Source organism: Heloderma suspectum, chromosome 13 (genome assembly GCF_057233095.1).
Source record: "Heloderma suspectum isolate Gila_16-S chromosome 13, 16-S_ref, whole genome shotgun sequence".
NCBI lineage: Eukaryota > Metazoa > Chordata > Lepidosauria > Squamata > Helodermatidae > Heloderma > Heloderma suspectum.
In genome coordinates this window covers 26,813,236-26,884,711 of record NC_139470.1, presented here as the reverse complement: position 1 = coordinate 26,884,711, position 71,476 = coordinate 26,813,236, and the positions used below count along the sequence as shown (strand labels likewise).

The following is a 71,476-nucleotide window of genomic DNA, read 5'->3' as shown; positions in this document are numbered from 1 at the left end:
CACTTCACCCCACTGGTTCTTTTTACATGGAATGGATTCTACAGAAGAACAGTGAGTTGATTCCATCAGGAATGCCTCTTCTCTTGTAAGATATCTACCTTTGGCTCCCCTTACACAACAAATGCTTATTATTATTATTATTGTTGTTGTTGTTGTTATTACTGTTATTATTATTATTCTCTAGTTCTTATCTTAGTTGTCTATCATACATTGAGTTCACAGACATTATCTCCTTTCTCCTAATTTTAACAACAACAGAAAAAAGAGGATCAACCATCTCAAAGTTACATAGATATCATTTTTCTCTATTTCTTGTACAAATTCTATAAAAGGTTTCCAATCTAACATAAATTTAGTTGTTGATCCTTCTTTAATTCTAATAGTAAGTTTTGCCATCTCTGCCAGCTCCATCATTTTCGTGTTCCACTCGCTCACAGTTGGTATCGTTTCCTTCTTCCACTTTTGTGCATACAATAACCTTGCAGCCGTTGTCATGTACAGAAAGAGGGTTCCCCCTTCTCTTTTATGTGTTTATCCGTTAGTCCCAATAAAAAAGTTTCTGGCTTTAATTCTATAGTAGTCTTTAATATTCTTTGAGCTAAAGACTGTATTCGTTTCCAAACTGTTTTAGCTTTTTTACAAGTCCACCATAAATGATAAAACGTTCCTTCTTGGTCTTCACATTTCCAACATTTTCCAGAAACACCTTTATACATTTTAGACAATTTAAATGGTGACATATACCATCTATACATCATCTTATAAAAATTCTAAGACTTTTATTTATTTATTTATTTCACTTCTATACCACCCAATAGCCAAAGCTCTCTTGTACATAAAGTAAATTTTAAATCTTTTCCCCACATACTTTCCCACTCTTCCATTGATATATTATGACCAACATTTTGTGCCCATTTTATCATACAATCTTTTACTTGTTCATCCTCTGTCTCATACCTTAACAGTAATTTATACAGTTTAGCAATAACTGCGGTGACTGAATGTGAATTTTCAAATGGCACGTTTGGACGTTTCTTCCTTTGGCCTGGTTCATAGGAAAGTGCCTGGGGCTGTCACCAGGCAGATGCCCCATGAAATGTACCCCTAAAGCAGTCTGGGCTGACCCCCTTCCGGGCTGACTGCATTGAGCTTGCTCGCCTGCAGAGACTGGCAGCTGCAGACAACTGCAGGTAACAGCGTGAGTCTGGTGCGGTCCTTCTGCCACTGCTGCAGAGCCCTTCAGGAGGGGCAGCTTTGCAGGGAGGAAAGGTGTGGGGAGGAAGACCCCTTTGCACTTCTCAGTCCTTGGGAAGAGTGCAGATAACGCCAGGATGGGATAATTCCTCTTATGAGGGCGGCGTTACATCGGTTATATAGATCAGCCTCACAGAAAACGTAGCATTTCCAGGAGAGTCAAGCCAGCCGCTCCCTAGAACTCTGCAGAGGTGGATTTTATGAGGCCATAAAACTCAGCTAAGCTACCGCCTCAATTTCAGAGAGACAGCAGGCATAGCTTCCAATTCGGCTCCAGCTCCTGGTGGCTTTGTACAGAAAGAGGAAGGCTATGTTCTCCTCCAAAGGCCAGTGGCCAAGGCTCTCATTTCCTCTCGGCTGAGCCAATTCAGCTACGACACTGGGCCCCTTTGTGCATTTCCAGTGGTTTATCAGGATCAGGCAGAATTTGAACCCACAGCCGCCCGGTCAGCATACTGGGCTCTTCTGTCAGCTTTTAGAGAAGAATTCCCCAACACGGTGCTCTCCAGATGTTTAGGACTTTATCTCCTGTCACTCCAGCCAGCACGGTCAGTGCTCAGGAATGCCCACTCAACACAAGTTGCCCTCGCTGATTGAGAAGAAGGGTACAGAGTTTAAAGGTACTTTAAACTACGTGGGCGTTTGGGGAGAAAGGCTGCCGTTATTTAAGGCTATGCACGTTTACCCGGGAGTATATCCCACTGGGGCCAGTGGTACTTTAAATATGCAACAAAATAAACTGCAGCAAAATAAACAAATCAGGGTGCAATCCTATGCATGTTGAGACAGAGAAAAGTTCTGACTGGCTGGGGAATGCTGGAGGTTGTAGGACTTTTCTCGGTCTAAACGTGCGTAGGATTGCACAGTCAGTCAGTCAGTCAGTCAATCAATCAAAAGGTTTTCTTCCTCTGCACCTCCCTCCCCCATACAGGTTCAGGGGTCATCCCATGAAGATGATTGGCAGGAGATTTAGGACACATAAAAGGAAGGACTTCACACAGCACAGAGCTAAACTATGGAATTCACTTCCCCAAGAGGTAGTGATGGCCACCAAGTTGGATGGCTTGTTAAAAGGGGACTGGAGGAGAAGGCTATCGATGGCTACTAGTCCTGATTCCTGTATGCTACCTCCAGTACCAGAGGCAGTATACCTCTGTACACCAGTTGCTGGGGAACATGGGCAGGAGGGTGCTGTTGCGCTCATGCCCTGCTTGCGGGCTTCCCGTGGGCTCCTGGTTGGCTACTGTGTGAACAGAATACTGGACTAGATGGACCCTTGGCCTGAACCAGCAGGGCTCTTTATTTATTATTTGTTTATTTAAAAATATTTCTTGGCTGCCTTTCAGGGCAGAAGCCCTCCCAAGGCGGCTTACAGCAATAAAATACATAAAAACAGTTAAAATATTAAAAGTGATAAAAACAATAGAAACAACAATAAACGCCAACAATAAAACCAGCAACAATGTTAACAGCAGTCACAGCAACAATTTCTATAAACTGCCCAGAGAGCTTCAGCTATGGGGTGGTATAGAAATGCAATACATAAATACATAAAACAATAGCAGTCTTATGTTCTTACACTGTTATATAATTTTTGCTGGCGAGAAGTTCATTCCCTCCTTCCAAAACCTGGAAACCAGTGGCTTTAGCCCTCCTGACTGTTGTGAACTTCTTTTTTAAACAAATAAAATATCAGGTCTCCGATCCTGCTGCTAAGTGCAATCTGGGTATTTCAGGTAAGCAGGTTCATTCAGTCCAGGCCAGTCACACACAAGAGACTTCAGGAGGAAGCCAGAGGAGAAGGTCCACAGAGTGGTGCTGCATCTTTACAGCAGGAGATGGCGCTCCGGTTCCCCCACCAACCATCTGTCCAGGACAGTGGTGGGAAGATGCAGAAGGTGGAGGCATCGAGACCTCCTTCTTCCTGGCACAAAAGCTGCAAATCTGCATAGCCGCTATATTGTTGTTGTTCAGTCGTTCAGTCGTGTCCGACTCTTCGTGACCCCACGGACCATAGCACGCCTGGCCTTCCTGTCCTGCGCTCTCTCCCGGAGCGTGCTCAAGTCCATATTCATTGCATCAGTGATGCTATCTAGCCATCTCATCCTCTGCCGTCCCCTTCTCCTTTTGCCTTCAACCTTTCCCAGCATCAGGGTCTTTTCCAGTGAGTTTTCTCTTTGCAAATACGTTTCTTCAGACTATTATTGCCTGCTGCTATCTCAAAGGCTCGGGTGAACTCAGAAGTGGGGAACCTCAAGCCTAGGGCCCCAGTCGGGCCTTTGTGGGCTTGAAATCTCACCCTCCGTGGTTCCCCAGAAGGCCACACTCCCTTTTCCTGCCCCCCCATCTTCCCCCAACCCCCAGCTTGTGTGATGGTTTCCCAGCTATTCTAGAGGTTTTTTCCCAATCCTAAAAGTTTGAAATGCCTCTCCTGAGGCTTCGTTCCTGGCAGGAAGAGCTTTAAACTATAATGCACTGGTATTTTTTGTTTTCGGCCTGACCTGCCACTGAAATGCGGCCCCCAAGAGCTTCTCCGACATTAAAGCCCTTGGGCTGAAAGAGGTCTCACCCTCAGCTTTTGGGGTGGGCGACAAAAGATTCTCCCTTGGCTGGTATTTGCAGGATCCCTAAAGCTTACTCCTGACGTCTATAGAGACATCAGGCTTGTGGGATCTACTTTGTTTTGTTTTCTCACCAGAACCCTAAGATCCACTGACCACAGCCTGGCGCAGAAGGCGTACACATAGAATTAAAGAATTCGGAGCCCAGAATTGTGTTCTGAGCATCAGAATTGAATGGAGTGCACACTCCTTCCACGCATAATTCCACCCCGGCTTTGTTCATTTCAGCATTATTTGGGGGACGGGGGTGGTGAGAATCATGCTGCTATCATTAAACAACTGTGAATCAGAAATCCTTGCCAAGATAATGTAAATAGAGATATACCAGAAGATCCAGATCAGTGGAGGCTGGTGGCTCCAATGTCAGTGGGGTGGTGAATCCGCTCCAGGTTTCAGTCCAAACCAGTCAGAACTCTCAGGACTGGGTTACTGCAATGCACTCTCTGTGGGGCTGCCCTTGAGGCTGGTCCGGAAGCTGGAGCTGGTGCAGAACACAGCAGCTCGGCTGTTGTCAGGAGCTGCCCCTTTTCAGCATGCAAGTCCTTTGAGGAGGGAACTGCACTGGCTGCCTATTCACTACCAGGCCAGGTTTAAGATTCTGGTCCTAGTGTATAAAGCCCTAAACAACGCAGGACCAGGATACCTGGGAGAGCGCCTCCTTCTTTACCAACCTACCTGGTCCCTCAGGTCATCAGAAGGCATGTTCCTGGTGGTTCCACATGGACCCATGGCCCAGTGTATTGGTCCCAGGAGCGTAGCCAAGTCATTTGCAGTGTCAGAGGGGCCTAGAGATCCATAATGCTTGCTTAAGCTCATTATTGATGCAATTCCCTTGCTAGTAGGCCTTAAAGCATGTGCAGATGAGTCAAAAGGCAGATAACAGCCTTCTTGGTGCATTCCTTGCTAATGAGGAGAGTCTTTATCTCTGATGTGCCTGAGAAGCAAAGTCTGTTTGCAGGTGGCTGTGCCTGAGAACCAAACACTTCTAGCCTATGCTGAGAATGAACGCCAGGGGTGCGTGCTGCCGAAACGCTGCTTATACCTGTAGAGTATAAGACCCATTGTACCCAATGACTCTGGGTTCAGAGAAGCTGTCTGATCCAACCATTGGGTACGCCTGTGTGCTGTAAGTTACCCAATAAAGTACTCCTTGTAAGTAAACCTTTGAGTCTGATTTATCACTATCCTGGCACTTCTAACCTAAGAGTTCAACGCCCTCTGCAGGGGCGACACACCTGGTTGGAGTCCACCAGGAAAAGAGCCTTCAGCGTGGTGGCCCCCTTCCTGTGGAATCCCCTGCCTTTGGAGGTCAGGCAGGCACCAAGGTTGTGTTCCTTCCAGCACCTCCTGAAAACATTGTTGTTTCGAGAGGCCTTCCTTGCATGACCAGCCGTGTGTTATTAAATTCGACCTTATTGGAATTGGTCAGTTAAAAAAATGTTTTAACTGTTTTAACCTGGTGTTTTGTTCTTTCAGTTTTGTTGTTCACTGCTCCGAAATCTCCTGATGTGGAGCGGTATATAAATATTATAAATCAATCAATAAATAAAGGAGCTATCCAAGGTGCAGACTGAAACCCGGAGCAGATTTATGGCCGCACTGACATTGGTGCCACCGGCCTGCACTAAGGTGGGTCACATGAAGACAAGGCAGAGTCAGCCTAGTCCCAGGTACATTTTGAAGTGCAGGCACCCATCACGGCAGTCCCCATAGCCACGCCCCCAAGGAGAATCCAGAAATTCAGGCCGCTGAGTTGATCCATAGCAGCAAACCAGTTCAAGCACTTTTATCTGCACCAGAAGCAGGGATGTTGTCAAGGCAATGGGTCTTAAATGCCCATTCAGGACCAAGCAGCCCCTAAATACTTTGCATTACAACAGGGAACAATCGATTGTTGTTGGAAAGATTCATTTCCCCCCAGCCACTGTGAGAATTGTAGTTAAGCTCAGAAGGAACAGAGAATTCTTAGGGGGCGCAGATGACGTTGGTGTCCCTGCTAATAAGAAACGCCAGTGCTGTGAATCCTGGCTCCACTACAGCATTGCTGCTGTTTTCCCAGCTTTTGTGCAGTTTTCCCCCCGTTTTAAAAGATTGCAGTGCCTCTCCTAAGGCTCAGTTCCTGGTAGGAAAAGCTTGAAGCTACAATATGGCTAGTATTGTTGACCCCACCCCTTTTGCCTTTGGCCCCACCCACCCTTGGAATGCAGCCCCCAAGAACTTCTCTGAAATGGAATGCAGCCCGTGGGCTGAAAGAGGTTCAACACCCCTGCTGTAGCGGATACCTCTGCTGCGGAATCATTGTCTGAAGCATCCAGGAATTGGGACTTGATTGCCTAAATTGGCCCTCCTGCAGGTAGCCACTTGGCCTAACTGTGGGCTTGCTAGGCCTGTGGCCCGACTTGGCTTCCCTGCCTGTCTTGATGGCTATCAGCTACTAGTCTTGATGGCTATATGCTATGTCCAGTACCAGAGGCAGTGAGCCTCTGTACACCAGTTGCTGGGGAACATGGGTGAGAGGGTGCTGTTGCGTTCATGTCCTGCTTGTGGGTTCTTGGAAGTTTGGGATTGCAAACTCATTCTATTTTGGAATTTTAATGGTGCTTGTTTTCAGCTGTTGCATATTTTGTATGTTTAAATGATTTTGTTGTAAGTCACCTAGGTCTTTTTTAAATGAAAGGCAACTAAGGGCACACTCCTATGCAAATTTAGACCTTAAACAATCCTACAACTCCCAGCATCCCCCAGCTGGTATGCTGGGAAGTGTAGGACTTTTTTTTCTGTCTGAACATGCGTAAGATTGCATCCTTATTCTATTTTGGTGTTTTAATGTTTTAATGTTGGTCACTGTGTGAACAGAATGCTGGACCAGATGGACCCTGGGTTTGATCCAGCAGGGCTCTTCTTACGTTTTTATGACCTCAGTCTGCCCAGGCAAACAGGCCACCACGCTGCCTCTCCAAGTCAGGATATACAATATATTTATTTTTAAAGTTCATGATTCAGCACTCCAGCTTCTGAAGGAGACACAGAGAACAATGCAGGGGCCACTCCCCCCCCCCACATGACACCCGAGCCATCCAGATGCAGACACGGCAACCCAAAGCCTGGGACATGTTACCAAGAGGGCGATCAATCTTTGAGGTCACCTCCTGTCAGGAGCCCATCCAGACGCCGAGGCTGCTAAAAGCTGCGAGGCCTTGCATGGTTAATGAGAGGCAGGAGACGGAAGCTGGAAGGACGGGTGCCAGCTGCCACATCAGGAGGCCATGGGGTGAGAGGGGCAGCTGGGAAGAAACGCTGTGCCACGGCGCTTCCGAGCTTCGCAGAAAAGCTGCTGGCTGCAGATCTGCCTGTCCCTGGGGTGCAGATGACGGTGCATGTGTGTGCATGCGGGTGCCTTGCTGCAGTGCTGCATCGTCGGCTGCTTCTGCTGAATGCATTGTGTCATTTGTCCTGTGTGGCTACATTCTGAAGTGAGAAACAAAAAACAAAGGCAGCCGTCTCAGCCCTACAAGAAGAATCCATATAGCGAAAAGAATCCATATAGCGAAAAGAATCCATATAGCGAAAAGAATCCATATAGCGGAATGCTCTTATTGTCACAAAGCCCCTTGGGCCCCTCTTTCCTTAAGCGCTCACACACACACAAAAGGAGAGGCTTCAGTCTCACACCTTTAATTTATTATGCGCAGGTTCATTACAGATGCAAATCCTCAAAGACTCTCTGGCTGCAAAGGAATACCTCCAGGGGATTCAAATGGGATCATCAAAAGTTGCCCGCAATTTGAAAGGGCAGCTCTCTATCTAGGCTAGCTTAGGGAGGGAGGTCTCGCCCCTCGCGTGATGCTTCCCTGCGTGGCCTCCCACACATCGCTAACCACGTCAACCGTCTGAGCTCCGCCCCTGACGCTTCCCTCTTAGCTCTGCGCCACCGCCTCATGTCTCTTAGGTCATGGTTCTCAAGCCCCTCCTCCTCCTGCTCACTGCTTCTCACAGAGGGGGGTAAGGAGGAAGCTTCAGGCCCGGCCATCTGGGAGTTGGCAACCTGAGAAGCACGCCTACCCCTATCCACACTGGCCTGTGAAAATGCCTCCCCCAGTTCTAGCCGCTCCTCTCCTGAATCTGAGCTGCTAACTATCTCCCTGCACTCAGAATCCATCCTGACACTTATTAGGCTGACTCAAAGTTCACAGCCCAAACATGCAAGCTTTCGAGATCTCCAGTTCTCTTCATCAGGCACGATGTTATAAAAAGCAGTTGGCAGGTGGTGAGGGGGGGAATAGTGGGGGTGGAGAGAGGCGAACTAGATGTTGCGGTCGGGATGTCTGCACAGGCAGAGGCTTAAGACGATAAGGAGGAAGGGTCGCAGACGTTCAGATTGGGCTCTGTTGGATGATATGATGGTTTCAGGATTCAGTGCCCCCAGGACCACTGGGTAGAACGGGGGTGCAGAACCTCTTGCAGCCTGTGAGCCAAATTCTGTTTTGGAGAAGCTCTCATGGGCCGCATTCCAGTGGTGGGCAGAGCCAATGGCAAAAGGGGTGAGACAAAAAATGGCCATGATACCAGCATATTTTAGCTTGAAGCTCTTACTCAGGAGAGGCATTTCAACATTTTTGCGGGGCGGGGGGATGCAAAAAAGAGGAAAAAAAGCTACAAACCCACCAAATAATCAGTGGGTAGGGGAAAGGGCATGGGGCAGGTGGGCTGGATTTGACCGCAGGCCCGAGGTTTTTCGCCCCGAGGTAGAAGAGGTTCTCAGACCGTTGTCAATCCTCCATTTTTGAAACTATAAAATCCAGCTGTTAACCCAAACTGAAAAGAGAGGTGCTGCTTGACCTGGAAAGTGACCAGAGCTTTGTAGCGCTGCTCTTCCTATGAGCAGAGAGAGGGTGAGCAAGCAGACAGAGATGGTCACCTGTGCTCTGCCTGTAGGCAGCACTGTAGGCCCAATCCTTCCTGTCACAGCACCCAGAGTGGGTAAGCAAAAGAATTTGAAAGAATAGCCACGACCTTATTTTCCTTGCATGCATCCCTGCACACTCCCACCTAGAAGCAGCAGAATTCAGAGGAGGATTATTATGTATGGATATGTCTTAAAGTATGCTCTTTCTTTCTTCCCCCCGCCCTCGCTCTCTTTCAATTCCTTCCTTCTCCTCTGTGGCTCCCCCCACCCTTTTGGTAGTTTTTTGTTGTTCTTGTTGTATTTGCAAATAAATAAAAATAAATATCATTTTAAAAGTTAAAAACAAAACTTAGGCTGCAATCCTAAATGTGCTTACCTGGGAGTAAGCTCCATTGAACTCAATGGGACTTACTTCTCAGCAGACATAACCAGGGTTGCGCTGTTACTGATCACCTGGGGCCAACACCCAAGAAAAAGGAGAGTTGGCCACAGGGACAAAGAGGTTTATAGGGCAAGCCAAGACTATGAATGAAAGAACACTTCTACTTAAACAAAGAGCTTGTTAAGATATAGTTTGGAGGCATTACCTAGCGGTTAAAGGTCCGGGTGTTTGTGTCTCCTCAGAGCAAAGGTATCTGGGGCCTTTGACACTCATGTCTGCAATAGAACTCTCTTCCGGAATTTAGGAATATAAAAACAGCAGAGTCTTGTGACAATTTAAAGACAAACACATTTATTCCAGCAGCATACATTTTTGTGGATTAAGATCCAGCTCATCAGATGCTTGAAGTGTTATGCTGTGTAACAACTATATGCACACAGGGCCGAGCAAAGTGGGGTGGGGGGTTGTAGACAAGGTGGTCAGAGGGAAAGGAAATACAGGAAGTTCAGACGGTGATAATCGCTTTATTAACAGCGGCCATTCGCAAAACAGTTGGGTGATGACACAGACATCCTTGTGCTGATGAATACATTTAGGACGCAATCGTAGGCATGTTTAGACAGAAAAAAGCCCTACAACTCCCACCAGGGAGTTGTAGGGCTTTTTTCTGTCTAAGCATGCCTACAATTGTGCCCACAGTGTGACCAAAAAGGTTACTGTTTAAGCCACAGGGTATAGAGTTGAACCCCTTGATAAATTGTATCTCAGCCATTTCACTTTGCAATCTGTCTTTGAAGCTCCCTTACTGAAGACGGGTTAATAGGTATGTCACTGCCTGCACTTTCTGCATGTCTGATTCACTGTTTGCAATCCCCCAGTATGTGCATAGGTATCTGTAAATCAGCATAACATTGTCCATGATCGCTTCTGCCATAATAAATTTGTTAGTCCTTGAGGTGCCACAGGACTGTTGCTTTTTGGTGCAGCAGACTAGCCCAGCAACCCTTCTGGAAATTAAGATCCAAGGAGCTACGAGGGAAACTGCTTAACTTACATGAATTTTCAACTTACATCAGTACTGTTCAATTTACATGACAAACTTTGTTTCTGTCTCAAAACTGGTTGCGCTCTTTGTTTTATGTTGATTTATGCACTTCTTATTCATTTAACTGTTGTTTCCTGTTGATTATAATGCTTCACCCATAACCATCCGTGTGACTTTTGAGACATTCCCAGCAGGTTTTGCCCAAAGCACTTTCAAGCACATTCTCATAATTGACAATACACAGAGTGCTGGGTATGATCCCATATGCTCAGATATGTGTGTGTGTGTGTGTGTGTGTGTGTGTACAATAATTCACTGATGGGGTAATGGCACTCCACATGCTTTCAGAAACACTATTTTTAATGTTGCTTCCTATCGTGCAGATCCTGTATTGAGTAGGGGTTGGACTCCAAGAGTCCTTCCATCTCTAAAATTCAGCTTAGCTCTAGAATCTGCATCTGGACTCAAATCAATCCACACATTTGACACAACATATGTAAGATGAGGTGAGACCTTCAATGGGTCCCCTGATGCCAAGATCTCCAAGACACCCTGCCCTAAATGTTTTCCATGTCAGAACTAGGGCTGAAGCCCATCAAGAGCAGCAGGGCTGTATTTACTTAAAACATTTCTTGGCTGCCTTTCAAGGCAGAGCCCTTCGAAGATGGCTTACAGCAATAAAACACATATGTATACATTTCAGGGCCACCTCCCAGTGGTGCATGGGGCCAAAGGCAAAAGGGATGGGACAAAACACCCACCTATGATAGCTTAAAGCTCTTGCTGCCAGGAGAGGCATTTCAACCTTTTAGAACGGGGGGAAATTGCACAAAAGTTGGGAAACAAAGAATCAGTGGTCGAAGGAAAGGGGTGTGTCACAGAGAAGGAGGATCTCTGCCGCCAGGATCAGCCCCAACCTCCCTGCAAGGAAGGACCACCCAGGAACCGATCCCAGGATCCCCTTCCCAAAAACAGGACTGGCCAAACCTGGCCTTTCAGTCTCCCAAAATACCCATTAACCACCCTCGTAAGCCAAGAGGCACTGAAATTAGCACTGAGGTTATGCAGAGAGATCACACCAACTAAAGGCTGGATAAAGGTTTATTAAGGTCAAAATAAAGGGGTAGAGGGAAAGGGAAGAATGGAAGTAGCAAGTCACACAGAGGGTACAAAGCTAAAGCACTTAACTATATACAGAGAGCTTCATAAATGCTCTCTGTATTGTCTCTGTCGGCAGGTCAGCAGTCTCGAACTGCTGACCTGCCGACCTTCCAGTCTGCAGTTCAGCATCTTAACCACTAAGCCACCGCGGCCCCTTTCATAAATGCACACCCAAGCTATTATTTTATAAATCTACCTGGCCTATCCTTGCATACCTAAGTGTGGATCTCCCTGGATAGCAACCAGCTATCTGCAGGTCCAGGACCACCAGGATGAAGGGAGACCCCACACCTCTACCTCAGCCCTCTTTTAAAGCCCAGCTCTGGCGACCCAGGGCAGATTTCCCTTTAGCCAGTCACTGGCTCAGCCCTTGGGTGGACCGCCCTGGCCTCCGAGAGGCTGGAACTCCCCACCACCTCCAGCTGCTGGCACTTTCTAGTTAGCAGCAGCTGCTTCTGGCCTTGGGCAAAGGAACGAGGAGCCTCTAGATTCCAGGTGGTTATATCTGACGTGACAGCCTGACCCAATCTTATGGCGGAAAGCAGGCCGTTATCCTTGACAGGATGGGTCTAGGGGAAAAGGGTGTGGCCAACCTGGTGAATCTCAGAGGGCTGGATTGGGATCCAGGTGGGCAAAATTTGGCCCATTGGCCTGCGGTTCAACACCCCTGCTTTAAGGGCTGGACGTTGTTCAGCCCTTACTTTAATAATACTGGGGTTAATTAGTGTTCTCCTCCAGAATCATCGGCACAGCATTATTTTGGGATTACAAAAATTATATTTGCTCCCTGCTGAAAAGAGAAGGGCATCCAGAAAAAGCCTGCCATTTACTTATTGCTGATCCCATTTGAAAGGGTTCTTCAGACCCCATTGATTTTGCAGGATGAGATTAGCTTATCTGGACATGAAGCAATTATACAGCGGCTGCAGCTGATTTCCAAATACCTCTCAGCCTCTGCTCGGAGAAAGCCACCTAATACAATAAGCATAAATGTACATTCTTGTCCTCTCTGCTAAACCCAGCCCTGATGTTTCAGGGCATAGAGGGTCAGTTTCTGAGAGTGTGATTCAATTTGCACTAATTCAGAAGTATGTCTTGCTTTCACACTGGAACTTCTCGGCTCTTTTGTGCTGCAGGGGGGAAAAAAGGAGAGAGAAAACAGGTAGGAGCAATACGTTTGATACTTGGCAGCAAAGAGGCCTTATGACCTCCAAAGAGGTGAGACAGAGAGGAGGGGAAACCAGAAGATGCAGCATAGAGATGGTGCCAGACAGAGGCTAGGAATAGCATGGAATTCCTTCCTTTGCACCAGAAGTTTTTGCTGGAGCTAGGAATACATCCATTCTGTTCTGCTAGAACCCCAGAGTTAGAGATGTATGAAAAAATTGTTTCAGTTCATTTTTGATCAGGATTTACCCAGTTTGCACCTTTCGGACTGAACATGAACTCAGATGCAATCTGTGGTTGAAGTTTCCAGGCTTGCAACGTGATTTGCAGACTCCCCAAAATTCCTTCAATGGCATTCGTACATTTGAAAAATGCACACAAAAAAGTTTATTTTTGAAAAATGTGCACAAATATGCTTTAATCAATGGGAGAAGAATGCATACATTTCAAAGATGTGCATGATTGATGGGTACATTTGGGAAAATATGCATGAAAATACACACGAGTCTTCATGCAAAAAGAAAAATAACAAAGCTCATAATCTAATACAGACTCAAGTAGGAGCTAGCTTCGAGATGGAATTCAGAGAACTTCCATGAGCTCTTCTGATTCACATGGCCTTGCTCAGAATGGATTCCACAGAGATCTAGCAGTGTTGCTTTAAAAAACACTTTTGTTGAGAGCTAAGGACATAAGAGCAGCCTTGCTCGATCAGACCATGTAGTCTGGCATCCTGTTCTTCATGGGGACCAACCAGGTATATTTGGAAAGCTCACAAGAAGGAAATGAGGACAATATGTGGGGAAAAGATTTAAAATTTACTTTATGTACAAGTCTTAAAGAGAATTTTTATAAGATGATGTATAGATGATATATGTCACCGTTTAAATCATCTAAAATGTATAAAGGTGTGTCTGGAAGATATTGGAAATATGAAGATCAAGACGGAACATTTTATCATTTATGGTGGACTTGTAAAAAAGCTAAAACAGTTTGGAAACGAATACAGTCTTTAGCTCAAAGAATATTAAAGACTACTATAGAATTAAAGCCAGAAACTTTTTTATTGGGACTAACGGATAAACACATAAAAGAGAAGGGGGAACCCTCTTTCTGTACATGACAACGGCTGCAAGGTTATTGTATGCACAAAAGTGGAAGAAGGAAACGATACCAACTGTGAGCGAGTGGAACACGAAAATGATGGAGCTGGCAGAGATGGCAAAACTTACTATTAGAATTAAAGAAGGATCAACAACTAAATTTATGTTAGATTGGAAACCTTTTATAGAATTTGTACAAGAAATAGAGAAAAATGATATCTATGTAACTTTGAGATGGTTGATCCTCTTTTTTCTGTTGTTGTTAAAATTAGGAGAAAGGAGATAATGTCTGTGAACTCAATGTATGATAGACAACTAAGATAAGAACTAGAGAATAATAATAATAATAGTAACAACAACAACAACAACAACAACAATAATAATAATAATAATAAGCATTTGTTGTGTAAGGGGAGCCAAAGGTAGATATCTTACAAGAGAAGAGGCATTCCTGATGGAATCAACTCACTGTTCTTCTGTAGAATCCATTCCATGTAAAAAGAACCAGTGGGGTGAAGTGGTTAGACTCTTAGAGAGCAATCTCTTAGGCTGGATGTGCCTGATCTTGTCTGATCTCGGAAGCTAAACAGGGTCAGCCCTGGTTAGTACTTGGATGGGAAACCACCTTGGAATCAGGCCTCCTGCACTGAGCAGGGGGTTGGACTCGATGGTCTTGTAGGCTCCTTCCAACCCTTTGATTCTATGAATCCTGTACACATTTAGACAGAAAAAAGTCCTACAACTCCCAGGATGGCTGGGGCATGCTGGGAGTTGTAGGCCTTTTTTCTGCATGCTGGGAGTTGTAGGCCTTTTTTTCCTGCATGCTGGGAGTTGTAGGCCTTTTCTCTGTCTAAACATGCATAGGATTGCTGAAAGGTATATGTTGACTCCAAGGCCCAAACTTCTTTTTTCGGAAGCCCCACAGAAACTTGTAACACACACATACCACAATTCCATTCCATACCTACAATCTTAATTGTTTCGATCTGAATTCCAAAGTTACCGTATTTCTTTATTTTATTAACAAATTTCTATGCCACCTTTCAGTCAATATACTCTCGAAGGTGGCGTACAAGAGATTTTTTTAACCCACTAAAGACCATTTAAAAAACATTTGAAACCAGAAAAAATATAAAAATTAAAACAGAGCAATGTAAAACAGAGCAGTAGGGCTTTTCTAACATCCCCCCCCCCCCGAAAGCAGCAGGTACAGACGTTAAGGCTGCAGTCCTATGCATGTTTAGACAGAAAACAAGTTCTACACCTCCCAAAATTCCCTAGCCAGCTGGCCAGGGAATTCTGGGAGGCGTAGGACTTTTTCTGCCTAAATATGCATAGGATTGCAGCCTAACTCCATTTTAGTCCTGTAAACATTATTTGAGGGAACAATCCTATGCATGTTTAGACAGAAAAAAGTCTTACCACTCTCAACAATCAAAGAGCATAGCAATGCTGGGAATTGTAGGAGTTTTTTCTGTCTAAACATGCATAGGATTGCACCCTGAGTTTGCAATGCAAAATTGTCCATGCTCAAGAGCATTTTTTTTTTAAAAAAATCAGGGTTGGCAAAGAGTTTTGTTGTTGTCCTGACATATCAGGAATGTAGAGCATGGAATAGCAGTTGTAAAGCATGGAATAGAAGTTGGAGGGCATGGAATAAGATGGAGGGCATGGAATAAAGTTGTAAAGCATGGAATAGAAGTTGGAGGACATGGAATAAAGATGGAGGGCATGGAATAAAGTTGTAAAGCATGGAAGAGAAGTTGGAGGACATGGAATAAAGATGGAGGGCATGGAATAAAGTTGTAAAGCATGGAAGAGAAGTTGGAGAAATGTGAGTTGGGAACTTCACAACTGAAACAAAACATACGGCTTTCTGGGGGGGGGAGGGGCATAAGACCATTAAGTCCTGAGTCTAAAATTCCCTAGTTGCACCACTGTTTGTGTGTGCTAATTTTTCATTCAATGTAGCATCCAACCGGTAGTTCTTGAGTGAGCAGGTTACATAGGGAAGCAAAGAAAGAATCCCTCCATCTCTCAAACGACAGGTCCTCCTTTAACTGCACAACTCCCTGAGAGGGTCCTGAGCCAGCAATTCACTGTTTAGATGCAAAATGTTGCTGGCAATGTTCTAACCACTGCTCCTCTGTTTGCTTCCAGCAAATCTCACAACATCTGGGCAATAGGTGCATAGATCCAGGAAAGGGGGTTTCCACCCATCTCCTCCTTAAGCATGATCTACAATTGTGCCTTAATATTTCTCCCCATGAGGTCTGGGCCAGACCTCTCTGGATCTCCCCCCCCCCCGGAAAATGCAGCCACCACCCACTACCGCGCTTGGGCTCTGCTTGGCCCCAAGGCATCTGCAGAGAAGCGTGCACGCGGGATCCAAAGGCTGCCATTACCACCTCTCCCGTGATACCAAGACTGTGCAACCCTTTACACCCAGCTGGGGGCTTATTAGTAACAACCTCAGATACGCAGACGATACCACCCTAATGGCAGAAAGCGAAGAGGATCTAAAGAGCCCCTTGTTGAGGGTGAAAGAGGAGAGTGCAAAAGCTGGTCTGAAACTCAACACGAAAAAAACGAAAATCATGGCATCTGGCCCCATCACTTCCTGGCATATAGGAGGGGAAGAAATGGAAGCAGTGGCAGATTTTACTTTCTTGGGCTCCAAGATCCCCGCAGATGGTGACTGTAGCCATGAAATTAAAAGACGCTTGCTCCTTGGGAGGAAAGCTATGGCCAACCTAGACAGCATAGTAAGAAGCAGACATCACCTTGCCGTCTAATCAAAGCTATGGTTTTCCCAGTAGCAACGTATGGCTGTGAGAGCTGGACTATAAGGAAGGCTGAGCGCCGAAGAATTGATGCTTTGGAACTGTGGTGCTGGAGAAGACTCTTACGAGTGCCCTGGACTGCAAGGAGGTCCAATCAGTCCATCCTAAAGGAAATCAACCCTGAGTGCTCATTGGAAGGACAGATACTGAAGCTGAAGCTCAAATATTTTGGCCACCTAATGCGAAGAGAAAACTCTCTGGAAAAGACCCTGATGCTGGGAAAGACTGAAGGCAAAAGGAGGTGGGGACGGCAGAGGATGAGATGGCTGGATAGCATCACCGATGCAATGAATATGGACTTGAGCACGCTCCGGGAGAGAGCGCAGGACAGGAAGGCCTGGCGTGCTGTGGTCCGCGGGGTCACGAAGAGTCGGACACGACTGAACGACAGAACAAGAAGCAGGGACGAGACCGCCCCGTCCGCACGCGTTGCTGAACGTGCATCAGCAGGAGTTCCTGGGTAGTACCTGGGCTCAGCGGGTAAAATCCAAGCTAAGTCCTACTTAGAGCAGACTCATTGAAATGAATGGGGCTTAGGTCAGCCACGGCTCTCTTACAGCCCAATCACTTCAGTGGGCCTACTCTAAGTAGGACTTAGCTTGGATTTTACCCAGTGCAAGCAGAACCCGCGGTGACGGTATTAAACATACCTTGGGCCGGATCCGGACTTCGACCCCTCGCAATCAGGGGGGCCGAAGTTTGATCTCAATGGGTCTACTCTAAGTAGGGCTAAATCCGGATGCGCTCCCATTATTGGGCGTTTTGCTCGCTCGCTCAATGAGCGGCTCTCCCACACGCAGAATGGGGGGTGGGCGATTCTGCAACGCAGGGGGGGGGGCCCGGGCTACTTAAGGCCGGGACCCGCCTCCGCCCCTCCTTCCGCGTCGCATCCGGAGCGGAGAAGCCGCCGCCGCTGCTCTTGCTGCGCCGCCGGGGAAGAGGGCGAAGGCGCCGCCGCGTGGCTGGATCGGCGGCCGAGAAGCCCGGGTCCCTCCGGCCCCGATCCGCGGGCATCGGAGGCGGCAGCCGCTCCCGCCGCGGCCGAAAGCAGCCGAGCGGAGGCGGCCCCGGAGCGGGCTCGGGTTCGGAATTGGGGCTGGGGGAGCGGGCGGCCGAGGAGCCCCCGCCGGCGGGCAGGCGGGAGGGGTTGGGGTCGCCCACCCGTGTGCACATAACGCGAGGGAAAGCTGTCCCAGTGGCCAGACACCGGGCGTGGCTGAGGGTGGGACCTCGAGGACCCCCCCCCAAAGCCCCTTCTGGGGTCTTCCCTCCGTTGGCAAGAAACGGGCAGAGGGGCAGTAACGTCCCCGGAGCGCCCGGTTGCGCGAGGGCGACTGGAGGGGAATGAAATGGGGCCCCCGAGGGCGGCCCGAAAGAAAGCGGGGGCTGTGAAGCGGCCACCCCCGAAGGCGCCGGCCCGGTTCTGGCGTCCTCGGGCTGGGGCGCGGGCTCGCTGCTGGGCCGGCCGCGGCCCTCGGAGGAGGCGTTGCGCGCGGCGGGCGCAACGAAGGCGCGGGCGGACCCGGCCGGGGGTGGCGGGCGCCACCAGGCTGCCAAACAGGCTGAAAGGGGGTGGCCGGATCCGGGCCCTGGAAGAGAAGGGCGGCGGGAGCGGCCGGGAGCCTCCGGGACGGCGCGCAGCCCTGGCTCGGCGACGCCCAGCCGGGAGTGGGGCGGCGGGGCGAGGGGCAGGTGCGAAGCGCAGGTCCAGGAACGGCCAGGAGCCAGCCCGGGGCGGGGGGCCTTGCAGCCCGCATGGGGGGGGCGGGCCCTGGCGGAGCAGGGGCTCTTTCGTGGGAGCGGCTTGGCCCGCACCCCGCTATCCGTTGCAACAAGTCCTGGGATCGGCCCTCGGAAATCACACCGTGGGCCCGGTCCAGGGCGCTGGCTCCGTCCCGCACTTCCCGCTGGGGCTCCATTTGCTCCCGGCCACAACAGAGAAAATCTGGCGGGGAGAATTTGTCGGATCTGTTTTCCCTCCTGTTCCGAGAGCCAGAGAGCAGCGACCCAGTCGATCGGAATTGGGGCAACTGGCTGGCGGGCTGTGTTGTTTTCCTGGGGGTGGTTTTACAGGCCCACCCCTGGAAGGCCCCAGCCCTGCTGAAATACTTGGCTATTATCTACCGTGCTTCTTCGGACTACCTGGAGCCCGCGCGGCTCAAACATGACGAAAGTTTTAGAATGCAGGCAGCCTTGGGCCCAGCATTGGCGTGAGACGCCTTGCACCAGGAGCTGTGGCTATGGTGCTTCACGGTGGCCACGGGAGCGGCAGGGGGCCGTGCAGACAGTGGCCACCGACTTACACATAACGCAACAGGCCCAGACAGGCCTGAGCTGGCGGGGCTGTGGGTCCGATCCCTCCTGCTGTGCTGGTTCTTTAATTCCCCAGGTGGCTGCACCAGAACGCCACGCGGATTCTTGCACAGCTGCTCTGCATGTGGAGGAACGCACCCGTCGGTCTGCTGCCCCGGGATCGGAATGAAGAGAAGAGGCGGTAGGCGAGGCCGTGGCAAGAAAGGAGGCGCGAGCCCTCCCCCCAATTAAGTAGCCCAATTAAAGTGGATAAATAAACCAGCCTCTTGCGGGACTGTCCCGACGAAAAGCTGCAGCAGACCTGGAGCATGGTTTTCCGTGGGTTTCCGCATTCCTTAAGAACCTGACATCAAAGCCAAACTTTCAGTTGCGCTCACCACGTGGTGAGACTCATCTTTTAACTCTAGTGTAAGCATGTGTGGCCCTGATCTGGATCAGGATCACTGCGCTCCAGGAGGGGAGAATTAAACTGTCCACCTGCATAGTTCCCCCCCCAAATCACCCCCCCCCATGGCATCAATGGAGGGCTTGTAAAATATTTTGTTAACAAGATTTTTTTTAAAAAAAAAGCTCCATTGATGCCAATGGATGCTTTTATCCCCTCTTTTGTTAACTGCCCTGCAAGGGGGGAGAATGTCAGGGAAAAAATGGCGGGGGCAGGAAGCTTTGATCTTCGCCTCCTGGACTGTGGTGGTTCCAATCCAAATTGGGCCCGTGCATGCTTACACTAGAGTAAAAAAAAAAGAGAGATGAGCCTCAGCTACAGGATTAGCGTAATGGGAGATTTGGCTCTCAGTTATAGGCCTTCAGGGGCTAGAGAAGACAGGAGAGGCTGTTTAAGCAGTGGAGGCTGGTGGCTCCGATGTGAGTGGTGTGAATCCGCTCTGGGTTTCAGTCAGAACCAGCCAGAACTCTAAAGGAGCTATCCAAGGTGCAGAGCAAGTTGGATAGCTCCTTTAGAGTTTTGGCTGGTTCTGACTGAAACCCGGAGCAGATTACTGCCCCACTGACACTGGAGCCCCCAGTCTCCACTGTGTTAAGGCCAGGTTTTGCCTCCAGTTCTCCACTCATGTCTCATCCAGCACCCATCCTCTTGCCCTTGGTACAGTGGGGGATGTTTCCGGTCGCTGAATATTCTGAGGCCGTGTAGGAATTTTTCCCTTAATGGCCCATATTGGCCCAGGGCCTGAGAGGGCTTTTTCGCCCATGTCACGCTGGCGAGGGTTGGAGGGATTAGGTAGGTAGGTTATTAATGAATAGTAGAGGCAGGTTCAGTGTAGTGAGAACAAATGGGTGAGCATCTTGAGGCATCCTTAGGAGATGAAGGGGGCTCCTCCGACTTACCCGTCAAGGCTGTGGGGCTTGGGACAAGGACAGAAATCCCCCTTGAGGCCTGTCTGAGTCTACCACTCAAGCCGCAAGGCTGGAGGGGTGGTGAGCCAGACAGAAATCCCTCCATAGGAAAGGCTAGGAGTAGCAACTACGCCAAGGGAGCTTGCCCGAAAGATTTAAGGTGTAAGGAAAACACTCCTACATTTCAGCTTATTGGGGACCTGCGCTGGTGGGAGGGAAGGAGTTGAGCAGTTAGTGTTTTTAGCTTGTTACAGATCTTTAAAATCAATAAAAGTCATTACCTGTTTGAATCCCAGACCACTGCCTCATCTCTTCATTATTGTGTTTGCCCGCAAACTCTTCTTGTCAGGAAACTGACCAACTTTGCATCAGAGATGTCGGTGCAGGACAGACCTTTGCTGACAAAAGTGATGCAGCGCAGAGAAGGTGGAGAGGAACGTTCCAGCAGTGTGTAACCGTAGAATTAAAAGAAGAACTAGAGTGAAGTATCTCATTGCCTAGATTAGAGGTAAGCAGGTGACCTCCAGACCTTTTGGACTACAACTCCCATCAGCCCAGGGTGATAGGACTTGTAGTCCAAAACATCTGGAGGACAGTCGTTCAGGGAAGGCTGATCTAAATATATAATTTCCTGGCTCACATTGAGAAACTGGGTTTAAACGTCCTCGCAAGGCAGAACCAAGAGCTTCCCATAAAAATTAATGGAGAAACCTCAGATTTTAACATCGCCTTGGTTAGGTACCCATGTGTCCACCCCCATACAAAAGATGTCTGCAACGAGAGGCGTTCTTGCTCTTTCTAACTTAGATCTGTTTTTGTGTGGGGGCATAGGTTCTGGTCATGCAGGCCACCCCATCTGAATTGTGGATTTATTTTTATTCATTTATTTGTTATATTTATATCCCACCTTTCCTGAAACTAACCCAAGGTGGCATACTTGATCCTCTTCCTCCCCATTTTATCCTCACAACAACCTGTAAGGTAGGTTAGACTGAGAATCTGTGACTATCCTAGAGTTGCCTAGTGAGCTTCATGGCTGAGTTGGGACTAGAACTCAGGTCTCTCCAGTCCAACACTAACCACAACAACACACTGGAAAATTTTCACACCCACCTTATACTTTTTAATTCAAGTCTCAAGGTGATTTATGGTTGGGTAGGCTTTAGGTAGCTCTTGGGTGATATGCTGGAGATCCACAAGGGTTTCTGACCCCCGGTGTAACAATAGCATTTCCATTTAAATAACATTTAAATAATTTAAATAACATTTCCAAAGCTAGCTGGAAAGCGCATTCCACGGGATCAGTGTGGTGTAGTGGTGAGAGTGTTGGACTGGGAGCCGGGAGATCTGGGTTCTAGTCCCCACTCAGCTATGGAAGCTCACTGGGTGACTTTGGGCCAGTCACACACTCTCAGCCCAACCCACCTCACAGGGTGGTTGTTGTGAGGATAAAATGGAGAGGAGGAGGATAATGTAAGCCGCCTTGGGTTCCTTGCAAGAGGAAGAAAGGCGGGGTATAAATGCAATAAATAATAAATAATAAGTTAGGAGGATTTGGGAACCAGCCTTTTCTGTGATAGCCCCACATTTATAGAATGCTTTCCCCAAGGAAGCTCGCCTGACGCGGACACCATCTAAAGACTACTATAGAATTAAAGCCAGAAACTTTTTTATTGGGACTAACAGATAAACACATAAAAGAGAAGGGGGAACCCTCTTTCTCTACATGACAACAGCTGCAAGGTTATTGTATGCACAAAAGTGGAAGAATGAAACGATACGAACTGTGAGCGAGTGGATCACAAAAATGATGGAGCTGGCAGAGATGGCAAAACTTACTATTAGAGTTAAAGAAGGATCAACAACTAAATTTATGTTAGATTGGAAACCATTTATAGAATTTGTACAAGAAATAGAGAAAAATGATTATGTATGTGGATTTTGACCTTTGAGATGGTTAATTCTCTTTTTGTTGTTGTTGTTGTTGTTAAAATTAGGAGAGAAATGAGATAAAGTCTGTGAACTCAATGTATGATATACAACTAAGATAAGAACTAGAGAATAATAATGAGCATTTGTTGCATAAGGGGAGCCAAAGGTAGATATCTTACAATCTTAAGAGATATTTTAGTGTATGTGTATTGTGTGTTTATGTTGTTGTTGTGTTTTGTTTTTCCTTTTAAAAAAAATTATATTCAGGAAGAAGGACATGAGGACGATAGCCCTCTACTATTGTTGTTCCCTGGCAACTGGTATGCAATGGCACGTTACCTTCGATCCCGGAGATATTATGTAGCCACTGTGAGCAAAATCCAACATAAATCCTACTTAGAGTAGACTCACTGAGATGAATAGGACTTAAATTGGTCATGACTAACTTAAATCCCATTCATTTCAATGGGTGTCCTCTAAGAAAAGGCTCAGGATAGATTTTACCCCGTGAGTGCTAATGGTTGTTCGTTTTCTCCTCCATGAATTTGTTCTAATCCCCTTTTAAGCCATCCAGGTTGGCGGCTGTCAGTACATCCTGTGGTATCAAATGCCATCATTTATGTGCTGTGTGACGAAGGCCAGCCTTTTTATCTATCCAGAATCTTCCACTGTTCCATTTCATGGGATGACCCCAGCTTCTAGTACTGTGAGAGCGGGAGAAAAACCTCCCCACACAATGTATAATTTTATAGGCCTTTATCAGGTTGCCCCTTGCTAAACTTTCTTCTCAACTAAATAGCCCCAAATGTTGTTGCTGTAGAATGAACTCACAAACCCCATGCCCCCACCTCCAACTCCGCCTGCCTGAAGCATATCAGAAGTCTAAAGGGATCTAGCAGTTAGAATTGGTACAATGAGGATTCAGCAACAGATTCTCTCCCTTAAATGCCCTCACCCCCAGGCTTTTCCTCTTATTTATTGGTTTGTTTATTATTTCATTTCTATCTCACCCAGTAGTCAAAGCTCCCTGGGCAGTTCACAAAAATTGGGCCAGCCTTCAGGGCTGGCCCCAAACATTTTGCTGCCTGAGGCAAAGGACAACACGGTGTCCTTTCCACCACACCTAAGGCAGCAGACTAGTTCAGGGAGGCCCAGGACGGGTTGTGTGGCATATACAGCTCTGCCCTCAAACAGCCAGAAACAGCAGGGTTCAGGAGGAACAGTTGGGAAGCTTCCACTGCTGTCCGCGGCATTTGCCGCCTGAGGCAATTGCCCCACACTGCGTAATGGTAGGGCCGGTCCTGCTGAGATTATGTCCAGGTTGCTTCCAGATGAGGCTTTTATTGTGCCATCAGCCTGCCTCATCCACAGAATTTTACATTGGGTGGGTGTCCAGATGACATTGCCTTCCACTCAGAACTCTCCCATGTTTTCGCACCCCTTCTTCCATCTTTTTTCTTACCGTGGAAAATTTGTTAAGGTGAAAAAGGTGGAATAGCTGCGTAATGCCTTCTGATCGATGGCAGTAGGAGCTTTCAGTCTGGAAGCAGTGTCAGAGCCCAGCTGATGGTGGCAGGGGGAGAAAAAAGAATGATTTGGGGAATGATTTTTTAGACAGAAAAGTTCCTCCAATTCCCAGCCAGCCATGCTGGCTGGGGCATGCTCAGAGTTGTGGGACTTTTTTCTGTCTCAACATGCATAGGATTGTGCCTGAAGTCAGCTTTTGACTCGGTCCCAAGAGAGTTGCTGTGGTCCCAATTAGGACTGTAGGATTGCACTCTTAGAATCCTAAATAGGATTCCAGTAGAGTTGCACCCTTAAAATCCTAAATGTGTCTACTCAGAAGTAAGTCCCACTGAGTCCATTGGGCCTTATTTCTGAGTAAACATGCACCTTGGATAGCAAAGCACCCTGGATAGGTCCTTTAGAGTTCTGACTAAAACCCAGAGTGGATTCACCACCTCACTGACATTGGGGCCACCAGCCTCCACTGCCTACAATATCCTATAATACACAGGTAGGATCCAAATCCCACAGCCTGGAGTACTTATGTGCCCCCAGGACTATATGTAACAGACAGATCTGAAAAGTGCATCATCATTAATTTTTATGAACCCCCCCCCCCCCCCGCCTCAGAGAGCTTCAGCTATTGGGTGGTGTAGAAATACATATACATACATACATACATGATACATGCTCCCATTTCTCCTGTGCAGTAAGGGCACGGCAGGCTGGTCGTGGGGACCCATCCCCCCACGCACAATGCACCTTTGTCCTAAGAAGATCGCCAGTGCCCCTCCCTCCTGAGGACATCACCGCCACCTTTCTAGAGAGATCTGCCTCTTTCCCCTCCATCTTTTCTGAGAAAAGCTGCCGCTGTTCTGCTGTCCAGAACATCTCAGGGCAAGCAGTAATCTCCCAAAGGCTGCGGATGCTGTTCGTTGCTGCTGACGCAGCCAAAGGACCATTTTCTTTCTTTCCTGCAGTTCCCACCCAGTTTGCTGTAGTCAGGCAGGAAAGGGGGGGGGCACTTCTGCCAATAGATGACGTGGAGAGAAAAGATGGGTCTGTAATCGGCACTTGGGCGCTACTCAAGGATGGCTTTCACCAGGATTCCTCCAGGGCCTTGCTGAGGCATGAAAAAGGTCGCCGTTCCCTATGCCTCCCAAGAGCGGGCTGTGCCCAGGCTTTCTCCAGCCAGAAGGGAAATATCATTTCAGTGGAGTGGCCGTTAATTGTACAGGTGATTTATTTTTCTATTGCCTCCTTCCCCAACCTGGCGCCCTCCAGAGGTGTTGTACTTCAACTCCCATCACCCCCAGCAAGGAGGACCATTTCATAGAATCATAGAATAGTAGGGTTGGAAGGGGCCTACAAGGCCATCGAGTCCAACCCCCTTCTCATTGCAGGAATCCAAGTCAGTCTGGAGATGGGAGTTGGAGTCCAACACCTCCGGAGGGCACCAGGTTGGGGAAACCCTGATCTAAGGTTTTACAGAACATCATATTTCATCATCTTCTCTGCCGTGGGGTGGGGTCAGAGTCTCATTGCCAACAGTCGATGGTTGACCGTTGGTTGAAAATAATAAGAACCTAAGAAGAGCCCTGCTGGTCCATCGAGTGCAGCATTCTGTTCACACAGTGGCCAACCAGCTACCCACAGGAAACCTCAAGCAGGACATGAGTGCAACAGCACCCTCCCGCCCACATTCCCTGGCAACTGGTGTACAGAGGCTCACTGCCTCTGGTCCTGAAGGTAGCACATAGCCCTCAGGACTAGTAGCCATCAATAGCCTTCTCCTCCAGGAACTTGTCTACCGCCCCCGCTTTTAAAGCCATCCAAATTGGTGGCCATCACTCCGTCTTGTGGTGCCGAATTCCATAGCTTCACTCTGCACTGTGTGAAAAAGTCCTTCCTTTTACCTGTCCTGAATCTCCCACCAATCAGCTTCTTGGGATGACCCCATTGGGTTCTAGGATTATGAGAGAGGGAGAAAAAGGTCTTCCTCTCCACTTTGTCCATGCATAATTTTGTACCCCTCTATCGTGCCTCCCCTTACTCACCTTTTTTCTAAGCTATATAATCCCAGCTGTTGTAACCTTTCCTCACTGCAGAGTTGCTCCAGCCCGATAAAAGTGACTTGAATGTATCGCTCATGTTGTTGGTCGGGATGTGCTGCAGCTCAAGCTGTGGGAAATGTTATGCTTATTTTATGTATTTATTCACTTATCTGAATAAATTTTATTCAGGTATAAATTTATACCTGAATAAAATTTATTCACTTACCTGATCCTCTGTTCAGTTACCTCAGCCTTCCCCAACCTGGTGCCCTCTGGAGGTTTTGGACTGCAACTCCCATCATCCAACAATTGGACATGCTGGTTGGGGCTGATGGGAGTTGTACTCAAAAACATATGGAGGCACCAGGCTGGGAAAGGCTGATTTACAGACTACATCTCATTGAACTCAATGGGGCTTAATTCTGAGTAGACATGTATAGAACTGCACTGGATGTGAATTTAATCTCCCAATTAAAGGTTGCTGCCTTAATGTTTTTCCGTTCTTTTTTCCCATTTGCCCTCTTTCAAAAATGTCTTTAGAGATAAATTTAATGTGATTTAATTATATTTTATATTATTCCCCCAGCACCACCTCCCATGTGGTGGTTTTAATGTTCTATATATTTTAAATTGTTTTATTGTGTGTTGTTTGGTTTTAGTTTTTGTGAACCGCCCAGAGAGCTTCAGCTATTGGGCGGTATAGAAATGAAATAAATAAATAAATAAATAAATAAATAAATAAATGTGCTAATTGATGGGGACGATACTTATTCCCCTTAGCAGTAAGAAGTTCCAGGAGCACAAGTTTATACAGAGTCAGTTTCCTTGCAAGGAGAGAGAATCGGTCAGGCTTGCACTGTATTTGTAATATCGATTTATTTATGAATCTATACACAGAGCACAGGGTGCAAACACAGACATGGAGGGTGTTAGTCTTTAAGGCAGCCTCCATTCCCCAGAAAGCAAAGAGCAGAAATTGCAGTCTCTCTCTCTCATTGTCTCACTCACACACACACACACACACACCCCTTGTGTTTTTCAGTGGTCCCCTTTTGGTTCAGTTTCTGTCCACGCTCACCACCTGCGTTCACTATTAGAGGGAGTGTTGTTGCGTAGAGAGCATGAGCTCCACGCAACAACGGGGAGACATTACACAACAGCATTTTCATCGCAATATAACAACAACAGACTGTAGCAGTTTGAAAGTGGCCTGTAGTTTCCAAAGGATTGGCAATCAGGGTGCCAGGACAAAGCCCCGTCCCCTTTCAATGTCACACTGATCCCTCTTCCCTGTTCTGGCTTCCTGCCAAAAAGCAGGAGCACAGAGGCTGTACTGCCTCTTCCACCATTTCCCCATCATTGTTGAGGAGGTCAAAGCACACACCAGCATTCTGCCTTCTCGTATTCAGCGGGTGGAGGGGGAGCGCAGGTTCCCAGATGTGCTGAGACAGGCCAGCTGTCCCCTGGCTTCCACTAAAGCTGCTCAGCGCTTGTGAATGTGTATCTATCAGTGCTGTGCGGAAAATTTCTGCCAAGGTTTTTCTGTCCATTCTCATTCAATCTGATAGAAAAGAAATTCAAAGGAGAAGAAATTTTGGAGACATTCTCATGGGTTGGGTTTGGAGTGCTTGTCCTTCCTTTACTAATGAGGTGGATGTGGAGCGCGCATGATTGTCCTTTCTTTCACTGTACAAGGCTGTCTCTGTGGCAGCCAGCAGCCTCCTCAGCTTCCCACACTTCAGTTAAAGCCATCACGAGGAAGCCGTCATGAGGGAATTCCTCCCATGGGGCCTTTTCAGTTCAGGAATGGCAGGTGGCCTAGGAGGGTGCAGAGCAATTGAAAGACGTGTAATAGAGAGAGAAAACACACACAGCCCCCTCGGCCACCTGGCGGTGATTTGGTAAGCTCAAAAACCGAAAGAAATTCAAAATTTTGGCTCAGAAAAGTGGAAGCCTCAAAGTAGCTGATGCTGTTGCCACTTGCAGGAGCAGTGCCATAAACCAAAAACCCGCAGGGGAAAAAGAAGCTGTGTTACAACCCCTGCCTATAGTGAGCCCCCTCTGTGAGAAACTGTTGGGGAATTTCTCCTCCCCTAGGAGAAATTCGGTGAAATTGTCCCCCCAATTTCTCTCCCCATTTTGAGAATTTTGAGAGGCCCTTTGCACACAGCTGTAGTATCTATATCTCGGCAAACAGCAGCCCCTGAACCAGGTCTAACCAGGAAGCTACTGTGTCTTTAAGGGGCAGCGGTGGGGGGCTGGGGGGGAGAATGCTCCATCACCTTCAGTCTCAGATGCTTCCCTAATGCCCTGGGAAAGCAGTTTCTCCAAGCATTTTAATCTGAGGGTCAGAGAGCCTTCACCTTTTAGAAATGTCCTATGAATGACCAAGCAAATTAATATGGGTCTGTTCGGCATCCTTTTAGAAAGAATATATTCCAGCCACCTGCAATCTGGTGCCTTCCAAATGTGTTGGAACTGCAACTCCCACCCCCCCTCGAGGGTGATGGGAATTGCAGTCCAACACATATCATCCTAGAGAAAGACCAGGCTGACTCGCTGGAACACTAGCATTCCTGTTGCAGGGTGGGGTGGAGGATAGACTGAAATATTTTATTCCTGGAATGAAGATTTGCACACATTCGTAATTCACCAAAACTTCCGATTTTACCACCCAAATGTTCAGTGCAAAAATCTGAGATTCAGAATTCAAGCTTACCTTTTTAATGTAGAAAAAGTGAAATTTAACATTGACATTAGAATTTGAATGCTGTAGGGTGAAATCCTATGCATGTTTAGAGCAAAAAAGTCCTACAACTCCCAGCATTCCCCAGCCAGCATAGGATGTTTTAGGCTTCAGTCCTATACCCACTTACCCAGGTGCAAGCCCCACTGAATTCAATGGAATGTACTTCTGGGTAGACAATGATAGGATTGTGCCACCATTAGACCTGTTGGCAACTCTAGATTGCTTTTGGAAAGAATTAAATTTTGTTGGCTGTCAGGTAATAGCAAGCAGTCAAATACAAGTTGCAAGTCTGCTATCAAGTATCATCAAATATCAATGGCTCAGTCATTGAAATCATATGATGTCAAATACAAAAAAGCAGAACTTGAGCAAATGTTTAAGTATTCAGGGTACTGTAAGATATTAGGCAGAAGAATTCACAGGGGATAATTTTGCAGAGAATTTTTGAGAGCAGATTCATTTCAGTAAGTCTGATAGCTACAGTCCCACTGGCAGTGATATAAATCAGACTTCCTTAACCAGATGCATTGGACTACAACTCCCATCACTCTCAAGCACCATAGCCATTGGCCATGCTGTCTGGGAATTATGGGACCTGTAGTCCAACGCATCTGGAGGGTGCCAGGTTGGAAAAGGCTGGTGTAAATAAAAAATCTGTTGCTGATGATGTCAAGAGCATAGCCCCTCCCCTTCACCTTTAACCGCTCCCATTTGGCCCTATTCCCACCTCCCATTTACAGCCGCACCTCTTCTTTAAAGAAACAGTTAAGAAGGAAAATGTTGGAGATACTCTGTGCATGCTCGTAAGTCCTTTATTATATATTTGTAGTGGAGTTATTGTCAATCTGTAAATAATATGTAATCAAGAAAAATACTTCTATTTGTGAACAAAGTGCCTTCCTTCCCCTTCACCTGCACTCTCAAGTTGCCACATATTTCAAACTGAGGGGCAAGTTCTTTTCCAGGCCAAGTGTGGTGGGTGGGATCCCCATACAGACCTCAAGCCCAAACCCTCTGTTGAGAAATTAAATGTGCAATCAATCCCATGCATGTTTAGACAGAAAAAAGGCCTACAACTCGCATGCTGGCAGTTGTAGGCTTTTTTTCTGTCTAAACATGTATAGGATTGCACCTTGAGCTGTGTTCACAGTTCCCTTGGCAATGGTCTGAAAACACAGTCCTAAAGATCTTTGCTTTGGAAATGTCAAAACCTTATAGCATAGGGTGGCACCCCTGCTCACAGGAGTGGAGAGAGAACAAGGGAGAGAGGGTGGGATGCACCTATGCAGCCCCCTTAAAATATGACACTTTTTTAAAAGACAAAAAATGCTCTCTTTTTAATGACTAGAAAATAAATATGTATATGAACCTTTATTTTATTCATTTGATTTGTACCCCCCCTACTTTCCCATCAAGAAAATGGCGCTTTGAGGCACCAAACCTGTGTAGTTCCCAGTCTAAAGAAATAGATATGAATATCAGAACAAGTTTGACCTGCAATAAAATGTTGCAGCGCAGTGTTCCCATTCTGGGTTCCAGCCAGTCAGCCACAACCCTTTTCCAGGAGACTCCATTCTGTTCCCTCACATTTGTCAGTGAGTATTCCATTGCCACTGAGCATGCTCAGTACTCATTGGCTATTTAGGGTTTCCCAGCCCCCCTTGAATGGGTGGCATATAGATACCACCATCAAATGGGTGCTTTTTGGATATCTGATCTGTTTTTGTTGAAGCCTACATATAAATGCTAGAAAGTTGTACTTTCATATACATAGAATGATAGAATATTAGGGTTGGAAGAGGCCTACAAGGCCATTGAGTCCAACCCCCTGCTCAATTCAGGAATCCAAGTCAGAGCATCCCTAACAGATGGCTGTCCAGCCTCGTCTTGAATGCCTCCAGTGTGGGAGAGCCCACCACCTCCCTAGGGAATTGGTTCCATTGTCGTATTGCTCTAACAGTCAGGAAGTTTTTCCTGATGTTCAGCCGGAATCTGGCTTCCTGTCACTTGAGCCCATTTTTCCGTGTCCTGCACTCTGGGATGATGGAGAAGAGATCCTGGCCTTCCTCTCTGTGACAACCTTTCAAGGACTTGAAGAGCGCTATCCTATCTCCCCTGAGTCTTCTCTTCTCAAAGCTGAACATGCCCAGTTCTTTCAGTCTCTCCTCATAGGGCTTTGTTTCCAGTCCCCTGATCATCTTTGTTGCCCTCCTCTGAACCCTCTCCAGCTTGTCTGCATCCTTCTGAAAGTGTGGTGCCCAGAACTGGACACAGTACTCCAGATGAGGCCTAACCAGTGCTGAGGAGAGGGGAACTAGTACTTCCTGGGATTTGGAAACTATGCTTCTATTAATGCAGCCCAAAATAGCATTTGCCTTTTTTGCAGCCACATTACATTGTTGGCTCACATTCAGCTTGTGATCTACAACAATTCCAAGATCCTTCTCACTTGTAGTGTTGTTGAGCCACGTATCCCCCATCTTGTAACTGTGCATTTGGTTCCTTTTTCCTAGGTGCAGAACTTGGCATTTATCCCTATTCAATGTCATTATCCCCTTCATGGATCACTGCCTTGTTGTGGCGAAGGGGCTTGCATAACTCAGTGAAGCCATAAGCTACGCCGTGCAGGGCCACCCAAGACGGACAGGTCATGGCAGAGAGTTCTGACAAAATGTGGTCCACTGGAGAAGGAAATGGCAACCCACTCCAGTATTCTTGCCTAGAAAACCCCATGGAACGTATCACAAGGCTAAAAGAGATGACGCCGGAAGATGAGCCCCTCAGGTCGGAAGGTGTCCAATATATTACTGGGGAAGAGCAGAGGGAATTTCCAAGTAGTGCCAGAAAGAGTGAAGCGGCTGGGCCAAAGCCGAAAGGACACTCAGCTGTGGATGTGTCTGGTGGTGAAAAGAAAGTTCGGTGCTGTAAAGAACAATATTGTTTAGGAACCTGGAATGTAAAATCAATGAATCAAGGTAAGCTGGAGATGGTCAAACATGAGATGGCAAGAGTGAACATCGACATCTTGGGAATCAACAGACTAAAATGGACAAGCATGGGCGAATTTAATTCAGGTGACCATCTTATCTACTACTTATCTGACCATCTTATCTACTACTACTACTCTTATCTACTACTTAGGATTTGTCAAGAACAAGTCCTGCCAGACAAATCTGATCTCATTTTTTGATCAAGTCACCTCCCTTGTAGACCGTGGGAATGCTGTAGACATCATATACCTCGACTTCAGCAAAGCTTTCGACAAAGTGCCCCATGATATCCTGATGAGCAAACTAGCTCGAAGTGGGCTAGATGAAACAACGATCCAGTGGATCCAGTTAGCTACAGAATCAGACTCAAAGAGTGCTTATCAATGGGATCTTCTAAAACTGGGGAGAGGTAACGAGCGGGGTACCGCAGGGCTCAGTCCTGGGCCCAGTGCTCTTCAATATTTTTATTAATGACTTGGAGGAGGAGGTGCAGGGAATGCTGATCAAATTTGCAGATGACACAAAATTGGGAGGGATAGCTAATACTTTGGAAGACAGAAACAAAATTCAAAGTGATCTGGATAGACTGGAGTGCTGGGCAGAAAACAACAGAATGGCATTTAATAGGGACAAATGCCAAGTTCTGCACCTAGGAAAAAGAAACCAAATGCACAGTTACAAGATGGGGGATACGTGGCTCAACCACACTATGAGCGAGAAGGATCTTGGAATTGTTGTCGATCACAAGCTGAATATGAGCCAACAATGTGATGTGGCTGCAAAAAAGGCAAATGCTATTTTGGGCTGCATTCATAGAAGCATCGCTTCCAAATCCCGGGAAGTACTAGTTCCCCTCTACTCAGCACTGGTTAGGCCTCATCTGGAGTACTGTGTCCAGTTCTGGGCACCACACTTTAAGAAGGATGCAGACAAGCTGGAGAGGGTTCAGAGGAGGGCAACAAAGATGATCAGGGGACTGGAAACAAAGCCCTATGAAGAGAGACTGAAAGAACTGGGCATGTTTAGCCTTGAGAAGAGAAGACTGAGGGGAGATATGATAGCGCTCTTCAAGTACTTGAAAGGTTGTCACAGAGAAGAAGGCCAGGATCTCTTCTTGATCATCCCAGAGTGCAGGACACGGAATAATGGGCTCAAGTGACAGGAAGCCAGATTCCGGCTGGACATCAGGAAAAACTTCCTGAGTGTCAGAGCAATACGGCAATGGAACCAATTACCTGGGGAGGTGGTGGGCTCTCCCACACTGGAGGCCTTTAAGACGAGGCTGGACAGCCATTTGTCAGGGATGCTCTGACTTGGATTCCTGCATTGAGCAGGGGGTTGGACTCGATGGCCTTGTAGGCCCCTTCCAACCCTACTATTCTATGATTCTATGATTCTATACTGTGGGCAAGAATCCCTTAGAAGAAATGGAGTAGCACTCATAGTCAACAAAAGGGTGGGAAAAGCAGTACTGGGGTACAATCTCAAAAATGACAGAATGATCTCAGTACAAATCCAAGGCAAACCATTCAACATCACAGTAATTCAAGTCTATGCCCCAACCACTGAGGCCGAAGAAGCTGAGGCTGATCAGTTCTATGAAGACCTACAACACCTTCTAGAACTAACACCAAAAAAAGATGTCCTCTTCATCATCGGGGATTGGAATGCTAAAGTAGGAAGTCAAGAAATCACCAGGATAACAGGCAAGCATGGCCTTGGTGTACAAAATGAAGCCGGACAAAGGCTAATAGAGTTTTGCCAAGAGAACACGCTGATCATAGCAAACACTCTTTTCCAACAGCACAAGAGGCGACTCTACACATGGACATCACCAGATGGTCAATATTGAAATCAGATTGATTATGTCCTTTGCAGCCAAAGATGGAGAAGCTCCATACAGTCAGTCAAAACAAGACCTGGAGCTGACTGTGGCTCAGATCATGAGCTGCTTCTTGCAAAATTTCGGCTTAAATTGAAGAACATAGGGAAAACCACTAAACCATTCAGGTATGACCTAAATCATATCCCTGATGAATATAAAGTGGAGGTGACGAATAGATTTAAGGGATTAGACCTGATAGACAGAGTGCCTGAGGAACTATGGACGGAGGTCCGTAACATTGTTCAGGAGGCAGCAACTCAATCCATCCCAAAGAAACAGAAATGCAAGAAAGCCAAGTGGCTGTCTGATGAGGCTTTACAAGTAGCTGAGGAAAGAAAGGAAGAGAAAAGCAAGGGAGAAAGGGGGAGATATATGCAACTGAATGCAGAGTTCCAGAGAATAGCAAGGAGAGACAAGAAGGCCTTCTTAAATGAACAATGCAAAGAAATCGTGGAAAACAACAGAATGGGAAAGACCAGAGATCTCTTCAAGAAAATCGGAGACCTCAAGGGAATGTTTTGTGCAAAGACGGGCATGATAAAGGACAAAGAAGGCAGGGACCTAACAGAAGCAGATGAGATTAAGAAGAGGTGGAAAGATCTTAATGTCCCTGATAGCCTGAGAGTGCGGTCACTGAACTTGAGCCGGACATCCTCAAGAGTGAAGTCAAGTGGGTCTTAGGAAGCATTATGAACAACAAAGCTAGCAGATATGACAGTATTCCAGCTGAACTATTTAAAATCCTAAAAGATGATGCTGTTAAGGTGCTGCACTCAATATGCCAACAAATTTGGAACACTCAACAGTGGCCACAAGACTGGAAAAGGTCAGTTTACATTCCAATTCCAAAGAAGGGCAACGCCAAAGAGTGTTCAAACTACCATACAATTGCGCTCATTTCACATGCCAGCAAGGTTATGCTCAAAATCCTACAAGCTAGGCTTCAGCAGCATGTGAACCGAGAAATACTGGAAGTACAAGCTGGGTTTCGAAGAGGTAGAGGAACTAGAGATCAAATCGCCAACATTCGCTGGATCATGGAGAAAGCAAGAGAATTCCAGAAAAACGTCTTATTTCTGCTTCATTGACTACGCTAAAGCCTTTGATTGTGTGGATCACAACAAACTGTGGCAAATTCTGAAAGAGATGGGAGTACCAGACCACCTTACCTGTCTCCTGAGAAACCTGTATGAGGGTCAAGAAGCAACAGTAAGAACCGGACATGGAACAACCAATTGGTTCAAAATTGGGAAAGGTGTATGACAAGGCTACATATTGTTGCCCTGCTTATTTAATTTATATGCAGAGTACATCATGAGAAACGCTGGGTTGGCTGAATCACAGGTCGGAATTAAGATTGCCGGGAGAATTATCAACAACCTCAGATACGCAGACGATACCACCCTAATGGCAGAAAGCGAAGAGGATCTCAAGAGCCTCTTGTTGAGGGTGAAAGTGGAGAGTGCAAAAGCTGGTTTGAAACTCAACATTAAAAAAATGAAGATCATGGCATCTGTCCCCATCACTTCCTGGCATATAGAAGGGGAAGAAATGGAAGCAGTGACAGATTTTATTTTCTTGGGCTCCAAGATCACCGCAGACGGTGACTGTAGCCATGAAATTAAAAGACGCTTGCTCCTTGGGAGGAAAGCTATGGCAAACCTTAGCAGCATAGTAAGAAGCAGAGACATCACCTTGCTGACAAAGATTCGTCTAATCAAAGCTATGTTTTTCCCAGTAGCAATGTATGGCTGTGAGAGCTGGACTATAGGAAGGCTGAGTGCCGAAGAATTGATGCCTTCGAACTGTGGTGCTGGAGAAGACTCTTACGAGTCCCCTGGACTGCAAGGAGGTCAAATCAGTCCATCTTAAAGGAAATCAACCCTGAGTGCTCATTGGAAGGACAGATACTGAAGCTGAAGCTCAAATATTTTGGCCACCTAATGCGAAGAGAAAACTCCCTGGAAAAGTCCCTGATGCTGGGAAAGATTGAAGGCGAAAGGAGAAGGGGACGGCAGAGGATGAGACGGCTAGATAGCATCACCGATGCAATGAATATGAATTTGAGCACACTCCAGGAGAGAGCGGAGGACAGAAAGGCCTGGCGTGCTATGGTCCATGGGGTCACGAAGCATCAGACACGACTCAGCAACTGAACAACAACAACATCATTCTGTTGTTTTCTGCCCAGCGCTCTAGTCTATCAAGATCACTTTGAATTTTTTTTCTGTCTTCCAGGGCATTAGCTATCCCGCCCAATTTTGTGTCATCTGCAAATCTGATCAGCATTCCCTGCAACTCCTCCTCCAAGTCATTAATAAAAATGTTGAAGAGCACTGGGCCCAGGACTGAGCCCTGCGGTACCCCGCTCGTTACCTCTCCCCAGTTTTAGAAGATCCCATTGATAAGCACTCTTTGAGTCCGATTCTGTAGCTAACTGGATCCACTGGATCGTTGTTTCATCTAGCCCACTTTGAGCTAGTTTGCTCATCAGGATATCATGGGGCACTTTGTTGAAAGCTTTGCTGAAGTCGAGGTATATGATGTCCACAGCATTCCCACAGTCCACAAGGGAGGTGACCTGATAAAAAAAATGGGATCAGATTTGGCTGGCAGGATTTGTTCTTGACAAATCCATGTTGGCTTTGAGTAATCACTGCATTGTTTTCAAGGTGCTTCCAGATGGATTGCTTTATCTCCTGCTCCAGAATTTTCCCAGGGATTGATGTCAGACTGACTGGTCTGTAGTTCCCAGGTTCCTCCTTTTTGCCCTTTCTGAAGATAGGGACAACATTAGCCCTCCTCCAGTCATCTGGCACTTCCCCCGTCCTCCATAATTTCTCAAAGAGAATAGACAGTGGTTCTGAGAGTTCTTCTGCCAGTTCCTTTATTACTCTAGGATGCAGTTCATCTGGCCCTCATGAGATTTGAACTCATTCAAAGTAATTAGGTGTGTATATGTATATGCATTTCATATGTATTCATTGCTATGGATATATACAAGTTTATGTGTGTATATTCTAAAAAAAACAAAACCCAAACATACAAACAAAGTATTTTTCTGTTGTTGTTTTTTGTACTTCTGCAGACTTTGGGGGACTCCCACATCTGCTGATGTCTCCCTCTTCATAAGCAAGGACACAAGGAGAACTGAATTCTATAGAATCTATAGGATGATATAGAAAAATATATTTGATAGTTGTACCTGCAATATTAGTAACAGATTATTACTGATATAACATGTTTTGTTTTCTGGTATATCTAATCACCTGGTACTTTTACTTGTGTTTCGGGGGTGGGGGGGCTTTTGTGTTTCACATTTGGGTATTAATTCTGAATTTTCTCCACAGCTGTGAATGCTTTAAGTTTCTAAATGTTCTCTTTTCAGACCTGAAAATGTCTTCATTTTCTGTATGTTGTCAGATATACAGTATTTATTATCTTGGATTACTGCAGTGTATGAAGTCTTAAACAAAGGATGGGCAGATAGATAGGTATTTAGTTAGACATAGTTAGACACAGAGGTAGCCACAGGGTCAACTTGGTACTATCCAAATGCATGTGGTACTGCAACTCTGAGTATCTCCAGCCAGCATGGCTATGGCCGCCAGAACGGAGAAGCATCCATGAAAGAATTTGCTTCAGTTTGTTTCTCTTTAAGGCAGGTTTTCCCAACCTGGTGCCCTCCAGATGTGTTGGACTTCAACTTCCATAACCCCCAGGCCCCATCCAACCATGCTGGCCGGGATACTCAGAGTTGTTGTCCAACAAAGGGCACTAGGATGGAGAAGGTGCTAAAGAAGGACACTTTGGGCAGATCAGTCAACCCAGCAACCTCCAAACGTGTTGGACTACACCTCCCACAACCCCCAGGGCCCCTCCAGCTATGCGGGCTGGAGATTCTAATCCGACACAGAGGAAAGGTGGAGAAGGTGCTAAAGCACCTTCTAATCCAGCACAGGGTGGAGAAGGTGCTAAAGCATACAGACGATTTCGATAGATCAGCCTTCCCCGATCTGGTGGCCTCCAGATGTGCGGGACTACAACCCCCATCATTCAGATACAGGATTGCAGCCTTGCCCTGTCTCCTCCCGCCTCCTCTCAGGTCGGAGCTGCCTTTCTCCCGGTCTGGGTTACTGCAACTCCCCACACACAGACACACGCACCACCTTTCCTGCTCCCCTTGCGTGTCATGCGGATCCGTCCAGCCGCACGTATGCATCGAGCCAGAGACTGACCGGGGCTGGCGCGACCCGACCTTCTACAGCACCAGCAGCTCGCCGCCGCCTCCCTCCCGGATTCCGGATTGCAGCAGGGAGGCGCCCCGTGGCTGGGGAGGGGCTCACTACATCGCCCGCCCAGCCAGGGCGCCGCCTGCCCCTCTTCTCCACAGCCCCCACGGTGGGGGGGGGGGGTCCCAGCCACGTGTGTCGCGTGTCTTGCTTTGCAAAACGAGGGAGGGGAGCCGACCCACAGATCCTGGGGGAGGTGATCCGCAGTTGCAGGGCGAGGAAAGGGGTGGATCGGGCTGGATTTGGGGGCGGGGGAGAGAGAAAAAACCAGGCATCTTACCCGCGGAGGCTGCTGGCTCCGATTTCGGTGGGGCCGGCGATTCCATTGTGGGTTTGAGTCAGAACCAGCCAGAACCCTATCCCCCAAATAGGTGCAGCACCTTGGATAGCTCCTTTAGAGTTCTGGCTGGTTCTGACTCAAACTCAGAATGGAGTCACCACCCCACCGAAATCTGAGCCGCCAGCCCCCACTGCATCTTACTCTGCCGGAGAAGGACTGCCTTCTTCCTGCAAGTCATTCCCCCAAGGCCCCATTCTATGGCGCGTAGAATGCGCATGATGTTCGAGAGCGTGCTGTGTGCGTGAGAGGGATGTATTCCAAACCTGGCGTTCTAACTATTTAATTTCCCTTGACGAAGACACACACCAGTTTCAAAGGGAGGAAAACAGCAATTTCAGTGGGAGGAAAGCATGTCTAAATACTATCTTTTCTAAACTGAAAAGGTCTCCTTTTAAAAATCGATGCTAAAGGGCAAATAGGTCATTTTCAAGTCCTCCTTTTAAAAGAAAACAAACAAACACACAAAAAGCTTTCCTCTCTTTAAATAGCACACCTTTTTATCTTTTGTGGAGGGAGTGTCCTGACAGCCACCCTGCAAGTCTGTGATTTCTCCACTCCCCCACCCAGCCCTCCCACCTCTTAACTGAATTAGGAGGAGGGGAGGAAAGGGTGGGGAGGCACCGGAATCTAGGAACCTGCGACCCTTGTCCACCTAGCCCAGTCTTGCTGACACTGGGTGGCAGCAGCGGCTTTCCAGATTTCAGGCCGAATTCTTCCCTAGTCCTACCAGGCGAAGCTGGGGACTGAACTTGGGACCTTATGCATACAAAGCAGGGGCTCTACCACTGAGTTATAGCCCTTCCCCGAATACCTAAATCATGTCCCAGGGGCTCTTCCAACAACCTGAACTTCTGTGGATGGGCACACAGCGGTCCCCCTTACAATCTCTGCAAAGTCCTAGGTCATATAGTCTATAAATGCCTGCCATACTTACCATGCATAGAATCATAGAATAGTAGGGTTGGGAGGGGCCTACAAGGCCATCGAGTCCAACCCCCTGCTCAGTGCAGGAATCCAAGTCATTCGTATCATGCTTCTTTGCTGTTCAAGGCACTTCAAGTATATTTTGCAAACAGCCGTTACAACAGCCCTCTAAGGCAGGGCAGTATTGAGGGCTGAGGCTGAGAGAATCGCTTAAGGCTACCTAGGGAGTTCATGGACGAGGTGAAATTTGAACTGAGGACTTCCCGGCTCGCTCCCCCACCAGGCTGCTGTGACTCCTTCTCGCGCAACAGATACAACGCAAACAAAAACATCAGGGTCTTGTGCCTGAAAGACTGACCAATTTATTATAGTATAATAACCTTTCTTAGACTAGAGTTTATTGCATCAGATACGTGTTGTCCTCAGTTGGCAGACAGGGGTATATAACAAGAAAACAGAAGGAGGTGAGCATCCAAAGTAGATTACAAAGAAGAGAAACAGGTTCTCGGGATGCAAAACTGAATTTCCTGTAAGAAGCCCAATGCTCTTTGGCCTTTTTTCTTAATTTTAGGCCTTCTTCAGGGGGCTGTAACATAAATGGTAATAAAAATTGACAAATAGGTAATACAATTTAACCCTATTTGTACATTTTATTACCATTTCTGTTAGAGCCCCTGAAGGCCTAAAACTAAGAAAAAAGGGCAAAAAGCATCGGGCTTCTTACAATAAATTCAGTTTTGCATCCTAAGAACCTGTTTTTCTTCTTTGGGGTATATAACACACATAGTTGTCTAACATACCATCCTAAGTTGGTGGGTTGTTATCCTAACATTCCACGCATCTAATGAAGTGGACTGCAGTCCACAAAAGCTAACATCACAATAGATTGATTAGTCTTTAAGGTGCCAGGAGACTCTCTGTTGGTTTTACTGCAACAGAACAGGCTAAGATGATGGCTACGCCCTCTGGGGAAAAAATGCAAATAAAGAACTAATTTCCATTGGGTCAGGATTTTGCAGGAAGCTTTACAATCTGTCACTTACTCGTTCTCACCACAACCTTGAGACTAGAGAGGTTACCAATAAAATGGCAGTGGGAGGGAGGGGGGAGATGAGGCCATCCCATGCCTAGCTTTCCTCCTCCCTCCGCTGCCTAGTTTTCTTTAACAGCCATCCTGATGAACAGTGCCGGAGAATTCAAAAGCTTGTTCATGACGTCATGATATTTTGGTTGGTCCTAATAAAGATATTGACAAGACTACGGCTTTTGGATTTTGTTGTTGTTGTTCAGTCGTGTCCGACTCTTTGTGACCCATAATTTAGGGTGCAATCCAATGCGTGTTTAGACAGGAAAAAGTCCTACAACTCCCAGCATTTCCCAGCCAGCATGGCTGGCTGGCTGGGGAATGCTGGGAGCTGTAGGACTTTTTCCTGTCTAAACACGCATTGGATTGTGCCCTTACCCACATTGTTCATACACCTGCTTGGTCGTCTACATCATCCCTGCCAAGAGAATGCCAACCCCCCCTCTGGATTTTAGATCAGGTGCGGCGGTCATGAAGAAAAACTGCCTGTACCACTTGGCAGATTAAGGCAGAGACTCCATATGGGTGAACAACGTAACCGAGGGAGTGAGAAAACATAGCCTGGGGTTTGCTTGGTTGTCTCTGGTTGCGTACAGGAGACAATTGATCACACATCTGCACCTGATGTGTGGTGGTAGGATTCTCTTTACCACTTGGCAGAAATGACACAGATGACCAGGTGAATGAGAACCCATGCCCACGGGTGTGGGCTCCGATAAACACCTCGCCAGGTGGTTGAAGATCTGTATAGAATAAGGTTCCAGATGGCATTCCCTTTCAGAATCAGACCTGACCGCGACCACCCATGACTCCCCTTTCCAGCCTTGGCTAGATTTTCTGCTATGGATTCACTGTATGGCCTTGGCTAAGTCACTCACACCCCATCTCACTTTGCCATCTGTAAAACGGGAACAGCCCTCTGGGCATTGCTTCGAAGGCAAACGCAACAACGGTGTGGTTATGTTTTGTATGAACCATTCTCATTCCTTTTTCCATGGGTGCTACAAAGCGATCTACAGCGATGCTACACCCTGCCATTCTGGCATTGGCTCCCATGTACTTTTCTTGCTTGTCCCCAAAGATAGGACAGACTTCTTCACACAGCACATAAACTATAGGATTCACTTCCACAAGATGTAGTGACGGCCACCACTTTGGATGGCTTTAAAAGGGGATTGGACAAATTCATGCAGGAGAAGGCTATCGATGGCTACTAGTCCAGATGGCTATGTGCTACCTCCAGTATCAGAGGCAGTATGCCTCTGTACACCAGTTGCTGGGGAACATGGGCAGGAGGTGCTGTTGCACTCATGTCCTGCTTGTGGGTTTTGGCCGCTGTGTGAACGGAATGCTGGACTACATGGACCCTGGGTCTGATCCAGCAGGGCTCATGTTCCTTCTCCCTTGAATGACGCCACGCATTCTCCCTCGATGCCACGCTATGCCTGGTTCTCCCTCCCAGAATTCCTGTGGCACAGTGCTCCCTCCGCAGAGATGCAGCCCCAACTAAATACATCTACTGCATTGGCTCACATGTTGCCTCTGTGTCCTTTCATCCACTGTCATCATTTATTGTAATTACCTCCTGGGCAGGGACCTGTCTTTTCGCTTACCCGGCCCTGTAAACTGTACGTTGATGGCGCTCTACGGCCCCCAACCTCACGCTCTCCAGGTGTGTTGGACTACAACTCCCATAATCCCCCAGGCAACTCCCAAAAGGTTGGGGAAGGCTGTGCTCGTTGGTCATTCGGGTGAGGTCACCCCACTGCAACCTTCCCCAGTGCAGGGTATGGTGCTGGGGGGCGAGGGCTTGAGCTCAGTTGGACCGGGGACCAGCTCTGAATATCAGGGGTTCCGCCACAGGAACACGGAGGGTGCCTCCGAGCCTCACGCAGCCAGCTTCCCCATTTCCAAGCTGGGGGGGGGGAGGCATGAGCCCCAATGCCTTTTCAAACAACCAAACCTCCAGATATCTCAAATTCTAGGGGGGCAGGCCCCGCCGCAACGGCCTAAGCCACTGAAGCGCAACATGGTAGTGGGGGGGGGGCTTAAGCCCCTGCACGGTTCAAACCATGGAAACCTCCGCACATTTCAGCTGCGGGGGTGGGGGGCCAGACACACCAGTATGAGCCCCGGTACACTCGGCACGACATGACAGGAAGGCCCCCGGCGGAGGCCCCTCTGGCCGGCTGATAGGCGGCGGGGGGGGGAGGCGTGGGCAGGGGCGTGCGGGGAGGCTCCTCCCCGCTTGGCGCGCGGAAGGGGCGGCCCGGCTCGCCGGCAGCCCGGCGCATAAGAGCCGCCGCCGCCGCCGCCGCGCCCCCGCTCTCCGCGCCATGGCGAGCTACAGCCTGGACGCGCTCCTGGCCGGCCCGGGCAGCGGCGCCTGGCTCCGCAAGGAGCCCGGCGGCGGGCGCTATTACGCGGCGCCGCGCTCGGCCGGCGGCTGCTCGCCGGCGTCGAGCGGCTTCCACTCGCAGCCGTGGTCGCGGGGCTCGGCGGCGGGCGGCTCCCGGCGCGCGGCCTCGGCCGCCGCCTCCTCCTCGGCGGCGGCGGCGGCGCTGCTGCAGGCGGGCGCGCGGGGCCAGCTGGGCGCGTCGAGCGAGAGCCTGGAGTCGTCGCTGAACGGCGCGGAGCTGCGCGGCCGCAGCGAGAAGGAGGTGCTGCAGGCGCTCAACGACCGCTTCGCCGGCTACATCGACAAGGTGCGCCGGCTGGAGCAGCAGAACCGGCAGCTGGAGGCCGAGGCGGCGGCGCTGCGCCAGCAGCAGGCGGGCCGCTCGGCCATCGGCGAGCTGTACGAGCGCGAGATCCGCGACATGCGCGGCGCGCTGGCGCGGCTGGGCGCCGAGAAGGCGCAGCTGCGGCTGGAGCACGAGCGGCTGGACGAGGACGCGGCGCGCCTGCAGCAGCGCCTCGACGACGAGGCGCGGCAGCGCGAGGAGGCCGAGGCCGCCGCCCGCGCGCTGGGCCGCTTCGCCGGCGACGCGCGGCTGGCGCGCGCCGGGCTGGAGCAGAGGCTGCAGGCGCTGGCCGAGGAGGGCCTCCTCCTGCGCCGCGGCCACGGCGACGAGGTGGCCGAGCTGCTGCAGCGCGCCCAGGGCGGCGGCGCCGCCGAGGCCCGCGACGCCGCGCTGCGCTCCGACGTCACCGCGGCCCTCCGCGAGATCCGCGCCCAGCTCGAGGGCCACGCCGCCAAGAGCGCGCTCCAGTCCGAGGAGTGGTTCCAAGGTGAGCCGCGCGGGGCGGGCGGGCGCGCGCGGGCGGGGCGGGGCGGGGCCTCCGTGCGCGGCGCCGCGGGCGGGGGCTTGCCGGCGGGGCTGCGCCCCCGCTCTGGGTTTCAGCCAGAACCAGCCCGAGCCCAGAGGAGCTCTCCAAGGCGCGGAGCGCGAGCCCCACGACGGCTTCGGCACCCTGGCTCGCTCCGTGAGAGTTCGGGCTGGTCCCGACGGAAGCCCAGAGTGGAGGGGCAGCCCCGCCGAAATCGGAGCCACCAGCCCTCCGCTGTGTTTAGGGCGCAGCCCCGTGCATGTTAAGACAGAAAAAGTCCTGCGACTCCCAGCAGTCCCGTGCATGTTTCCACAGGGGGGGAAAGTCCTGCAGCTCCCAGCAGTCCCGTGCATGTTTCCACAGGGGGGGAAAGTCCTGCAGCTCCCAGCAGTCCCGTGCATGTTTCCACAGGAAAAAAGCCCTGCAACTCCCAGCAGTCCCAGCTAGCCCTGATGGCTGGGTGGGGGATGCTGGGAGCTGTAGGACGTCTTTCTGTCAAAACGAGTATAGGGCTCTGCCGTTAGGCGCCTCATAGCGCTTACCTTAGAAAAGAATTAGGGCTTGTGTACTAATAAGCGCTCTCTAGTACTTAGACTAAACAATAATTAGTTGCTTTTTTGACACATAAAAATCACCACCACGAACCCTTGTAAAATATACTTGAAAACACCCCCCAACACAATTTCAGCTGAAATACATTCAAGAGCCAGCTGTGGAAATTTGCTGTGAAACTCCCCCCCCCCCGTAAAATCTCTATCCTTTCTCTCCCACCCATCCCCCAAGTACTGAACCCTGCAATGGCGCTCCTGCCCCCCAGGGCATCCCTACTAAAGAGGGACCACCAAAGTATATGGGGGAGGAGCTAACAGGTGCAACATAGCAGTCGCTGAAAGGGGGTGTGTGAGCTGGGCGGGCGTGGCATTCCATGACCAGACATAGTTCTAGTGGAAAGATGGAGACCTTGTTGGGGGGGGGCTCCCCACAAAGGAAGATGGAGACCTTGTCATGGGGAGGTGCTCCGCACAAAAGGGGGAATTGCAATGGGGGCATGTACTCCTTCCACTGCTCCCAGTGTGGTAAATTAGCTTCATTAGGACAACTATCTTTCCATCCTCCTCGTCCCCGTACATAAGCTCCCCACTAGGGGTAAGGCAAAGCCCCCCCTCCCAAGAAAGGATAGATAAGTGGAACAGATAAAGCAAAACCTAGATTATAAGATAGGGGCCAATACAGTATACAGAAGAGGCAGCCCTCTGTGGGGGGGGATTTTCCCCCTTAGCAGAGGTTGGAGGGGCAATATCCCCCCCCTCCGTGAGTTGTCGAATTGGGGAGGTATTGCGGAAGAGACCACCTGTCATTGAGGAAGGGCTGAGGGTCTGTGCTCCAGCATTGTGAGTGGGCGTGCACTGCATTGTCACTCTTGAGGGAGGTGCAGCGGGGGGGGGGGGAGAATGACGGCATCTCTCCTCATTCATTTGGGTGGTATTCCTGGGTTTCTGGAAGGGGATATGGGTGAAGGTGGGGGTGGGGTTAGAGATGAAAAAAGTCACCCGATCCACCCATGCTGCAGAGCTGCCCCCGAAGGGAGATGGGGGGTGGCGAGGCTGCTGGTGGTAAGTAACCTTGTGGGGGGGGCGGGTCTGTCTGGGCACGTGCCGCTGCTCCGCAGTCTCTGCTGAGTCAGGGTTTGCATCCTGCAGCAACTTGAGGCCGAAGTCAGGGCCTGCAGGCGGTTTGGGGCGGGCAGGGAAGAAAAGAGCGGCCAGGGAAATTGGCTTCTCTCCCACCCCCACCCCCACCCCCTTTCACTCCCTGGTCCTCCCAGGCCTGCCCCCCTCTCAGTCTTCCCAATGCCTCCTTGGGATCTGTTCATGCACCCACTGAGCAGGGTTGTGGGGGGGTGGGTGGGGAGGGAAGGAAGGAAGGAAGGGCGTCGTGCCCCTTCTGCCTCTCGAGTTGGCGGGTGGCTTTTCGTGACTGCCACTCCCCCACCCCCTACGAGCCAGGAGGAAGCTGGCACTTAAAACTCCCCCTTCACCATCATCCCTCGAAGCAAAAGCGGAGTCCTTCTCACTAAACCGATGTCCTAGGGTTAAAAAAAGGGGAGGGTGCGTGAGTGGTGGGGTAAGGGGGAGAAGGGCCCCTGAAGATGAGGATGACCGGGAGGGGAGGGGCATGTGTTCTTAATAGGGGGATCTCAGTTGGCTGCCTTGAACCCCCAGCCGAATCTTATAGGGACCCAACTTTGGGAAGTGACAAGACCACCGTATGGAAAGGCCTTCCTAGCGCCCCACCCACCCCCATCGTGGGCAAGTGCCAGGACTGCAGCAAAAAAGCACATTCCCGGCATCGACCTGACATCCCAACAAACTGGGGGGCGAGGCCCCTCCCCCCTTTCCCTTTTCTTCCTCCCCCACCTTGTGGCGGCTAATCTGCATTCACCCCCAACCTCCCAAGTGTAGAACAGGGGTGGGCAGACGGACGGTAGATCAGAGTCTACTGGTAGATATCTGGGTGGTTTGCAGTAGATCGGCAAAGATTCCTTACTTCCAATTATTTAGCAGCAGCAGCAAGAAAATGACCCTCCGTCCTAAACTTCACTGCTGAAATGAGAAGCTGCTTGGGTAACCCGGAGCGGACATGTGTGCAAAAGGACTGTGAGCTCGGTTCAGTTCTAGTACTGGAAACAACATCCTAGGCTCAGAAGGTGCGTGGAGTTCTTCAGTTCTGTCATTTGCACCTGGCTCCAACTGGTGGTTTTCGGGGTTCGAGAAAAACGCAAAGTAGGTCGCGCAAGCCTCACGTGCGCCCGACCTTGGTGTAGAGGACCAGGGCGTGGTGCAAAGAAAAGCTGCAGCCACGAGGCGATGTGACGCTGTCCAGGGTGCTGATCCTGGCTTGGTCAGACTTCAGGCTGGCTGGATTGACTTTGTGTTTTTTACTAGGACCCCCAGCTAGGTGCAAAAGATCTTTGCTTAGAATTAAAGAGCAGGGCGGCTCTGAGCACATTCTGAGACCAGGAATCCATTCCCAGAGGGGTAGCCGTATTTAGTGTGTTGCAGCAAGAACAACAAAGAGTCTTGCAGCACCTGAAAGATGAACAAATTTCTTCTGGCATAGAAGAAATGGGCACCGTCCACTTCGTCAGATGCATAGGAATTTGTTGCTGTTGTGAAGAAATTGGGAGTCTGCCATCCTGGCTGATCTATTGCAAATCATCCAGAGATCTACCAGTGAATCCCAGTCTCTCTTCTGCCTCCCCTGCTTTTGGCTGTGTCTGAGGACTCTTGCCTTGCTGCTCAGGACTGGTGTGGAACATTACAAGGGTATCTGGTGGTTTTGAGCATACTGGCACAATTTGTTTTAGGGGAGGGGACTTTCTCTCAATTTACCCCATATTTTTTTTATTTATTACATTTATATCCCACCTTTCTTCCTTTGTGGATCTCAAGCTGGTTACATGTGGTTCCCAGGTGGTCTCCCCTCCAAGCACTGACCAGACCCAGACCTGCTTAGCTTCAGCAAGGTGGCTGCCTCACGTGCCTTCAGACCATATTTATTAGAACTGCAAGGTGAATCAGTGTTTCTACAAGTTAGTGGAAGGAACATTTCCGTCCCTCCCACAGATGGGGAATCGCAGTTATCACTGCCGCCCAAAAGTGGTCAAGCCCCATACTGGGCAATTAGTTCCCTTGTTTTTCATCAGCCATTTCTATTTCATGGCTACAAACATTACCCTCTTCTCTCTCCCCCTACTTTTCATAATGGTTGGCAAAGTTCTGGAGGCTGGTGCAGGATTTTATTTATTTATTTGATTTGATTTATTAGCCGACCATCTAGCCGGCTACCCAGCCACTCCTGGTGGCATACAATACTAAAAATAAATTTACATAATCAACTGAACAACAACAAAAAACATAACAAAACAACACTGCTCTAAAAATAACCCCTACCCAGCCCAAACGCCCACCTGAACAGCCGGGTTTTAAAAGCCTGGTGGAAGCTCATCACATTTTGTGCCAGGTCACTGAGAACCTAATCTGAATAAAATTGAAAACATAGCTGTATGGTACCACCAGACTATTATCATTATCCTAATCATTATCCTATTACTACTACTACTACTAAATACTATAGTTTTATATAGCATTTTTAAATGTGCAACATAGCACACCTCTTTAGCTCATTTGCTAGTACAAAGTAAAAACCGGCATCTGGAATTATCTCCTCTGCAAGCTCTTTTATGCCTGCTCTTTGTTAGCACTGCTGTCAGGTTATGCTTTTCAAACTGCACAGGTTGATAGGGTATGGAGTGCTGATATGTGGTCAACTGCCTGTATTGCCCTGTAAGGCAGATCACTGTTGTTCCCTGCCATGCTGAAGATCAGAAAACTAGATTCAGGCATGGCTTCAACTGAGATTGGAAACTTAGTCTCAAAAGTAGCAGGTGGGAGTGCCCAGAGCTGGGCAGCCTTCTGCCGGGGAGGGGAGTGGTCATCTTTGAAGGCACAGACCAGGTTGCTTGTCATCCAGCTCAGTTTGCAGCTTTGGGGTTCTCCCTTCTCTACACCTGAGAAAATGAAGGCGTGGATCAGGCTGGCTGACCTGATCTGCTCCTTTAGAACCCCGCCGCCCTTCTCAGGCAGGAAGGCAGCGTCCGCACCTGAGCTTTGAAGACGCTGCACACGCAATCACAAAAGCAGAATTTTTTTCCCTCTAATAGTGAACTCAGGTCGTTGAGTGCTGACAAGACTGGAGATAAAACAGGGCCAGTAAAAAAGAAGAGGGAGTGATAAACATGCTCAGGTGACTCTGGAAGGATGCAGAAGTACAAAACATTTTAAGAAAAACCATTGGACAGCAACATTCCCCTGCCGCCCAAACCAGCCTCCAGGAATCACAGAACACTGAGTGTCGGTTGTGGGGGATGGGTGAAAACCAGGGAGCGGGTGGGAGAGGGAACTGGCCTTCTTGAGCCCCTTACAGCTTTGGATAGCCTGGAGGAAGATGTGGCTGGCTGGCAAGCTGGAACCCTGAACAGAAGCACTCCTGTTAAGGGCTGAGGATACACTGCAACATTTTGTTTCAGTTTCCTCTTGCCTCTGCATCAAATATACTGCGGTGACCTTGGCTGGAGGGAGTGCTTGAGCATCTAGTTCAGCATCATGGACAGCACACTCGGCCAGACGGAGGTTGGGGAGAGGCGAGATGCTACACTCCAGAAAGCCATCTCTGTAGATGGCTGTTCCCCAGGGCCAGGAAAGGGTATCATCTTCCCCTGCTGACTGACTGCCATTGCTGAGTCAGGCTGCAGCACAGCTTCTGCCAGGGACAGGGCATCGAAGTCTTCCTGGTACCTAGAGAGGGAGAGCCGATTCCTACAAGCATCGCATTCCAAGCCTTATCAGGCCGCTTCCAACATTTCCTTCCTGCTTTCCCCACGGAGGATTGGGTCAGGTCTTTCTCCTCACTTCCAGACTGTGCACCACCATCTCCAAAGTGGAATCTGCCCTTCTTATTTATTATTTTATTATTTATTATTGCATTTATACCCCGCCTTTTTTCCTCTTGCAAGGAACCCAAGGCGGCTTACATTATCCTCCTCCTCTCCATTTCATCCTCACAACAACAACCCTGTGAGGTGGGTTGGGCTGAGAGTCTGTGACTGGCCCAAAGTCACCCAGTGAGCTTCCATGGCCGAGTGGGGACTAGAACCCGGATCTCCCAGCTCCCAGTCCAACACTCTTGCCACTACACCACACTGGCCCTTCTATGTGTTGTTGTTCAGTCGTTCAGTCATGTCCGACTCTTCGTGACCCCATGGACCACAGCATGCCAGGGCTTCCTGTCCTGCGCTCTTTCCTGGAGCGTGCTCAAGTCCATATTCATTGCATCGGTGATGCTATCTAGCCATCTCATCCTCTGCCGTCCCCTTCTCCTTTTGCCTTCAGTCTTTCCCAGCATCAGGGTCTTTTCCAGAGAGTTTTCTCTTCGCATTAGGTGGCCAAAATATTTGAGCTTCAGCTTCAGTATCTGTCCCTCCAATGAGCACTCAGGGTTGATTTCCTTTAGGATGGACTGATTTGACCTCCTTGCAGTCCAGGGGACTCGTAAGAGTCTTCTCCAGCCCTTCTATGTAACATCTGTTAAATCACAGGGTGAAATCTGATGCTTTTGCATGCTGACGTCTCCCATGAGAGGCCTTCCTCCCCCTCCCTTCCTGTGCCCCCGAATCTACTCTGGAGGTGTGTCCCGTAACCCTTTGGAGCAGATTTTGAGGGCATATAGGGGGCTGCAGGAGGGGAGGGGGGATTTCCCCCTTCTCATTCCAGGGACAGAAGCAGGACTTAATTTGATTCTCCCCCCCCCATTAAGTAATCCTTAATACTTATTCATGCCATACGTATTCATCTGCACACTGCCCCTGTGAGGGCTCACTAGGACCCACAGTTTACAAACGGGGGCTCCAAAGAAGGAGACACGCAGACCAGATTCTTAGTGCAATGCTTGATCCACGAAGGCTTTTTTTCATGGTGCGCGGTGGCTCCAGAGTACGCAAGCTCACGTTGACTCCAATTTTTCAGGATCCATTCATTTACGGCAGCGGTGGAAACCCTCTTTTGGCCCAAGAGCCAAATATAAGTTTGGAAAAGCTCTCAGGGCCTGCATTCCATTGATGGGCGGGGCCAAAGCCAAAATCCCAGCCTGGTGGTTTGGTGAAAGGGGGTGTGGCCTTCTGGGGCACCTCGGAGAGCTGGATTGGGGCCCACAGAGGGCCTCCCAGGCCTGACATTCCACACCCCTGATTTATGGTCAGGGGTCTGATATCATTTGAATGAATTCACCTTTTTCTGACCCCTCTCATCCTTCCTGCGTTCCCCTCTTCCAAGCCATCCCACCCCACTCACCATTCTATGGTCTCCTCACTGGAACTATCCCTCGAAAGGTTCCTGCAGCTCTCACCCAATTTTGCTATACATTCACAGCCACCCCCTTATTCCAGAATAAGTAGCACCCCTTCATTCAGCCTTCTCAGCGATGCAGTGGAAAGGTCAGGAAACCTCCATCCTTTTCAGCCTCTTCATCCACTCTTGTTTAGTGCAGAACACACTGGTCGAAGCTGGTTAAAGGGTACCTAATCCGGCTTAAGTGAAATGAAGAGCCCTGCTGGATCCAGCCCAAGTTCCAACTAGTCCAGCCTTTCACAACCTGGTCCCATCCATAAGTGTTGGACTACAACTCCCAGCATTCCCCAGCCAATGTCCAATACATCTGGAGGGCACCAAGTTGAACTAGTCCAGCATTCTCTTTGCAGTGAAAGGAAATCCTTCAAGTTCACGCAGTGCATAGTTCACTTATGGAACTCACTGCTGCGGGATGTGGTGATGGCCACAAGTTCAGATGGCTTTAAAGGGAGATTTGATATTCGTGGAGGAGGACAGATATATCAGTGGCTACCAGTCCTGATGACTGTATGCTGCTCCTGTGTTTGTTTTGAGCACCAGAAGTAGACTGCCTTGGAATATGGAAGTTCCACTGACCTATCATTACTAATAACCTTTCCTTCATGCGTTAATCCCTTTTAGAAGCCCTTCTAAGTCTAGGCATTATCTCACCTTGTGGCAGAGAGTTCCACTAGTTAATTATGCATGACAGATACATCATGGAGAATGCACTGTAAGTTTCAGGTCCATTCCTTAAACTTTCTTTCCTCCCTTTGCTCTTCTCGGGGGGACCAGATGCTGGAGGAGGAGGGCTCACTTTTCAGTGTGCAGTGAACTCTATCTGTGTGGTGCTGAGCCTCTTTCTCCCATAATATAAAGTCCTCCTCTAATTGATACATACCTGAAGGAGCACCTTCTCCTAAAATCAACTTGCCTGTTTGTTAAAGTCACCAGAGGAGGCCCTTTTCTTAATCCTATCTGTAAAGTACATTTAGCATCTACTTAATAAACACCTACTTTAGCAAACTATTTTTTCCTCTTCCCTTATCCTTTTTCCCTTGTGCGTTGTGTCATTTTAGACTGTAAGCCTGAGGGCAAGGGCAGTCTTATGTTACTGATTGCATGTAACCCTCTAGAGCCTTATTGGCTGATGGGCTACAAATATTTTAAGTAAATAAAATAAACAAATTGTCATCTCCAAAATAGAAGGCCTTCTCTGTGGTGGTGCCTTGATTTCAAATAACCTCCTGCAGGAGGTAAGCCTGGCACCAAAATAGTACTATTTTTGTACTATTTAGGGAGCAATCCTATGCAAGTTTAGACAGAAAAACATCCTACAACTCCCAGCATGCCCCAACCAGCATGGCTGGCTAGGGAATGCTGAGATTTGTAGGACTTTTCTCTGTCTAAACCTGCATAGGATTGTGCCCTTATTTGTCTTTTTGCCTATTTATTTGCCTTTTTATTTGCCCAGGCATGCCAAATTTCAAATTAGTTTTTTTTTTTTTAAGCTGGTTCAGAATAGTTTTTATGGCTCTCAGTTTTACTGTATGTTTAGGTTTTATATTTTTATTTTAGTGAATACCTGATTTTGTGATTTCCACTCTGAAATCCTCTTTTGGATGAAGGCCCCACAATGGTAGGAGAGAGACACCAATAGCCACTTAGCAATTGTTTTCAACCAGTTCATTTTTAAAAAAACGTTTGGGCTGCAATCCTATACCCACTTTCCTGAAAGTATGCACCATTGAACTAAATGGGCCTTACTTCAGAGTAGATATGTATAGGATTGTACTGTTCATGTTTCTACTCCCCTGCTGCCCCATGCCAATTAAATGGAAATCCTTCGGCAGCGTTGGAAATCAGATATGGGGGGGGAGAGTAATATTCCTTCTGAATTCATTCTCTGAATCAATCTGTGCACAGAGTGTGTGCAGCAATGCAGTATTCTGTCAGAAGATGCAAATGGGGAAAAAACACACATTTTGTCCACCTCTGAGCATAGAAATGCCTGCTGAAAATTGACTGAATAATCAGGACAACTCCAGGACAACACACATGTGTCTGTCCCGAGGCATGTCTGTTTCACAGCTCACACTGGTGCAAATACAGAACAAGGCAGAGGCTTAAATCATACAAAATGCAGACAAGAGGATGAGGTGTGGGAGGAGATCAACTCATAATGGAGATACTTGGTTGCGCTATATGCAGAGTCAGATTAAGGTAGGGGTTTTTCCTTCCCCCACACCGCTTCCCCCCTCCCCCATGACCATACATTCGGGAGCAAAAGGCATTCCATGCTTAAACTTGGAGAAATCCATCGAAAGCATGCTATTGTCTGTAAGGAAACCTTTCAGAAACGATGACACAGCACAACGGAGGACCCTGGTACTTGCCTTTGATGCTGCCCAGTCGTCCTGCAGATCCCAGCACAGAGGTTGGGCTGCCCTTTCATCTCAGGAAGGGGGGAGGGTTTGAGAATTCCCAGAGGAAGTGCCTGGCTGTGCCTGTCCGTGCTCATCCTCCCCCTCTTTCCCCATTTTGGTTGTTTAATTGAGACTTCTACTACCTGTTAATTTGGGGCAAGGAGGACTTCTTGATTCTTATCTGCAAACAAAAAATTTAAAATCCAGACTGTGCATTCAGTAGTTGTCGGTATATTCCAAAGTCAGTTTTTCTGGGCTCCCTCACACTCTTGATCAAGAATCCAGAGCGGTGCTGTGCAAACCAGAAGAGGTGTCTATGCAGAAACAGGGATGTACGGATTTTGTTAACTCCATTCCATCTGTGTTTTGCAGATTCTCCAGCATCTTTCATTCCGTCACCCGCTCATTGACGGAATGGAATCTTTTCGTAGGGATGTATGAGAATGAAGTTTAATTTGCACAAGCATGCATTAGCACACGCTTAGTGTAAGTGCGAATCTGCACAAATCCCACCACCCATCCCCAGTAAAAAATCAGTCTGCAAGTCTGCAGGATCTGTACGACTCGGAAAAGGCCATTCTGCTGCGGAATCCACAGGTTGGGTTCACAGAAATCTGAACTCGTTCGACTCGGTTGCAGATTTCTCTGGCAACCCTGTGCAGAGATGTAGCGGCTGGTTCACTTCCTAAGGGCTCCCTGTGTCTATGGGACAAAGTAAAAGGGTTGTAACTTGGGACACAGCAGAGGTTAGACAAAAGCTGCCCCCACACCTTGGGGCCACCACCAGGGATGTATTTTTTCCACACCCCACTGGTGTTCGTATGTATACCGCCTTATATTCCCCCATCACGGTTAACAGCTGCCCTATACTCCTTGGCAGGGGGATGTGCAGAATGTTTGTATAGCAGCCTCCTCCAACCTGGCGCCTTCCAGATGTTATTGGACTCCAACTCCCATCAGCTCCAGCCAGCTGGACCAGTAGTCAGGGATGATGGGAGTTGTAGTCCAAACCCTCTGGAGGGCGCCAGGTTGGGGAAGGCTGAACAGAGAGTGTGCGCGCTCATTTTAGAGGTTCTTTCAATCATAGCATGATCTAGCCTTAGTATGCATTCAAAGTGCTTTACGTACTAGGGAATCTGTGGACTACAGTTTCCTTCACCCCTGACTATTGGCCATGCTGGCTGGGGCCAATGAGAGTTGGGAGTCCAGTAATATCTGGAGGGCCACACATTCCTCAACCCTGACATATATTATTTTGTCCTCTTTATGATGGTCCTGCAAGGTAGGAATTATCATTCCCATATTGTGGATGGGGAATTGAGGCTGAGAGAGAGTGGCTCGCCCAGGCCTCCTGCAAAGGAGGTATTTAAGCAGAGTCTGGGCAGCCATCTGTCAGGGATGCTGTTGCTGCATCCTTCGCTGAACATGGGGATGGATGAGATGACGTCCTAGGCTTCTTCCAACTCTTTGGTTCTATGATTCTACCAGGGGCGAGGCAAGATCCAGACCAGAGAATTCCCAGTTTGTAGCTTTATCTCTTATCCATGATCCTGTGCTATACAGCATTTGTTAAAATGAAACAATTACTATGTATTTGGGACCTTAATCTTGCAGTAAAGATTCGGACGATAAGTTGCTATGTGTTCTCAATATTATTTTATGGAGTGGAGGTTTGGACACTTAAAAAGAACAATCTGAGGAAAATCGGATCCTTTGAAATGTGGATATACCGACGCATGCTGAAAATACCATAGATTGATCGAGTAACACATGAGAACATATTATGCAGAGTAAGCAAACAAACAGAATTGATAAAGGCCATCAAGAGAAGAAAGTTACAATACCTTGGTCATATTATCCGAGACAAAAAATGCGCTATATTCCAACTTATTATACAAAGGAAAATGGAAGGAAAAAGAGCAATAGGAAGAAGACGAACATCATGGTTAAGGAATCTGAGGGAATGGTACAACTATCTGAATAGTTGTAGAGGCTGTACTCCTACAACTATTCAGAGCAGCGGCATCAAAAACAAAAATAGCGTAATGATAGCTAACCTCCGATAGGAGATGGCACCTTAAGAAGAAGTGCTATTCAGACCCTAGTTTCACACCAGGGGTGCGGAACCTCAGCCCCAAGGGCTAAATCTGGCCCTCCCGGGGTCCTGATACAGACCTTTGGGGTTCCCCAGGTGGCCATGCCCCTTCCCTGGCCCCACCCCCTTTCCCCCAATCCCCAATCATTTGGTGGCTCCCCAGCTTTTGTGCAGTTTTCTCCCATTCTGAAGGGCTGAGATGCCTCTCCGAAGGCTTAATGGCTGGCATTCAGAGCTTTAAGCTGCAATATGCTGTTATTTTTTGTATTTTGGGCCCCACTCCTTTTGCCTTTGGCCCCGGCCACCACTGGAATGCGGCCCCTGAGAGCTTCTCCGAAATTGAATTCAGCTCTTGGGCTGAAAGAGGTTCCCCACCCCTGCTCCACACACTTCCAGCCTATCAGAGTGACGGGCATTTTGCTAATAGCATTACTGTAGTCCCTGGCCTTTGGATTAGCAAGGTCCCCAGGATATGAAGGACACCAAGTGCTTTCTCGTGGAATATTTTATACTTGAACACAGAGATGGATGGATGGATTTTAATACTGCTTTTGTATAAAAATATGGAAATGTTTCTATTAAATAAAAATAGTTGCAAGGAGTTGAGAACAGTGCTCTGTGCAACGTCAACCACGTTCGGTTGCTGGTGGTGGGGGGAGCAACAGCACGTCGGCTTCAAGCCCTCCTTATGCTTATGCCTTCTTGGAAGTCTCCAGCCGGGCACTTGTGGGAGGAGGAGGTTTGACAAGCTTTCAGATCCATTGGGGAGCATTTACTGCTGAGGAGTTCAGCCAAGAGCTCTGACACATCTCCAGTGGAGGCTGGTGGCTCCTATGTCGGGGGTGTGTGTGACTCCGCTCCAGGTTTCAGTCAGAACTCTAAAGGAGCTCTCCAAGGTGCAAAGCACCTTGAATAGCTCCTTTAGAGTTCTGACTGGTTCAGACTGAAACCCAGAGCAGATTCACTGGCCTAGGGAGGCGGTGGGCTCTCCCACACTGGAGGCGTTCAAGACGAGGCTGGACAGCCACCTGTCAGGGATGCTCTGACCAGGGGGTTGGACTCGATGGCCTTGTAGGCCCCTTCCAACCCTACTGTTCTATGATTCTGTGGTCCATATACATTGAAGGCACCAGCCTCCACTGCATCCAGCCATCGGAGTGATGTGAAAAGGAGACAATGGGTCGGCTTGCACATAACGACAAGCCACCGTGGGTTAATTTCCCCACGGGGCTTGTTGCTGCATGCCAGCTGCCATTTTAAAAATGCAGGCCACAGCAGGGGGCACACTGTGGCTTGTTATGTGCGAACCCGGCCAAGGTGGGTTGTTGGGGTAGTTAACAAACCACCCACAACCCTAAAACAGGCCATGAGTTCTGGGTGGTTTGTTAAGCACCCCAGCAACCCACCCTGGCTGGGTTTACACATAATGACAATCCACGGCGCGCGCACCGCCGCCGCCCGCTGCAGTTTGCATTCTAAAATGGTGGTGACAAGCCCCACGGGGAAATTAACCCACAGTGGTTTGTCGTTACATGCGAACCAGGTCAGTGTCAGGGCTGAACTGGAAGTCCGGAACTGAGCCGTGAAGTCGGCAGCAAGGAGCACACTGGTGAGGCCAGCCATTATAATTCCATTTCAGAATTAAGAATTTCATAAATTCATAATTCATAATAAATTCATAATTCCATTTCAGAGAAGCTCTTGGGAGCTGCATTCCAGTGGTGGGCAGGACTGGAGGTAAAGGGGGTGGAGTAAAAGAAGGGGGGAAACTGCACAAAAGCTGGGAAACTACCAGACGCATCAGTGGTTAAGGGAAGGGGCGGGCGGAGAAAGGCCCCCTGGGGAATGCTGGAAGGCTGTATTGAGACTCCAGGAGGACAGGGCTTGGCTTCCTGGGGTCAGCCACCTGTCAGGGATGCTCTGACTTGGATTCCTGCATTGAGCAGGGGGTTGGACTCAGTGTTCTTATAGGCCCCTTGCAACCCTACTGTTCTATGATCTCCCACCCCTATATTACGCAGAATGAGGTGGCAGCTTTTGGGTGCTGTGTAAGGGCACCAGACTATTAGCTGTTCCATTGTTTACGGCTCTATTTTTACTGCCAGGGATAAGGAGGGGCACTTGGGGAATTTTCTGCCTTGCATGCCATAAGCTGCCTTTGTGTCCTATGTGCCTTGACTTTGGGTGGGTGGGGGGCACCATCTGACTTTGGGTGGGTGGGGGGCACCATTTGCTGCTCCACCTCTGACAGTGAACTGTCTTGGGCTGGCCCCCATGAGCAGTACATTTTGAAGCGACAGTCCCCAGAACCACACCCCAAGGAGAGTGCAGCGTTCAAGGAGAGCCCCAGAATGGTCAATCGGTATCAACAACCAGTTCTAGCCGTTTCCATCTCCACCAGCAGCAGGTCTTTTGTAAAGCTAATGGATCTTAATTGCAGGTGAGGCAGCTACACACCGAGCTGAATGTTCCCGTTCCAGCAACCACGCTTTCCGTGCAAAAGAACAGCAAGCTTTTATGTGTTTGCCTATAGCAGCGCTTCCCAAATTTTTGATAGCTGAGGAACATGCCGTCGTCTTTCTGAATTAAAAGTTGGACGTGCTTCAGAGTGTGAGGGAGGAAGGCTGGCCTGCCCTGCAGGGAGATTTCCCCCTGTGTTTCTACATGTCAAGGGCAGCAGTGCCATCGAGGCAGAGGCCGCTGTCCAGGCCCCCGCTCGGAAGAACCCGCAGGAGCGCCCCCAAACATAGCAGGGCTGGTTTACCACATGTTGAAGTCAGTGAGGTAATATAGAAGAGGGCAGGGTCCAAACATCTGGAGGGCCACAAGTCCCCCCCCGCTCTAAAGAGCCCCATCCCCTGTAAAGCCATTCTTAAGGCCACAAGCTAACATTTCCTAAGTGCACCACGTTTGTCAGTGTTCTGATGGGTCCCTCGATTGGATAGATAATCATAGCATCATAGAATAGTAGGGTTGGAAGGGGCCTACAAGAACATCGAGTCCAACCCGCTGCTCAGTGCAGGAATCCAGGTCAGAGCATCCGCGACAGGTGGCTGTCCAGCCTCGTCTTGAATGCCTCCAGTGTGGGAGAGCCCCCCAACTCCCTAGGTAAGTGGTTCCATCGTCGTATTGCTCTAACAGTCAGGAAGTTTCTCCTGATGTGCAGCTGGAATCTGGCTTCCTGTCACTTGAGCTCATGATTCCATGTCCTGCGCTCTGGGAAGATAGAGAAGAGATCCTGGCCTTCCCCTCTGTGACAACCTTTCAAGGACTTGAAGAGTGCTATCATATCTCCCCTCAGTCTTCTCTTCTCAAGGCTAGACATGCCCAGTTCTTTCAGTCTCTCCTCATAGGGCTTTGTTTCCAGTCCCCTGATCACCTTCGTTGCCCTCCTCTGAACCTTCTACAGCTTGTCTGCATCCTTCTTAAAGTGCGGTGCCCAGAACTGGACACAGTACTCCAGATGAGGCCTGACCAGTGCTGAGCAGAGGGGGACTAGGACTTCCCGGGATAACCGCTCCCCTCTCTCTCCTTTCCCCTCCCCATATTGCAGTGAGGCTGGACAAGCTGTCAGAAGCTGCCAAGGTGAATACCGATGCCATCCGCACTGCACAGGAAGAGATTTCCGAATACCGCCGGCAGCTGCAGTCCAAAACTACTGAGCTGGAAGCTCTCAGGGGGACAAAAGAATCCTTAGAGAGGCAGAGGTCCGACATAGAAGACCGCCATCATGTTGACATCCAGTCTTATCAGGTAACAAGCAGTGGGGCTGAGCCAAACACCAATGGCTTGTGGTGCCTGGGGAGTAGACTGTTGTATCTAGAACTATAAGTCCTGAATTCAAATCCTCCCTCTTTAGCCATTTAATCCGAGGGCAATCCTGAGCATGATAGTGTCTCTTACCTATACTCTTGAAGGCTGGAGGTGTTACCTGAAATGCATCATTGCCCATGGTGTGCATACTCATCCTATTATCTTTTCTGGGCAAATAGGTTTTACAGGTTTTTGGCAGTGCTCCAAAAACCTGCACCACCTACTCAAGCAGAGGTGATAGGAATATAAAAGAAATGATGCATCTACACAGGAAAATGGAAATGATGCATCTATTATACTATCTTCAGCTCTCTGAAAATCTGTTGTCTGTCGCTACCTCCACTTGGTCTTGGTGATGTGACAATCCTTTTACTTTCAGAGCCTCGAGGTAGAGAGAGATCACTGGCATAACAGTTTGCAGAAATTTAAAATCTGATCCATTTCTGGAATTCAGATTTCCAACTTTTAATTTCAGGGCCTTTCAAAATGAAATGTATCATGTAGGGACAATAAAAAAAAAGAAAAGCACATTATAAATTAATCAGCAAAGTTGAAGATTAAGGCTGCGTGATGGTGGGAGTTGTAGTCCAACACATCTAGAGGACACCAGGTTGGGTAACGGTGGCTTCCACCACAATAAATTTGTTATCCTTTAAGGTGTCCCAAGACAGTTCACATTTTTTGCAAAAATACTGTGTCAAATTCAACCCTTTGAGGTTCTTTTTCTTTTGAAAAACCCTAAATTCAACAGCAGCCATAACTGGGAACATGCAGGGGAGGAAATTGAAATTAGGAGAAAATACATTTGAATGTTTTTACCCCACCCCCAAAATTGAGTTCTGTCCCCCACCCTGATAAAGACCACATTAGCAAAATATGTGATAAATTCTTATTTTGGTGGTGGTGGTGGTGGTGGTGATTGTAAATGCTTTTAGGACCGGGGTTTAAATCGCCCCTGAGTCATGAAGCTCACTGGGTGACCTTGGGCCAGTCACTGCGTCTCAGCCTACCCTACCTCACAGGGTTGTTGTGAGGATAAAGCAGGTAGACGATATTCATTGTTCTTGTGCCTTATGGGCGAAACGGCGCACATACTTTTTAGTACAGCTGGATTAAAATTTGAAAGGGGCCACAAAGGCAAGGGTGGGGGAACCTGTGGCCCTCCAGATGTTGTTGGACTTCAACTCCCATCATCTCTGGTCAACGGCTACGCTGGCTGGGGCTGATGGGAGCTGGAGTTCCGCAACATCTGGAGGGCCACACGTTCGCTAGCCCTGCCAGAGTCAACCGCCCGGGGTCCACCTGTCAGAAAGAGGATCACTTCAACTCCCGCCTCTCTTCTACAGGAGACCATTGCACAGCTGGATAATGAACTGCGGAATACCAAGTGGGAGATGGCGGCCCAGCTCCGGGAATACCAGGAGCTGCTTAATGTCAAAATGGCTCTGGATATCGAGATCGCGGCTTACAGGTACGTGTCACCCGATCAAGGAGACTCCGCAATCCAAGCTAGGTCAGGGTAAACACCTGACCTCAAAGGTCCATCCCCTGGCGTTACCAGCTCACCACTCCAGAGCCATGTTTTAAAAGGCTGGCCTGGGCATCATTCCCAAATTGGTTATTTTCCCCCCACCCAATCCTTGTCCCCCAAAGACCTTGTCTTTTGCATTCTGGATTCTGATCTAAAAGAAAAAGAAGATCTGAATTGCTAATTTTGTCTTTGGTCCTGACTACTGGCCCGTATTAATTATTTTTAATAAATTGGCAACACGATGAAGAGTGTGTGTGTGGGGGGGGTTTAAGTAGTGATTTTATTTTAAATTTCTGTTGGGCATTAGATCTCCTAACCCCTTCTTCCCTAACCTGGCACCCTCCAGCTGTGTTGGACTGCAGCTCCCATCCATCCGCCAGCATGATAGGCCATGCTGTGCTGGCTGGGGATGATGGGAACTGTTCAACACAGCTGAGGGCACCAGAGTGGGGAAGGTTGTTCTAAATGCATTACTTAAGGCCTGAGAATGGCTTGCGCGTCAGGTCAAAGGGCAAAGCATCGCAGCAGTACCATGGGTAATGTAAATCAGATCAAAACCTCCAGCCCAGTTACTGGCGGGCTGGTTCAAATCAATGTGTGAAACGACTCCAGTGCTTTTCTGCCAGGTCAGAATGCTGCAGTGACAGTGGAAACCACAAGGGGCAGGATTTCCTTCAGGATCTTCTGAGGGGTAGGCAACTTGTGGTCCTCCAGAGGTTTTGGCCTACAACTCCCATCAGCCCTACTAGCATAGCCAATGGTGAGGCATCATAGGAGTTGTAGGCCAAAGCACTGTACAGCCAGTGTGGTGCAGTGATTAGAGTGTTGGACTGGGTGTCCGGAGACCTGGGTTCAGATCCCCACTGAGCCATGAAGCTCACTGGGTGCCTTTGGGCCAGTCACTTGACGCTCAGTCTAACCTACCTCACAGGGCTGTTAGGATAAAAATGGAGAGGAGGAGGGTTATGTTAGCTGCCTTGGATTTCTTACAGGGAAAAGGTGGGATATAATAGATTAGATAGACACACAGATAGACAGACAGACAGACAGATCATCTGGAGGATGACAAGTTGCTCACCTCTGTTCTACAGCCTGACCCATAGGCTCCATTCCTTCCTAGTCCACCATACTTCTAGTCCACTCACTCCTCCTCTCTAATTTTGCCCCAGTTCTCTGGTTTTCTCCTTGGTGCTTTCATTCTTCAATGCCATGTTATAATTTTTTTAATTGTAAGTCACCTCAATCGGGGAGGCAGGGAGCTCTGTTTGGGCTGAAAGACAACTCCTAAATTTATAAATAGAGCCAATAAATGTCTCCATCACCCACTTTTTCCTTCTGGTTTTGCAGACTATGTTTAGACAAAGATCTAACCATTGTTTTCAAAGTGTGCTTCTTGGCATGGGCACTTTTGGGATTGGGCCCACCCCAGTCACCCTTCTCTAAAAAATTGACCCAGGAAATAAATGTTCTTCATCAGCCATTAGTGTTCGAATCTAAAGTAAAACAAAGAAATAGGTATTGTTGTCTACATAGGTGCTTACGACTCACAGGAGATTGAATAGGAGGTTCTGACTTCCTTTTTCTCTCCTGCCCACCTTTTGGAAACAGGAAACTGCTGGAAGGTGAAGAATGCCGCATGGGAGCTGGGATTGGGCTCTTCCCCTTCCCAGAAACCCTCCCGAAGGGTCCTAGCATTTCCACCCACATCAAGGTCAAAAGTGAAGAAAAGATCAAAGTGGTGGAGAAGTCTGAGAAGGAGACGGTGATTGTGGAGGAGCAGACTGAAGAAGTCCAAGTGACTGAGGAAGTAACAGAGGAAGAGGAGGGTGAGAAAAAAGAGGAGGAGGAAGAAGGAGGAGAAGAGGGAGAGGAAAAAGAAAAGGAGGAAGGTGAGGCAAAAGAGGAAGAAAAGGGAGAAGCTAAAGTGGGAGAGGGTGAAGTAGGAGCAGCAGCAGGAGAGGCAGCAAAGTCCCCATCAAAAGAGAAGGAGACCCCATCAGCAGAGGAAGTGACATCTCCAGAAAAGGAGCCAATGCCTGCAGAGAAAGAGGAGGCCAAATCTCCAGGTAAGATTAAGTCCCCAGAGAAAGATGAAGCCAAATCCCCAGCTGCCAAGTCTCCAGTGAAGGTTGCCTCTCCCACAAAAGAGGAGGCCAAATCCCCCGCCAAAGTGAAATCCCCAACCAAGGAAGAGGCAAAAGCTCCCGCAGCAAAGTCTCCTGAGAAGGCTGCACCTCCTACCAAAGAAGAAGCTAAGTCTCCAGCAAAGGCTGCGTCCCCCACCAAGGAGCGAGCCCAGTCTCCAGATAAAGTCAAGTCTCCGACCAAGGAGCCCGTCAAGTCTCCGGCAGTGAAGTCTCTGGAAAAAGCTGCCTCTCTTACAAAGGAGGAGGCGAAGACGCCAGAGAAGGCCAAGACACCGGCAGAGGAGAAGGTCAGATCGCCAGAAAAAGAGACACCTCCTCCAAAGGAACCCACCAAGCCACCCCAGAAGGAGGCCAAGGCCCCTGTGAAAGAAGAGAAAGCAAAAGAAGAGGAGGAGGAGAAGGCTGCTGTGAAACCAAAAGCAGAAGAGAAGAAAGAGGGCAAGAAAGAAGAGGAACCGAAACCGGAAGCTGCGGCCAAGGAAGTGCAGAAACCAGAAGCCAAAACGGAGGAGAAGAAAGCAAAGACTGAAGACAAAGAAGAGAAGAAAAAAGCTGCCGCTCCAGAGCCCCCTGCCCCTGAGGAGAAAAAAGAGGCTGCTGCCAAGGCTGAGGAGGAGGAAAAGGAAAAGGAGGCCACCAAACCAGCACCGAAACCCAAGCCAGAGGCTGGGAAAGAAGTGGAGAAAGCCGCCAAGAAGGAACCTGAGCCAAAACCTCAGGCCACAGACATGACGGCCAAGGCGCCGAGCAAGCCAGCTGAGAAGGAAGCTGAGAAACCAAAAGCAGAAGAGAAGAAAGAAGAGCCTAAGGAGGCGAAAGCAGAGCCCAAGAAGGAGGATAAACCCAAAGATGAAGCCAAAGCCAAAGAAGAAGCCAAGGAGGAACCGGGCACCAAGGAGACTCCCAAGGCTGAGCCAGCGAAGGAAGCACCAAAAGCGGCCAAGCCCAAGGCGGAGAAAGTGGAAAAGTCCTCCAGCACAGATCCCAAAGACAGCAAACCCACAGAAAAAGCGGCTGCGGATGAGAAAGCAAAGAAGAGCGAGAAGTGACGAGAGGATGTGCGGAGGGGCATGACGGGCCGCCAGAGCGGCTGCAGGGGGCCTCCCTGCCACAGGGCCGGTCCTCCCTGACCTTAAAAGACAAGACTTCGCTGAGGTGGTGTCGACTCGCCCTCTCTCCCACTAGGGCACAGAACTCATGTTAGCAATATGTTTATGCGAAAGAAAAGCAAACCCTAAGCAAGCAATGAACCCAGCCTCCACAAAAAGGTGGTTCGATTATGTTATGATTGCTTCCGTAGCAGAATGTGATATACGCAGAATGCCTCATTTTAAGCACTTGAATTATTACAAGGGGGAGGGGAGGGGAGGGGAGGGGAGGGGAGGGAAATCTAGAGCAAAACTTGACTGCCCTTTTCAAATAAGTGCATTTATGTCCAGTATGGGTAACGACGAGTCGAACGCAATAACCGAATGTACACAGTTAGAGCTAAAATTATGCTTTGGGAGATGTACAGTAGGCTAGAGAATTCCAAAATGATCTGAAATGCCTTGTCTTCATTTTACACACACTTTGTAGCCACCATTGAGAGCTTCATCCACAGCTGGTCTCAGGAGGAAGGTGATTCGGGGCACATTTACATGAGAAAGTTAAATGGGTTTCAAATTGGTTTCATTGCCTCGGTTCCTCGAGGGACCCTGGGTAACACTGGCTTGGCAAGGATGCTGAAGAGTTCTCTCACTCCTTGTAGAAGGACGACAGTTCCCAGGATCCTTTGGGTGGGAGCCACGCCAGTTCAAAATGGTTGGAAAATTGGTTTCAGTCTATAGTGTAAACGTGCCCCCTAACAAATGTTGTAAACAATCATGTACACGCACGCACGCACGCACAGGGATAAGAAGTGCACTACACCAAGTCAGAGGTTCACTTCCAGTTTCTTCTGTGCAATAAAAGCAAATAAAAATGCTTGTCTCCTCCATGTTGTGGTCTCCATTTGGGGGTGGGAAGAGGGAAGCTAGGACAGCGGTGCATCCCCTGCCTCTGGTGCCAAAGGTCCCGGTTTCAGTCCTTGGCATCTCCAGATTAAAAAAGGGAGCAAGGAGCAGGTGATGGGAAAAGACCCTTCTCTGCCTAAGACCCTGGGGAGCAATGGTCAGTCAGCATAGCCCGGGGTGCAGAGGCTCAGGCCTGGGGGCCAAATCCAACCACGTCCCCTCTACAGTCTGCTAAGATCAGACTTTCGATACTCCCCTCTCTGAAGTAATCTGAAATCTCTGGCCTTCCCCAACAGCACGTGGATTAACTGCGTTCTTTCTCAAGTCACCAGGGCCCCATCCAAATGGCACTGCTTTCACCCTTCACTCCGTCGCAACTGTGCAGCATTGCAGCTTCGAATTATCTTCTGCTGTGATACACTTGCGACTTACTGCAGGTTTCCCCAACAGTCTCTGCTGTACCCTTATTTTTGCCATTATATTTTAATGCGCAGCTGTGCAGGCATGCAACACTTCAGTGGCTGTTTTGTATTTTAGGGGTTCTGTTGTGTCTGTCCGTCCCTCTTTAGGTAAAATGTGGGTGATCTGTGCTCCTTCATTTCCACACCATCTGTTTGTCAGTTCCCCAGCCTGAGACTCTGGCGATGGTTCGCACTCGCCCAAGGCATGAGAGGTACGTGCCTACCCGTTGCTCCGAAATGGTGGCCGAAGCGAAGTTGGTCCTCCCCCAAGACCTCCCCCCCCCCAGCCCTTGGGCACTGAGTCCAAAAGCAACCATTGCGAAGATACGAAGCTGCAAAAAATGTGCAAAAGTGTGATTAAGTAAATGAAAATGGCTCTCTGTGCCTCTGTAACTGCATAGCTGCGAAGGGACGGGCGGGAGGTAAAGGGGCATCACAGAGCGACGCAAGCACTATGCACGCCTACAACACACCCACCGCAAAATGCGAAGTCGGTTTGGGGAAGAGACAGACAGTTCACAACCACAGGAAACCCGCAGCAAACCAAAAACATCGCAGCAAAACACCTCTGTGGAAATCCGCATTTTCTGGGAGAAAAGCACGGATAGCTGCAAAGTGGTGACTGCTATGTCCCAAAGGACTTTGACTCGCAGCTGCCCTGGAGTAGATGGGGCCCAGGAGTTATTTGTTCTGGCAGGTCTCTTTTCTGACTGCTGCTCCCTGCGTGCAGCAGGTTGTGTTTCGGGAGCAGGTGAGGGTGTGTAAGTAGATAAATGGCCTCTGACTCCAGTGATTCTAGGACTGCTTCGTGTGCATATTTAGCACATGGAAGTCATGATCAGATGAGGGGGTGATATCCTCTAAGCCAGGGATAGACTAGGGCATCCTTGGAAAAATCTTCCCCAACTTGGTCCCCCCCCGATGTGTTCGACTACAACTTCCATCATTTCCAGCCAGCTGCCCTAGGCATGTCCGCTGGCATGTCGCTGGAGGATTTCTGCTGGATCAGCAAGGGTCTCCAACTCATAATTAACCAGAGCAACAACAAAAGGTCTCCGACCCCATGAATGATATTCCCAATTTGGCACAAGGTGGCTTCTTATGTGTCGTACATGTCACCAGGCCTCATTTTCTGTCTAAAGGCAGATGGCGCAGTGATGATCCAGCTATTAACACCTCCTTGGTAGTTGCAAGGAATGTGCATTACAAATGTGGGAAGTGTTGGCGATCTTTTCATAGCCAGGTTTATTCTGAGCATCAATTTACCCCTTGCAAGAGGAGTAAATGGCTTTTCTGGTGGAACACAAGAAAAGGCCTGAAGGCCACCATTCCTGGGCTCTGATGAGACCCTTTTCGTTGTAGGCATGTGACAGGCGCACCATGTTCTGCTCTGAGGTTTCTGACTTGGAGCACCATCCAGTCACCTGCTGATCCAGAGAACAGGACCAGTCCTATGATCAAGTAGAATGAGTTGGCCATCTCAGGGATCAGGTTCAGGGCACTGCTAAATGATGACACATTTCATTGATATCAATTGCTATGCTTTTAGGGGTAGGGGACAGCTCAGTTCTAGAATGGGCAGAGGATTCATAAAGGGACCAAGGGAGCTGTCATTCCCTGGCAGGAGCGATGGAATGAACAGCTATGTCTCCTCCAGGGCATTGACCAAATGATGCCAAGTCATGCTTGAAATTTCTCCCAGCTTCTTCAAACCACTTGCACTAGGTTTCCTTGGTGCCCTCCTCAACAGACTGGCTCTTTCCTCCTGTAATCCATACATACCTTACCAGGGCATTCCCACTCTGCACTAACTCCAGAGTCCCGGGAAGCAGACCTCGGGAGCTGTAGAATGACCAGCACAAGGGAGGTGGCTGCTCTCATGTAGACTCCCTACCAGGACCGAAGGCATAGGGAGGGTATCAGGCACACTGAATTAATGACTTGCAGAGAATGGCCTCTTTCTTTCCATTTAAGGCAAATGTCTTGAATGGTGGGGCCTGTTTGTGTTCGATCTAGGATGATATTGCAATGGAGGAAAACCAAGAAAGCCTGGAAGTTGTCCATTCCTTCTAAAAAGTAACTTCCTTCTAAAAATAATGTTTATTTCACACCTTTTTTGATAGAAAAACATTGGATAAAAAGCAAAGATATGCATGTTGAATTAATTAAGGGCGCAATCCCATGGGTGCTAGTCAGTGGCTAGATGGCCATAGGATAGGTTGGTTCCTGGGAACTGACCTTCACCCCCTCCCACGCTGCCTTGTAGGCAGTGCGGAACGGCCCTGCGCTCGGAAGAGGAACATGGAGTGGCGAAAAGGGGGGGGTTCCTGGGGGGCATGCCGGGGCGGGGAAGTTGGCAATCTGGTATGACACATCCAATGTGGCATCCGGCCACCACTTCCCACCCTCCGACTTCCCATGGCTAGAAAGCCAAAATCGGCTATCTAGCCACAAATGCAGGGCGACTGAAGCACAGAGGGGATTATGCCCTCTGTGCTTCTCCTTCCCTGCATTGGATAGGCGGTCGCCTCCGAGTTTGGAGGCGTCCGCCTATCACACTAGGATTGCTCCCTAAATGATTGCTCAGTCAAAGGGGAGCCAAATAATCAGCCCAATTGTCAATGCACGTACTTATTACATTGTGAGTTGTTGGCCAATACTGAAGGTTGTGATAGTCTTGATGACGTTTGGTATGAAAGAGCCCAGACTGCCCCCATCAAACCATAGCTCTTCCATCATCCATCAGGAGGTGTCCTGCCTGCTCCTTGTCCTCCAACCCCTTCCGTATGCTGGTATCAGCAGACCAATCATATCACACCTCCATCCCTTTTAGTCACCAACCCACTCACCTCCCACCGACTATCTCCCAACTTCCACTGTCCAAAACCTGACCCCTCTTACTGTTAAGGGCTCCTTGGAGGCCTCTCTCAGTCTAATCCAGTAGCCAAGTCCAGACACAGACAAAGGGATTCCTTTCAAAGCTTTATTCTTCTTTTACAACTTAACAACTCTACCGTTTGCAACTAGATCTGAGCAGCAGAGTACCTATGCCCTATGTTGGAACAGTTGGTCCCCATTTGAAAGGGAATTACTGGCAGACCCCTGAACTTAAGGACTAGGGAGAGTCCCTCCCCTTTTCCCTTGGATCCTCTGGGCACAGCCGTTGTTTGCGCGCCAACCGGGCACTACGCCTCCTTTCCGCACCCTCCATCTGGTGCCGCTCTCTGCGTCTGCATCGCGCATCCACCAAGTCTGCTATCTGTGCTCAGTCACTCCCTGGACTGCTTTCTAATCTAGGAATGCCGGTGGGAGGAATCTCCGTCAGCTGTGGGCCCTGGGAAAGAGGAGCGTGCTCCTCTCCCAGGAGCGACTGCTCTTCCTCAGAATCAGAACTACTCTGGGATTCTATGGGCTCAGTGTCCACCCTGACACTTACTTGCCATTGCCATCCGTGGACTGCTGCATGGTCCTCATTCAACTATAGTACAGGCATTTCAAATGAAGCCACAGACTGCTTCAGAGAGCCCGTCTCCTGACGCCTCTTTTCGAACTCTCCATCCGCAGGGATGCCAGAACCGCAGCAGTGTGAAATGGGTGGCTGGAAAACCCAGACTGAGGTCCCTAGAAGAGGCTGACCCTTAGGGTCAGAAGGTGCGGCCTGGGCTATCAGAACTGGAACAGAAAAGATCCCATTGAATAAGGAGGCGAGTTTTGTAGGGATGGGGGAGAATTCCACCACGGACCCCCAATGAGGCTGGATTCCAAGAACGGAGCACTCACCTCCGCCTCCCCTGGAATCCGTCCGGGTCAGATCCATCTCTGCATCGATCCTGCAGAGCCGGCCACCTGCTCTGCATCACTGGTGAATGTCAATACGTCCGGCAGCCGTTGCGTTTACGGCTGCATTTAGGTTAATCTACCAGCTTTACGGCCACAAATGGCGCCCGCTACACCATTTGCGTCCAGAGGCTTACTTAGCACAGCGATACGGCACGGCAATGGCTGCTGGACGTATCGACATTCGCCAGCGATGCGGAGCTGCTGGGCGGCTCCACAGGATCAACGCGGAGCAGAGCCGGACTGGGCGGATTCTGGGGGGAGGGATGGATTGCCTCCCCCTGCAGGCAGATTCCCCTGCAGAACGGCAGGTAGGGAATCTGCCCATCCCTAGAGTTTTGGATTCCAAAAATGATGGATGAAAAGGAGTGATTTCAACACTGAAGCGGCTAGCAAAATGAGACTTGCTTAATTGTCAAAAGAGTTCAGTATAGAACTAGCAAAATAAAAATCAACAAAGGCCGAGACAGCCGTATCAGGCTTAACTTTTTTTTCTTAATAATTCTTTATTAGTTTTCAGTTTCATGTCACAAAAGAACAATATATCAAGAAATCAACAGTGTCCACTAGTCCATGTCTTTGTACTGATTAAAAATGAATAAACATTCTCAAATCCTGAACATTGTTGCATGAATTTCCATTTCTTTTTCTTACAGTCCTTTCCCCCCCTACCAACCCTCCCTCCTGCCACCCTCAAATAACACCCACCACCTGAGTGATCCCACCTCAGGACCAACTCAGGAAAAACAAAAACAAATCGGACAGACAAAATAATCATATCAGACTTAACTTTAGGTTTCTTCTGTTTTGTGTTGACTTACGATATCCCATTCCAGTCAGCCCTTATGAGGCTGATGAGGGGGCTGCTGTTTCAGGATCCAGGGGTACTTCTCCCTCTGAGAGGGACAGCAGCCAGACACACACACACCCCCGCCGCCCAAGCTGAGCTCAGTGGCTGTGTTTTTTTTAATGTATTGTCTGCAATTACCTAGGGTGGCAAAAAGCAATTATCGGTAACCTTTTTTTCCCAAGGTTCTACCAGTTGTTTGGGTACAAAAATGATCTTCCTTCGATTAGCTTCAAAGTATGTTCCTTTTCCAATTCCACTTTGATGTCCTTTGCACTAGGTAAAAATAAGTGGCACAATTACTAAAGGCACAATCACAAACAATTCCAACAAGAAGAAAAGATGGAAGACAACAGAAGAAGCCAATGTGGCTTCACAAAAAGCTTAGGGATGACCTGAAAACAAAAAAGGACACATATAGGAAGTGGAAGGAAGGCCAAGCAACAAAGGAAGAGTACAGACAGGTAGCACAGAATTGCAGGGATGGCGTCAGGAAGGCTAAAGCTGAGAACGAGCTGAGGTGAGCGAGGGATGCTAAAAACAACAAAAAGGCTTTCTTCAGCTACGTGCATAGTAAAAGACAGAGGAAAGAAATGGTGGTCCAGCTATTAAATAAGGATGGCAAAATGATAACAGATGACCAAGAAAAGGCAGAGGTGCTCAATTCCGACTTTGACTCAGTCTTCTCCCCAAAGAGGGTCTAGGACCCCCCCCCCTGGCAAAGGCGAAGGACAGGCTGAAGGGGCAGTATTGCAGCTTGAGATGGATAGGCATATGGTCAACTTTGAATGAGCTCAGATCTCCAGTGCCAGATGAACTGCATCCTAGAGTAATAAAGGAACTGGCAGAAGAACTCTCAGAACCACTGTCTATTCTCTTTGAGAAATCACGGAGGATGAGTGAAGCGCCAGATGACTGGAGGAGGGCTAACGTCCCTATCTTCAAAAAGGGTAAAAAGGAGGAACCTGGGAACTACAGACCAGTCAGTCTGACATCAATCCCTGGGCAATCCATCTGTAAGCACCTCGAAAACAATGCAGTCATTACTCGAAGCCAACATGGATTTGTCAAGAACAAATCCTGTCAGACTAATCTGATCTCGTTTTTTGATCAAGTAACCTCCCTTGTGGACTGTGGGAATGCTGTGGACATCATATACCTTGACTTCAGCAAAGCTTTCGACAAAGTGCCCCATGATATCCTGATGAGCAAACTAGCTCAAAGTGGGCTAGATGAAACAACGATCCAGTGGATCCACAGTTGGCTACAGGATCGGACTCAAAGAGTGCTTATCAATGGGATCTTCTCAAACTGGGGAGAGGTAACAAGTGGGGTACCGCAGGGCTCAGTCTTGGGCCCAGTGTTCTTCAACATTTTTATTAATGACTTGGAGGAGGAGGTGCAGGGAATGCTGATCAGATTTGCAGATGACACAAAATTGGTCAGGATAGCTAATATTTTGGAAGACAGAAACAAAATTCAAAATGATCTTGATAGATTGGAGTGCTGGGCAGAAAACAACAGAATGACATTTAATAGGGATAAATGCCAAGTTCTGCACCTAGGAAAAAGAAACCAAATGCACAGTTACAAGATGGCTCAACCACACTACAAGAGAGAAGGATCTTGGAATTGTTGTCGATCACAAGCTGAATATGAGCCAACAATGTGATATGGCTGCGAAAAAGGCAAATGCTCTTTTGGGCTGCATTAATAGAAGCATAGCTTCCAAATCCTGGGAAATACTCATTCCCCTCCACTGGTTAGGCCTCATCTGGAGTACTGTATCCAGTTCTGGGCACCACATTTTAAGAAGGATGCAGACAAACTGGAGAGGGTTCAGAGGAGGGCAACAAAGATGATCAGGGGACTGGAAACAAAGCCCTATGAGGAGAGATTGAAAGAGCTGGGCATGTTTAGCAGGACCTCAGTTATTGGGGTGGGCCAAAACCCATCTGGACCAAACTGAAAGCTGAAAGAGCAAGACGACAATGGAACCAATGACCTAGGGAGGCGGTGGGCTCTCCCACACTGGAGGCATTCAAGATGAGGCTGGACAGCCATTTGTCGGGGATGCTCTGACTTGGATTCCTGCATTGAGCAGGGGGTTGGACTCGATGGCCTTGTAGGCCCCTTCCAACCCTACTATTCTATGATTCTAAGTGGAACACAGCTTTTTTCTGAGGCAGTGTTACTGAGCACTTGGC

The 71,476-nt window shown here is 48.6% G+C and overlaps 1 protein-coding gene across 1 annotated transcript; it reads left to right on the top strand.

The window, feature by feature from the left end:
- The first annotated feature begins 42,143 nt into the window (after positions 1 to 42,143).
- On the top strand, positions 42,144 to 64,101 carry NEFH (neurofilament heavy chain). The gene is made up of 4 exons (XM_084820337.1): positions 42,144 to 43,135; positions 58,193 to 58,392; positions 59,799 to 59,923; positions 61,592 to 64,101. Exons 1-4 carry the CDS (start codon positions 42,241 to 42,243, stop codon positions 63,177 to 63,179), a joined length of 2,808 nt encoding a protein of 935 aa, XP_084676463.1. The 5' UTR covers positions 42,144 to 42,240; the 3' UTR covers positions 63,180 to 64,101.
- Positions 64,102 to 71,476: the final 7,375 nt, after the last annotated feature.

Excerpts from the sequence above, each read along its gene's own strand:
- NEFH (XM_084820337.1), top strand. The coding sequence starts at position 42,241 with ATGGCGAGCTACAGCCTGGACGCGCTCCTGGCCGGCCCGGGCAGCGGC. Across the intron at positions 58,393-59,798 it reads TTGACATCCAGTCTTATCAG|GAGACCATTGCACAGCTGGA; the intron begins GTAACAAGCAGT and ends TCTCTTCTACAG. Across the intron at positions 59,924-61,591 it reads ATCGAGATCGCGGCTTACAG|GAAACTGCTGGAAGGTGAAG; the intron begins GTACGTGTCACC and ends TTTTGGAAACAG.